Source organism: Rhinatrema bivittatum, chromosome 5 (assembly GCF_901001135.1).
Source record: "Rhinatrema bivittatum chromosome 5, aRhiBiv1.1, whole genome shotgun sequence".
NCBI classification, from domain to species: Eukaryota; Metazoa; Chordata; class Amphibia; order Gymnophiona; family Rhinatrematidae; genus Rhinatrema; species Rhinatrema bivittatum.
The window spans coordinates 175,718,847-175,782,565 of record NC_042619.1 but is presented as its reverse complement, the minus strand read 5'-3'; the positions used below and the strand labels follow the sequence as shown (position 1 = coordinate 175,782,565).

Genomic DNA, 63,719 nt, shown 5'->3' with positions numbered 1-63,719 from the left:
AGAAAAGCAAGGTTCTGTGTGCTAAAATGTTTGTAAATGTTCAAATTCCCATCAGTAATATGTTTGTCAGGGTGAGAAGAGACAGCTATACAGCAGAACATGATTATATTGAACATGGCTTTTGGGAGCTCATTGGAAGGAAAGACTTCTTTTCCTTTACACACTAAGGGCCGGATTTTAATACCTAAGCTTGGGCGTGCATTTGTGCGCGCAACCCGGCGCGCACAAATGCACGCTGATTTTATAACATGCGCGCAGCCGTGCGCATGTTATAAAATCCGGGGTCAGCGCGTGCAAGGTGCTACAACACGCCCCGCCGCCCGCCCATTCAGTAGAGCCCCGGGACTTAGACGCATCCCGGGGCTTTACGTGCGCCGCCGGGCCTTTTGAAAATAGGCCCGGCGCACGTAACCTCCTTATGCGCTTAAATCCTCCTGGATTTACGCACGTAGGGATTTTAAATTCTGCCCCTAAGTACATAACTGAATTTGGATTTGAATGCATTGAAACTGCAACAAGTTAAACAGTTTCCTGCTGAACAAAAATGTTAGGATAGGCATTCTACAATTTATTTTTTTTTAAGAAAGTTAGAATATATCAAGAGTCTGGTGCAGCGCCTGTAAAATTGGAAATCCAGGTTCAAATAGCAGAGCTGGCTCCTGCGACTGGGCCAGCAGGAACAAAAGATTCCGTGGAGGCAGCATTAACCTTCTGTGAGGGTGAGAATCTGAGCTCTCTCTCAGTAATGACACACTGGATAATCTAATGGCTCACTTGGGAGCTGAGGTGCATAACTCCTCAGAGGTCTGAAACTGGAATGATTGGGCTACATGGAAAAGAGAGAGAAGAAAAAACACCTGATACTAGAGATGTGCTTCGGGTTGGTATATCGTGTCAGGCTTCGTTTCAGCCCCCCCCCCCCCACCTTGGGAATTTTGTTTTTCCCGCGTGTTTTTTTTTTTCAGGATCCCGATTTTCGGGTTAGTGCACAATAACTCTGCCAAGTTAGCATGCGCTAACCTGAAAACTATTTTTTTAGGAAATTTCGGAAAAAATAAATCATTTTTCGGTCTCCCAAAACATTCTGAATTTGGGAAAAACAATGGCACATCCCTACCTGATACCTACAAATAAAAGGCCATAGTGCTTCTGGAGCAGATTCCGAATGGACAGGAAGCACAAGAATATTCAAGAGAGTGGGTAGATGCCTACTTGGTTTACAACCTATCTCACAAGGCTCTTCAAAAGGGCTGATTTTTTTGTGATTTTAATTTGGAAGCTGCAGAGTCCAATAGGCATCAAGCTGCTAGTTATACCAAATTCCTGCTGTTGCAGGTACTTGTGACAGCACACATTTTGATTTGGTTCTGCTGGTAGTTGAGTTCTCAGTTGAACTATGCATTTTCTAAAATTAAAGTCCCACCTGTTCACTTGCTTGATCTCATTTGCTTTTGTTTCCTCACCATTAAATACTCTGTGCTTCTCCTATGCTTGTTTGAATTTCAGTACTATTTTTCCTTTTATTGAGTGCCACCAGTTCCATGTTTTGTGTTATTCCTAAGTACTCTTTTTCAGCCTCATTAAATCCCCTTTTTCTAGAACTTTCTGTTTTAAAAATGTTTACCTCCTTTCAAAACATTTAAATGTTTGTCATATCCCCGTTTTCTCCTATATGGTTTAGATCTGAAGTCATAAAAACATAAAATGTGCCATGCTGGGTCAGACCAAAGAGCCCATTGAACTCAGCATCCTGTTTCTGACTGGGATCTGCCAAGTACTTCCTAATGACCCAGACTAGCCACAAAGAGTAGATCAAATGTCTTGTTGCTTACTCCCATGGATAAGCTGTTGCTTTCCCCTACTCCACGTTGCTAATTGTTTATGGACCTCTTCTCAGGGAACTCGTTAAACCCATTTCAAAGACTTACCTCATAGAACTTAATGTGCACACATTTTGGTAGTCATGTATATTCTTTGGAGATGTGGACTCTGAATTTGGACAGGGCACTCCAGATAAGGTCACACCAGTGATATACAGAGATACTATCACCACTTTTTTTTATTTTAATTTTTCCATGTCCTGCTCCACCAATCAAGAATATGTGGGTTTAGTCCCCTCATCCAGCAGTTGGAAAGTTGTTTGTTTGTTTTTTTTAAATCTCCATCCAGCTATTGGATGGCCGGTTATGGATGAGCCTCAACCCATTTTTTTAAATTGAGAACTTTTATGGCTATTTCATGGGTATGATACAGCACTTAAGATAAATTTGACTCAAAAATAGTTTAAGGGCCAAGCTCCTGCAGATCATACTCTGCCTTGAACGAGGATAGCAACGCAGCTCACTACCCATCTGATGGGGTTAGTTTTCTCTGGAAGAGTACTATAGTGTGTTAGCAAGCCCAGACATAAGACTCTTAGCCAATACTGGCTGCTAATATCAGAAAATTCATAATACCAATAACTAAAAAGCCTACCTTTCCTCCACCCACCACTTCTTTCCTGTTGGTTATTCCTGATGTTGCGTTGTCTAGCATTTTATTGGTTCTTCCCACCTCCCTGCTACAGTACTTGGCAAGCTTTATCGGATATGGTCACTCCCAGACAATTGTGTACAATGATCATTAGTACCTCATCCCCTGTAGTCTATTGCTCACCTCTGTTTTTGCATCCCAGTGTGTCAGTGCAGCTTTTGTATTGCATCTGCTTTCATACATGTGACCACTCTTCAAGCTTTGCTAGATATCTGTTTTGTTCATTGAATTTTTATTTTTTTTTAAACAACCTTTAGTGTTATCTGCTTAAAAAGAAATCTGAGTTCCTTTGCAATATCATTTGAGATGTTGGATTCTAAAGTGTATTTTGTTTCCATTTACTTTGACAAAAATATAGCAGTGAGGTTCATGATGACTTTGTCATGAAGAAAGCATAATCTGCTGCTCCTGGATCTGGTTAATGAAGAAGTTCTACATATCTGACTAAATGTGGGTTGGATACAAAGGAGAAGACCAGTTGCATTTGGTCTCTTATATGTTTCACAGTGTGTTCTGAAGATAAGCTTCCATGAATCTTTGAGGTCACTAATATTAAGCTAACTCTTCTCTGTACAGTGGTTTGGACAGCACATGAGCATTCTGTCAGCAATCAGTGTAAGGTCTCATCTTTGTACATAAGTTTGCCAAAGAGTAAAATTAGAAACTTTTTTTTCCTGAGGTCTGACTCTGCAGTATGCTTAGCCTCAAGAGTTAGGTGACTGACCTGAGAATTGAGGATGTGCTGTCTCCAAAAGTATATGCTGTTTTGTGGTTGAGTAATTTGCTGTGTTAGGATTTAAAAAGAAAAAAGGCAATGTGTGACATTACAGAACATCAGTGCTCAGTCACCTTATAGTTTTTCTATGTTGATTTTGTATTGGTTGGAAATATCATGAACTCAAAAGTAGACAAAGTTAAAGTTTTAGCCTATATTATAAATTATTCATGGAAAGTATTTTGTCAACTAAATTTGGAAATAAAAGCTATTGCTAAAGTACATGTCTAACATAACCTTGCAGCTGTTTTACTAATGTTTTTCATCTCTATTTTATATATCATAGGCTGCGCCAGTAGCACTGCCTATAATATATTTGGGGTTGGGAAAGTGCCCCACCCCCCAGCAATAATTAGCCAATGTAGAAAGATGGGTTTTTTGTTAACTATAGCACTAAGGTATACAATTTGTTTATGCTTTTATAACTTTTTTTTTTTTAACAGGTTTCATGACAGCTTTCTCATTGAATAATTAACATGATGAATGCACACGCACAGTGATAATTTTAGTGAATATTAGTTGGGGCAAGTCTCTAGAGGGTTTTTTTCCATTTTGGTATGTTGTATTTAGCTGGTTTTATGTGGTATTTTTCATTTTGTGTCAAAAATTATTCAAATAAAAATGTCAAGAGTTCTGCTCACCTGTCCCAGAAGACTAACATTGTATCGGGGCAGTGGGGCTTGAACCTGCAGCACTGGCTGTTTAAGGCCAGGGAATATGGCAGTAGAGTAACAGGGACTCTGAAGCAACAAGAACCCTTTAGAAAATACTATCAGGCCGATGCAATATCGATGCGCATTAAAGGAGTGCTCATGATTGAGCACCTGCCCTCCCTTAAAGTGTGCCACTCCATCTCTCCGGGGCGCCCAATGCAAAATGCAAATGGGCTGTGGCGGTAAAAAGTAGGTGCTAGGAGAAATTCATACCCCTCGTGCTGCCTTGGCAACGGGCGCCCACAAGAGGTGGCTGTCAGCCACTTAAGGAAACAGATGCTCAATTTTAGAGCATCTGTTTTCCTAACCTGTGCACAGCCATAGGTTAGGAAAAGGGACGCTCATTAATTGAGCGTCCCTTTTCTTAACCTGACCGCCAGCAACCTTTTTTTTTTTTCTGAACATTATTTTGTAGTGACTTAATATTGCCACGATATTAAGTTGGAGGAAGTACAGAAAAGCAGTATTTTCTGCTTTTTTGTACACTTTTTGGGCTCCTCTAAATAGAGAATAGCCTCATTAACATGCATTTGCATGTGATGAACGCTATTACCTGAATGCGCATTTTGGATGCACTAACCCCTGTTTTGTATTGGGTGTTGAGCCAGCGCATGGTATTGCATCGGCTTGTAAGTGAAGTAAAGTCAGGGAAATCCACCTTCAGAGGCTCCCTGTTGTAATATTTGGGGTACTACCTCGCCCCCCCCCAACTCCTCAGCAGTAACTAGGCTTTCTTCCTTAGACGTGGGTCAGACCAGAGGACCTCTACAACCCATCACTGCCTCGGGCTATAGATGCTTCTGGGGGAGTCTCCATCTGCTTCCAATTTTCTTGTGCATGGAAACCTTTGAAATATTTAAATGTTTGTCATATTTCGCCTTTCTTCTAGCATGTACATGTTTAGTTCTTCAAGTATTCCCATCTGCTTTAGAACAAAGACCATTGACCATTTTAGTAGCCACCCTCTGGATTGACTCATCATGTTTATATCTTTTAGAAGGAGCAGTCTCCAGAATTGTACTCATTATTCCAAATTAGTTCTCACCAGGGACCTATATAGGGGCAATATCACCTCCCTTTTTTCTATATGACCATTCCACTCCTTATGCAGCCCAGCATCTTTCTGGCTTTTTTCCATTGCTTTATCCAACTATTTGGCCACCTTAAGATCATCAGATGCAATGACCCCTATATCTCACTCTTCCTTTGTGCTTAGAAGAATTTCACCTCAATACTCTACCCCTCCCTTGTTTTTTGCATCCTAAATGCATTACTCTGCATTTTTTAACATTAAATCTTAGCTGCCAGACTAGATCATTCCTTGAGCTTCTCTAGATCACTCCTCATGTTTTCTACACCTGGTTATCCATTCTGTTGTAGATTTTTGTGTCTGCAAAAAGACAAACCTTTCCTTGTGGGGGGCAGAGGGGCACTGGCCCAGTAGCGCTGCAAACTCATTTCCCCACCCCTAACACTGATTCTTTTTTTTCTTTACTTTTTCATTTTCTTTAATGCAAGTTGCATGTATACAAATATACCATTCTAAACATGAAAACATTTTCTCCTTCCCACTAAGTATCCCTAGAGCTTTCCCTCCATCTCTCCCCCCTGCTTGATCATTGAATCTCCAGTTTTCTGCCTGTCTTCCTTGGCTGTGCCTATGTTGCCCCCCCATCCACTGGTACCAAGGGGCAAGGACCTTGATTCAGTTCCCTTCCCCCTTTTCATCTACACGTAGCAAAGGTCTTGATCTCCTCCCTACCCCCACCCCCTCCATCAAAATAATCATCTCACTGATTCTTACCTATGCTGATTCTTGAGCCTTCTCCAGTTATCATTCAAGCTTTCTAGGTTGTATCCAGGGCTGTTCTGATGTACAGGCCTATACAACAGCACAGAGGTCCCCTTCCAGCCCTTCACACAGCTTTAGCAGGATGTGTGACTCCATGCAGGGAAAAACTGATCCAGATGCACATGAGTGAACACACCAGGAGGGGAGACTCCAGCTTACCCAACATACAGAGAATGAGGGAGAGTGCAGCAAAAGAGCAAAGAAGGGATTGGCTGACTGTATAGCATTTGCACACACACTTTGCTGTTTCTACCACAGCATTGGGGTTGGTTTTAGGGAAAAAGGCGTTCTGGATGAAAATTGTTGATGGTGGGGGCCCCCCCCCCTTCCCCATCCTGTATGTTTCTGCAAAATAGGGTTACCCAATCAACCACCCACTCCCCTTCCTCTTTCACCTGTTCCTTCTTAACTATCCCCTTCTTCCCTCCCTTCTTACTAAGTCCTGATCCCTTACCTCCCCTCACTCCTCCTTACATACCTACCTTCCTTCTCACTCAGTTCAGCTCCCCCTTTCCTCCCTTCCCTTCTCACAGGCCGATGCAATAAGACGTGCATGAAAACAGGCATTCATATTGAGTACCTGTTTTCCTAATGCGTGCACAGCTACCTCTTCTGCGCGCCTAAGGCAATAGTAACGAGTTGCTGTGTTAAAAAGGACGTGCTAGGGAAATTGGTGTGGCCCTAGCACTCAAATGCATCAGATGCCCAGGAGGCGAAACAGGATATCCCCTTCAGCACAGGAAAGCAAAACAGTGGCTTAAGACAGATGGATGTACAGTAAGCTCCTTTGCTGGAAACATGTTTCTCACAGGACAAGTAGGATGGTAGTCCTAACATATGGGTGACATCACAGGATGGAGCCCAATCACGGAACACTTTTGTCAAAGTTTCTAGAACTTTGGCACCTACTGTGCATGCCCAGCATGGCACTAAACCTGCAGCCAGCAGGAGTCCCTCTTCAGTCTTCTTTTTTCCGCGCAGCAGTAGCCACGTGGGTTAAGGAGCTCCACAGAGATTCCTGACAGGAATTTTCCTCGCGGAATTACTAAAACCATTCATACCCCACAGGGGTCCCTCCTTCGAATTTGACTCCACGGTACTCCAGTAAGTTTTTACCTGTTTTTGGTCGATTCCCATTGAGTTTGGCCCTCTGCCTACTGGCCGTTGACCATACCGCGGCTCAATTTTTCAGAGGCCATGGCATCTGGGTTCCATCGGTGCCTGGACTGTACTCGCATCATGTCCATAACAGACCCGCATAAAGTCTATGTAATGTGTCTTGGGTGCGAACATGTCTTGACCTGCACCAAATGTGCCTTAATGACACCTAAAGGTCGCAATGCCAGAATGAAGAAGATGAAACTTCTTTTCCGTTCTCAAACCCCGATGCCGTCTATTCTATCGACGTCGTCTGAACCGGCACCGTCCACTTCGCGCCAGTATCGGCCAGTGACCGCCCGGTGTCGACGACTTCTCGGCCTTTGATTACCTCTAAGAACATAAGAACATAAGAAAATGCCATACTGGGTCAGACCAAGGGTCCATCAAGCCCAGCATCCTGTTTCCAACAGTGGCCAATCCAGGCCATAAGAACCTGGCAAGTACCCAAAAACTAAGTCTATTCCATGTAACCATTGCTAATGGCAGTGTCTATTCTCTAACTGAACTTAATAGCAGGTAATGGACTTCTCCTCCAAGAACTTATCCAATCCTTTTTTAAACACAGCTATACTAACTGCACGAACCACATTCTCTGGCAACAAATTCCAGAGTTTAATTGTGCGTTGAGTAAAAAAGAACTTTCTCCGATTAGTTTTAAATGTGCCCCATGCTAACTTCATGGAGTGTTCCCTAGTCCTTCTACTATCCGAAAGAGTAAATAACCGATTCACATCTACCCGTTCTAGACCTCTCATGATTTTAAACACCTCTATCATATCCCCCCTCAGTCGTCTCTTCTCCAAGCTGAAAAGTCCTAACCTCTTTAGTCTTTCCTCATAGGGGAGTTGTTCCATTCCCCTTATCATTTTGGTAGCCCTTCTCTGTACCTTCTCCATCGCAATTATATCTTTTTTGAGATGCGGCGACCAGAATTGTACACAGTATTCAAGGTGCGGTCTCACCATGGAGCGATACAGAGGCATTATGACATTTTCCGTTTTATTCATCATTCCTTTTCTAATAATTCCCAACATTCTGTTTGCTTTTTTGACTGCCGCAGCACACTGAACCGACGATTTCAATGTGTTATCCACTATGACACCTAGATCTCTTTCTTGGGTTGTAGCACCTAATATGGAACCCAACATCGTGTAATTATAGCATGGGTTATTTTTCCCTATATGCATCACCTTGCACTTATCCACATTAAATTTCATCTGCCATTTGGATGCCCAATTTTCCAGTCTCACAAGGTCTTCCTGCAATTTATCACAATCTGCTTGTGATTTAACTACTCTGCACAATTTTGTGTCATCTGCAAATTTGATTATCTCACTCATCGTATTTCTTTCCAGATCATTTATAAATATATTGAACAGTAAGGGTCCCAATACAGATCCCTGAGGCACTCCACTGTCCACGCCCTTCCACTGAGAAAATTGCCCATTTAATCCTACTCTCTGTTTCCTGTCTTTTAGCCAGTTTGCAATCCACGAAAGGACATCGCCACCTATCCCATGACTTTTTACTTTTCCTAGAAGCCTCTCATGAGGAACTTTGTCAAACGTCTTCTGAAAATCCAAGTATACTATATCTACCGGTTCACCTTTATCCACATGTTTATTAACTCCTTCAAAAAAGTGAAGCAGATTTGTGAGGCAAGACTTGCCCTGGGTAAAGCCATGCTGACTTTGTTCCATTAAACCATGTCTTTCTATATGTTCTGTGATTTTGATGTTTAGAACACTTTCCACTATTTTTCCTGGCACTGAAGTCAGGCTAACCGGTCTGTAGTTTCCCGGATCGCCCCTGGAGCCCTTTTTAAATATTGGGGTTAATTTTGCTATCCTCCAGTCTTCAGGTACAATGGATGATTTTAATGATAAGTTACAAATTTTTACTAATAGGTCTGAAATTTCATTTTTTAGTTCCTTCAGAACTCTGGGGTGTATACCATCCGGTCCAGGTGATTTACTACTCTTCAGTTTGTCAATCAGGCCTACCCCCTCCTCAGGACCGAGGGGATCGTAGATAGAAACATTGGCATCGACACCGGAAGTCTCGGACCATCGAGGAAGGAAAGTCATCGACCTCGCCATCGTCCGAGTTGCCATCGAAGAAACCCCATCCAGAAAAGGCACCGACCCTTTCTGCAACCGGGTCAGCGAAGCAACCCTCACCCGGACGGGTATTGGGAGCCACGATGCCGCCTTTAACAGTGGTCCCTCCAGCTATACCTCTGCCTCCTTCTTCCCTTCTGGAGCTGGGGCTGCTTGCTCCAGGTCTCCGTGAAGAACTGGACCGGATGGTTCAGGAGGCCATCGATAAGGCGATGCACAGACTCCAAGGTCCGCCGGCGCCGAAATCGGTACCAGTCGCAGCACTGACATCGATCCCATTCCGGCAGCATTGGAAGTGCTTCTAGCCACTTTTCCACCGATGGATCCTGGGTCACTGATGGCTCCGGTGCCTTCCCCGCTTACTCTGTCATCGGGAGGAGAAACACTGTTCCGCATTCTGCCATCGGGTGTCCTGCCGATGCCTCAACCATCGATGCCGATGCACCCATCGGCGCCACTGATCCATCCAGCGATGCCCTCGATGCCTTCATCTGTGCCTCCAATACTTCCCTCGATGCCTTCGGAGCCTAGGTCGGGACCTTCAGGAATACCATCGTCCCATCCTCAGGTTCCTAGAGGGGCAGGTGCTGATCCCTATGACACCTGGACCGACTATTCTTCTCAAGACACCGATGACTTGCCATCGCCACCTTCTCCTACTGAAAGCAGGAAGTGTTCTCCTACAGAGGATCTATCCTTCATAAATTTTGTGAAGGAAATGTCTGAATTGGTTCCCTTCCAATTGCAGACTGAACAAGATGACAGACATCAAATGATGGAGCTGTTACAATTCCTGGATGCTCCCAAGGAAATAACCTCCATTCCTATTCACCAGGTTCTTTTGGATCTCCTCAAAAAGAACTGGGAACACCCTGGTTCTGTTGCTCCAGTCAACAGAAAAACTGATACCACTTATTTGGTCCAGTCAGGCCCAGGATTCCAGAAACCTCAGCTGGATCACCAATCTGGTTGTAGAATCTGCCCAAAAAAGGGCAAAAAGATCAAAACCCCACTCTTCCTTTCCCCCAGGTAAGGAACAGAAATTCCTGGATGCCATTGGCTGGCGTGTCTTCCAGGAATCAATGCTTATCTCTCGGATCGCCTCCTACCAGCTGTATATGACCCTGTACAACAGGGTCTTATTTAAGCAGATACAGGACTTTGCAGAGTCCCTGCCTCAGCAATTCCACGAAGAACTTCTAACCCTAGTACACAAGGGTTTTGAGGCAGGGAAGCATGAAATACGATCCTCTGATAACCTGGAAGCGGTTGAGAAGTATGCCTGAACAGCAAACCAACATGGAGAAGGAAAATCCCCAGATGCCTCTGCTATTCTTTAGCCTGCCTGGGCTGAATGAACTCTGAGTGACTTTCTGAGCATGACTTGCAGAATGTCCCTTACAGGTAGACAAGCTGGCACCAGAAAGGTGAGGGCCTATTCATTGGGTCACAAAGAAGAAACCAACGGCGGGAGCTTCAGGCACTATTCTGTTAAAATCTCACTGGACAAGATAATTAACAGAACAAAGGATTATCTGGAGATACAGATACCTATTTTTCTATTGTGACCCTTCTCCTTTTGTAGAGAAAACATTCAGAGAGGGGTTACTTGAACTAATTCTAGTCATGTTACAATGCTAAAATAAATTTAGCTTGCATGGGCAGGGATGCTTGTTTAGAATGTCATTGCTTTAGTACTTATAATAAACAATGTGATTATATACCGTTCAAAAATTAAAAAGCCCAATTTATTAAATGCATAAAAATAGCAACAATTTCCATGATTAGCTGGATCCACCTACTCCCTAACATTCTGGCCGATACAGTACAGTGCACTCCGACGGAGCGCACTGTTAACCCTCTATTGGACGTGCGTTTGACAAGCTAGCATCCAACCCCCCGAACCTAATAGGGCCATCAACATGCATTTGCATGTTGCAGGCACTATTAGGTATTCCGGTGTGATTCAGAAAACAAAATGTGCAGCCCAGCCGCACATTTTGCTTTCAGAAATTAGCGCCTACCCAAAAGTAGGTGCAAATTTCTTCAGGTACCGGGAAAGTGCACAGAAAAGCAGTAAAAACTGCTTTTCTGTGCACCCTCTGACTTAATATCATGGCGATATTAAGTTGGAGGTCCCAAAACTTTTCAAAAGTAAAAAAAAAAAATTAATTTGAAGTCGGCCCGCGGCTCGAAAACTGGACGCTCAGTTTTGCCGGCGAACAGTTTCCGAATCTGTGGCTGTCAGTGGGCTCGAGAACTGATGCCGGCAAAATTGAGCGTTAGCTGTCAAACCTGCTGACAGCCGCCGCTCCAGGTCCAAAAGGAGGCGCTAGGGACGCGCTAGTGTCCCTAGCACCTCCTTTTGCCTGTTTTTACCGCCAGGCCTAATTTGCATAGTGAATCGCGCGCACAGGAGAGTGGCCTGTGCGCGCGCCGGGAGCGCGGGCGTTCACCCGCTCTCCCGCGGACTTTACTGTATCGGCCCGATTGTGTACAAAGGAGTTCTCACCAAGTGCTTATGGAACTGTCCTCCAATTATTCACAGGAAGGTCTTCAAGCATTTTCTTTGGTCTAGGGCAGAGGAATTTCTTCATATGTGATCTTGATAAAAGGAAACTTCATAGGTAAATACCAGTACTCAAAATTATAAAACAAGTAAAATGTTTTCTCTAAACACACTTCATCATACATTTTTAAGAGACTTAAGAGAGCTTCTTTTAATGACTGATGTGGCCTGAATGCATAATAAAAATCTCTGATCTCTGCAGCAATGGTTTTGTTTCCCTGGGGTCCAAAAAGGAATGTTTCATTTCCTAGGTACACAGGCTCTCCACTGTACAGAAATATCCTGGTGTAATTGGTTTGTATTGTGTTGTCAAAGATGGCTCCCAATTCTGCCAGCTTCTGGTATATCCTCAATACAAACTTGGAGCAGTCGTATGATTCAAACCATAGAGTGCTGTTTGCCTCAGGATGTGCTTGCACAGTCCAGGTCTCATAATAAATACCCGTCTCGTTGTCTTCTTTCATCCACTTTGCCAAGTGATTGAACATATTTCCTGTGAAGATGAAAGAAAGAAATACACCCGTTAAGATTAAGTAATGCAATAAAGGATGCACCCTTACCTGTCAATCACAGAAGATGCAGGAATAGATTTCACATTGAGGCTGAAAATACTATTTATTCAATAGTAGTGGTAAACAAATATTCAATGTAAAATAGGCAGGAAGCAATGTCAGAGTTTCCACGTTTATTGGCTACTAGGAAATATTTTCATTGTAATTTGATCTAGATTCAACTTTCAGTGTAGTGTTCAGTAGTGGTGAGGAGGAGTATCCTTAAAGAGGACTAGATGTTCCATAACTAAGAAAGTTATGGAGCACTCTCCTTTCGTCTGACTTATCACACACTGGGCTTGGCATAGAAACTGTATGCAAAAGCTGTAACTGAGCTATTCTTTTTATATTTATACAGCATGGATCTGTAGAGCTGGAAGAGTAATTTTTTACCAAATGATTTGGTTTCAAAATGGCAGCTAAAACCCTTCCTCAATTCTGAGGCCAATAGCTCAGGAAATGCCAGAGCCTTGATACAAAAACTGAATGAAAACAGAGTCTGTGAGAATATTTGGAACTAAAAAAGTTTGCATTCTGCTTTTTCCAGCCTGCTGCTCCAATCAATGCAGACCACAACCTGCAATAATGTCCAAAATATGGGTAAAAGCAATTCAATAAAAACATAATAAAAACCAAGATCATGAAGAGAATGACATCTCTCGAGCACTAGCTATCATTGGACAGTATGATTTGATATCACAGCCAGGATGGAGAGAGTCACACCAAGATCCAAGTTCTGAATTTAAAAAATATAGACTGACAAAATAGGGAAATATCGTGAGGAGGAACTAAAAATCTGTGGGACACTAGATGAAGTGGAATTGTTATTAAATTAAAAGGCGTTATTTCAAAGGCTACAAATTTCTATGTGAGAAAAGTAAACAGGAGTACGAAGAAAAAGAAATTGCTCTGATTCTCTCAAAGGAGTTGGCTAATAAAATAAAAGAAAAAAGAATGACATTCAGAAAGTACAAAGGTTCCCAAAAAGAGGAACACAGGGAAGAATATCTGGTGAAGCTGAAGGAAACGAGGAAAGCAATCAGGAAAACAAAAGGTCAAACCTTAGAAAGGATTGCTAAAGAGGTAAAGCGAGGCGACAAAACATTTTTCAGATAATATTAGTGACAGGATGAAGACCCAAGGTAGTACAGGAAAATTGAAAGGAGACAAGGAGAAATGTGTGACGAAAGATGAAAAAATAGCAGCAATATTAAACACTTTAATTCAGCGTTTACTAAAGAAGACGCTGGAGAAGGACCATTTCTGGGTAGCAAGAGCATGGATGGGAGTGGAGTAGACACAACCCTGTTTACATATGGAAGCAGCTAGGAAAACAAAGTAGAAAAGGCCATAGCAGCAGATAGGGTACATTCCTCGATACTAAACGGAACTCGGAGCTGAGCTGGCAGGTCCCACTAAGACTTATTCAATCAGATCTCTGGAAACAGAAGCGGTGCTGCAAGATTGAAGCAGAGCCGGCTGTGATCTCGCTTCACAAGGGTGGTAGCAAAGAGAAGGCAAGAAACTACAGGCTCATTAGCCTCACCACGGTGGTGGAAAAATTAATGAAGACACTGTTGAAGGAGAGGATAGTGAATTATCTTCAATCAAGTGGGGTTCTGGACCCACCAGGAGAAGGTCATGTCAGACAAATCTGATTGATTAGGTACCTAGAGAATTGGATCAAGGAAGAGTGCTCAATGTGATTTATTTGGATTTCAGCAAAGCTTTTGATACGGTCCTGCATAGGAAGCTCGTGAATAAAATGAGAAGCTTGATTGTGGGTACCAAGGTGTTGGAGTGGATTACAAACTGGTTGACTGACTGGGAGACAACGTGTAATGGTAAATAGAACCTGCTCTGATGAGAGAAAGGTGATAAGTGGAGTGCCTCAAAGATCGCTTTTGGGACTGTTTCTGTTCAATATCTTCATCACTAACAATGCAAAAGGAAAAGTTAGAAGGAAAGGTTAGCCGTTTTGCAAATGATACCAAAATATGCAACAGACTGCAAGCCTGAAGGAGTACAGAGAACAAAAAGTGATTTAAGAAAACTTGAAGAGTGGTCAGAGATTTGGCAGCTGTGATTCAATGCCAAGAAGTGCAGAGTCATGCACCTGGGTTGAGGAAATCAAAGACTATTGTGCACAGACCAGGAGAGGGACCTTAGGGTGATTGTGTCTGGTGATCTGAAGGCAGTGAAGCAAAGTGACAAAGCAGTAGCTAAAGCCAGAAAGATGCCGGGCTGCATAAAGAGAGGAATAACCAGCAGGAAAAGTGAGGTGATAATGCCCTTGTACATGTCCTTGGTGAGGCTTCACCTGGAGTATTGTGTTCAACTCTGGAGACCATATCTCAAAAAGGATAGAGACAGGATGGAAACAGTCCAGAGGAAGGAACCAAAATGGTGTGGGATGTGTTTCATAAGACCTATGAAGAAAGGCTGAAGGATCTAAATATGTATACCCTGGAGGAGAGGAGGTGTAGCGCAGAGATGATACAGATTCAAATACCTGAAAGGTTTTAATGATGCACAAACTTCCAACATTTTCCGTTCGAAAGGAAACGATAAAATTAGGGGTCCCAACATGAAACTCCAAGGGGGACGACTCGGAACCAATATTAGGAATGGTGGATGCCTGGAATACCCTTCCAGAAGAAATGATGAAGATGAGAACAGTAAATGAATTCAAAAGGGAATGGGACAAACACTGCGGATCCCTAAAGGCTTGAGGTTGGAAATGAAGAAAAGGGGTGGGTATAACATTTCTGGGTGGAGGCAACCTGCACAGTGCGGAAGATACTACCATAAGCAAATTGTTGGGCAGACTAGATGGCAGCACAAACAAATGGTGAAAAACCAAAACCCAGCTCAGGAATTTCCACTAAGGTAGAAGGATGGTTAAAAATGTGACGATCCACAAAAATTTTCAAATTGCAAAAGCAGAGGTTTATACACCTCTTTAGGATGGCAGTGCAAGTTCAAGAAGAATCTTACACGGTCCCCCAACACAGAACTGTGTTTTGACAAGCTGCATCGAGAGCGACCTTTAAATTAGAAAGAAATACAAATGTCAATTACAAAGTGGACCCGGTAGGCAAAACAACCAAAAAAGGCAAGCAAAACAGCTCAAACCGAAACCCTGATACGGCGCACTCACCCGCAAATGATAGCGGCTATAAGTATGTTGAATGGCACAGCAAAGGCAGAAGTTCCGGCAATAGAGATTAAATCAGCAAAATGCATGCCAAAATGTAGATGTAAACAATGTTGAGACAAATCACAAGGTAGAATAAAAAAACTAAATCATGGCAGAAAGTAAAAGAAAACATGTAGAAAATTATATATAAATAAAAAAAGGAATACATATAAAACAGTAATTACATGTAAAACAACAAATACATGTTTACTCTTAAGTTCATTTGCAAATTTGCACATTATCAATGTGCAAATCATCATAAAAGTCCTTACAGAAAAAACTGACAGTGGAAAAATGCTAAAAATGTTTCTTTAGGAAAGTAGAATCTCTGAAGAAGGAAGATACATCTCATAAGCATATACAGAAAAATGTGCAAAAAAAGAGATAAAGATATTAAAAAAGGGGGGAGGGGTTGAAAACCTTATTAGAAAAATGCAAATGATTCAAACAAAAGTTGACATTCAATAGAATTGTTCAAACCATGGGGAGACACTGAGTTGAGGAGATGTATCTACCTTTGTTCATATTGCAATAACAGATGAGAGAAGTTGCCACCCTGTGATGACTGAACTACTGCTTTGAGAACACAAAAGCGAAGTTTATTCTCAGAGTGACAAAGATCAGACCAGTGACCACGGGAGCAGTCTCATGGATGGTACGGATATGGGAACAATGTTCATAAATGCGAGTGTGTATCAAATGTGAAGTCTTGCATACGTATACCAAAGGGCATGGGCAAAGAACAGCATATACCACCCCTTGTGTGGAACAATCTGAGGAAAAGCGAACAGGATAGGAGATACCAGTCGAGGGATTGGCAAAGACTTGGATGGATAAAGCAAATTCACAAGCTTTACAGTGGCTTCACGGTTTGTGGCCGGTGTGAGATACTACAGCAGTGTATCTCATACTCTGATGAAATTATAAATCACGGAGATTGTGACTCCATCAGAAGTCGAAAAATGTAACGGTTTATCAAAAAGCGTGAGGAGCTAAATTTTTCCAATATTTACATATGATGGAGCCGGAGTATACAGAAGAACACAAGTAAAAGTGTCTTCTGAGGACTGAAAAAATCTAATAAAAAGTAACTCACAATTGACATAAAGAACTTGTTTCAGGGCCCTTTTGATAATTTTATGAGGGTAGCCACGTTGTACATCATGGAAGCTCATTGAAGAAATTCGTCTTTGGTGGAACAAATGCTGAAGGCAAAGAAACTGACCAGTGGGAATATTATTACATAAACTACATGGGTAACAACTTGAAAAAAAACGTAATGTATTTGTGTCAGTAGGTTTGTGAAAGATTGTAGTAGAGAATGATGGTCATATCTAGAAAAATCTGAGAACAGTGTACTAGAAAAGAAAACTGTAAGTAAACATTTCCTGGAGTTTAGCCAGTCAATAAACAAAAAAACTAAATTTCAAAACCTTGTCAGATGACAAAAGACGTCATCTATATAGCAAAGCCAAGTAATATAATGGGACCAAAAACTTGAGGGATACAAATGTGTGGCCTCAAAATGAGAAACAAAGGCAAGCAAAGTCTGGGACCATCGTGGCACCCATTGCCATGCCCTTAATCTGTTGAAAACATTGGTTACTGAAAACAAAATAATGTTTTGTAAGAGCAATACAAGTAAATTCTATCAAAAAAGGAACTAACACAAGGGATTTCGGGACGTTGTGATAAAGTGGAAGAAACTAAGTCAATAATTTCCAGTTGTGGTATGTTAGTGTACAAAGATTCGATGTCCAGAATGGCTACTATACAGTCGGGGAAGGGGGACAATCTGTTCAAGAATAGTGATAAAGTGGCTGGAGTCACGGACATAAGACAGGGCTTCAGGAATGACGGGTTTCAAAAAAATAGTCCACAAATCAAGATAAAGGTTAGAGTAGTGAGCCAATGCCAGACACTACAGGACTCTAAACAGACGTTGAAAAGGTCAGACAGTGGAGCTGCCAGAATTTTCCCCAAGTTCCCTTAATATCCTCAGATTTATCCCTTCCAGCCCCACTGTTTTATCTACATAAACAAATGACGAACATAAGCAAATGGTTTCAGCGGAAGAGACAATTATGAAAATTGTCCTTTTTATTTAGCTCTGTTTCTGAAAATTTCCCTTCTGTGGCTGGCATGACATTTTCAAAATTACATGCGTTATTTTACCCCCTTTGATGGATCACACAAACAGCAGGTGCAGAGTATGCAGGTTCTTTTAGTTGGTATACTATTTTCAAAGAGAAACTAACTGTTGGGATGAGAGGGAGGTGTTGGGGGGGGGGGGGGAAGGAAAAGAGGAGGAGGACCCCCCAGGAAGAGGCCATGGCTGCAAGTGGGGTGGGGGAAGAGGTGGGATAGTGAGTGAGAAAACAGCCTGAGATTTAGGAAGGGAGGAGAAGGAAAGAGGACCCAGATCAGTGAGGATGAGGCTAGGAACCTGGGATCATAGAGGGTGGGGAGGGAAGACCCAGGATTGAGGGGGCAAAGACATGAGAATTGTAGGGCTGGGAGAGGGGCTTGACTATTTTCTGCTCTGGCTCCAGCATGCTTAATACTGATCCTTTAAGTGAAAGGTTAATTTGCAGTGATAGAATAGCATGGACATGCAAACTAAGATGCTACTTCATTCTTAGATCTAAGTATTCCAAAATGTTAATGTCCCATGGTACAAGACTCAAAAGGTAAACCTCTTTAAAAAGAAAAGAAAAACTAATTGCATTGTCTTTCCTTTCTGAAAGATCAATGACTTTTTTTTTTTTTTTTTTTATCAAATACATCTGCGATTCTGGTCTTGCAATTCTATCCTACAGCGAAGATCCCAAGTGAATGCTTTTCAATTGTTGCAGGCAACTATCATCAAAGTTCTACATTTAATTGAAAAGCAGACCACATAGCATTACAGGTAATTTTGTCTGCTTTTATTTGCCATTAGCTAGTACTTTTTATTTTCTGATTTCAATCTTGAAAGCAGGGCTAATGTATAACACACAGGACATCTTTGAAGTGTGCAGCCCACATCAAAAAGAAAATCTGCTGAGTAACATAAAAGATACATATGTATCTGAGTTGCACTTTGTCCATTGCAGTTTCATGTAGCGAACTGCTTCATGAAACAGAAGTCACTGGCTCTTTATTTTTATAACTACTTAATAAGAAAAAAGGCACATTCCTGTGTGGCTAGCTCTCATAACAACACTCTTACACCAGGATCATGTACCTTCTCTTTCATAATGTTTAAAACAAATTGAGAAAATAGTATTTTTTCAGTACCAAGAAGTTCCCAGTGAGACCTTTGTAGGCAGAATGGCATGTATGCACCATTCTGCTTGCCACTTTGCTGGCAGACATATGCATAGGCAGATGCCCTTGCAAAAATAATTACGTTCATCTTCACCATTCCTTGACTGCCAGCCACAGACTTGCTCCCAGATGTTGCAGCTTATACACGCACCAGATGGATGATCATTAGGCATTTGTTCATCCATCAAGTGTCAAAAAATGTGTTCATTCGTTTCATAGATTGCATTCATTCATTTGCTTTGTTTCAAACCATACAAAAATCTTGTTTCATTCATTCATTTACTATTATAGTCAATGGGGGAAGCAATGCAGCCTATTTTGGGCTCTTCTAATCAATTCTAATGAAGTTGGTAGGCAGACATCATTAGAAGAGTGAAGGCTTGCCAATGCATCACGACTATGTCAATGTGGCACCAAAAGTGGCATGAAGAGCCCAAGGACCTGCACTGGGGCAGAACGCTAGCAGTGGCATGAGTTCTCCGAGGCACTGTCAGAGACGCAAAGCAGCAAGCAAGAGTGATAAGAACACATCAAGGCTCCCAAAAGGTGCAAAGTGGTATGACCCCCCCCAGGCTGTATGAGAGGGATAAAGTGGCACCAAATGAGGCATGAACAGCTCGAGGCACCACGAAGGGGGAACAAAGCATCAAGAGGCAGAACCTCCCCCAAGACAGTGACAAAGGTTCAAAGTAACTGAAAGTAGCATGAAGACCTCAAATTACCATGAAAAGCATAAAGCATCCACTCAAAGTGACAAGAACACTCCAAGATTCCAAATGGGGGTCAAAGAACACCAACCAAATTGGTAGAAATCTCTAGGCAGGGAGAAGCCAGAGCAAATCCCTGGATGAGGCCTGAGGTAATTTCCATATGGCATCATTAGATGGCTGTTCAAGCTTGGAGTTGGTTTTCACTGGACGCCAAGAGTCATAAAACGCTCTTTGGCCACTAGCGGATTAATATCCTGTGATTCAGGGAATCCAGGATATGATTCTTCTTGTAAATACTGTCTCCATCACTTGAGAAACAGGAATAATGAAAGAGGGAGCACCTGGTTTGGGGAGATGCACTTTTGCTAACTTTGCCTTTTGTTGTGGTTTAATCTGTTGAAGGTTAAATACTGGAAGAAACTGCCTTCCCCTACTGGAAGAACTATAGGGGAAGGCAGTTTGAAGACAATGTCTAAGAAGGCTTGAAACTATTAAAGAATACTGGGTAAGGCCTGTGTAAAGCAATGGATTGCCAGGACAAAACTAAAAGTCAGCAAGTACCGTAAGGGAAGGGGGTTTTGAAAAAACCCCTCAAAGAAAGCAGGAGCAGAGGAAGTACCGAAAGGTACAAAGACTGACTTGGAGCAGCAGCAACAGCAATGATGCTGGTGATTAAAAACAAACAGCAGGAGCAGAGCAATGCAACATGAAGAGTAGCTGAAACCCTCCCCCCCCCCCCCCCCCAATACCTCAAGGATTAAGACGGGAGGAGGTATCGCATTAAAAGCCCAAGGCACCAGGAGGGACAAAACAGTACCAGAAGTGGCGCAGCAAGCATGCAAAGCAACAAATGGCTAGGGCAAGACCAAGAGTCGGCAAGTACCATAAGAGAAGGGGATTTGGAAAGAAACTCAAAGGCAGCCAGAGCATAGGATGAAGTACCCTAAGGTACCAAGATTAGCTTCCCATTTGGGTCCCCTCTGGAGGACTTTGTGGCATGGTATGGGGAGCCTGCCAAGGTTGGCCCCCATTTTGTTCTCAGCTTTGCTGAGGCACTCCCTTCCATCAGAGGGTAGAGGGTGAGTCCCTGTCTGGTGCTTGGCAAACTGCAGTAGTGTGAGGTGCCTATCTTAATTGGAAGAATGGCCGTCTGATTGATCCAACCAGTAGCATATGCTTCTGTCAAAGACTAAGCTATGCATGTGTTAAGTACACACAGCCGGTACAGTAAAACTGTGAATGGCTCATTAAATCAAATTTGGTTCCATCTGTTTTATTTTAAAAAATTTCTATATCACCTAGTCAAGAGATTCAAGGTGGTTTACAAGAATAAGAACATTAATATGGATAAGAACACAAATTAAAAAATTTAAGATATATAAAACATTGTAAGAGTAACCGTTGAAAAAACTCTTAGTCATCGTAGAACATATAACTCCTTAGTTTGGCACTTGAATAATAACGTATCTGTTATGCATCTAACTGAATTGCCAGTTTTAAATGATGGGCTTTTAATGATCTTTTATAAATTTTTGTGCAGGAAGTAATTTTAAGTGAATTGAGCAGTGAATTCCAAAGTGTAGCGCCAGCTACAGAAAAGGCTTATTCTCTGGTCGAGGCCAGATGGACTTGTTTTAGGAAGGCACATTTAACAACCTGGATTTGCTCGATTGTAGTGATCTAGTAGGCACATACTGTAAATTTATAGTAGATTGCTAATCCATGGCTGATCAGGGCTCTCGAGCATTTTATGGATAATAGTAGCAACTTTGTAACAAACACTTCATTTCATATGGAGCCAATGTGGGTTATGCAAGGCTGTTGTAATATGTGCTCTGCTATTTAAGCCAAGTAAAATTTGAGCAGCAGTATTCTGAGCAACCTGCAATGGTCTTAGTGTGTTTGCTGGAATACCAACGTATAAAGCATTGCAATAATCTAAACCGATAAACAATAATACCTGAACAGCAGTTCTAAAATGGGTTACATCAAGCAGAGGTATTAAATGTTTCAAGAGTTTAATTTGAAAGAATGTTGCTTTTGTTATGGTGTTAACATGCACAAGCATTGAAAGGAAAAAATCAAATCGTGACATCAAGGTTTATTTTTTACTTGGGAGGATACTGAAATGCAAATACTATCGACTGAGAAGAACGGTGATTTGTCAGATGAAGGTGGCACTTTCTAATATCAGGATTTCTATTTTTCCAGCTTTAATACCAGCTTATTATTGGATAGCCATGCTTTTACTGAACTTAGACATAAGAAAACCATTTGAACAGTTTGACTATGTAGAAAACCTGGAAAAAAGAATTGGATATTGTCCACATATACTTGATATTGAACACCTATACAGGAGAGTAGCTTACAAATTGGAGCAAGATAAAGTTTTAAAAAGTGGCCAAAAGTGACGAACCTAGGGGCAGGCCTGTTGTGATATCATGCCAAGGAGCGGTAGAATGGCCAATTTGAACTTCTTGTTGACAGGGTGGATCCCTGGGCCGGTGGCAGATGACCACTCCCCCAAGAGGGACCACCGGCTAGGCTGGAATATGGAGACAGACACACATAGTTCTTTTATTAAACAGGTTTTTGAAACCACCAGAGGTGGCAGTAGTGAACTGATATGCCCGGCAGGGCTGTAGTCACTCAGGTATTGGAACAGCGATCCAGGATGGCTGAGCTGTTGAGAAACTGTAGAAAGTGAGTAGGCAGAGTTCATGAACAGAACTAGATGACAAAACTCACGTAAGGTCTCAAGGAAGCTCAGGAGCTGGAAAGGTTTAGGCCCTCGAGGAGCGAGTACCTGGTTCCAGGGAAAGCTCTGAGAGAGCGATGGTAACTCACAATTGTTTGTAGCAGCGATAGCTTCCAGGCAGTAGAGAATCTTCAAAGTGTCCAGGAACATGGGCCCTCAAGGAGCGAGTACCGGTTCCTATCTGTAATCTGAAAGTAAAAAAAAGAGCTAGGCCCCGGAGGAGCGGGTACCTCTGGTAAGTCCGAGGAGGCAGAGTAGCTTGGATAGCCAAAATGAGTCCTTAGCAAATCCTCAAGGCGAATCCTTGCTAACTCAGTTTGTTAATGATATCAGAGAACTTTAAATATTGGAAGCGGATGATGTCTTCTGCAATGGACTCATCTTTTGAATATTACTTTGAAGTGTCTCCCTTGCTGCAAGATCAAGGTCCATGGCACTGATGTTGGTGTTTTTGGTCCTGTGCTTGTTGGCTGTTGAAGTTCCTGGTTTGCATCTTTAGTGTCGCCATAACCAGGCTGTCAAGTTGTTTTAGTCTATCAGCTCTAGTTTTAACCTTTCCCAATGCTGGCTTTGCACCAATATGCCTGCCACTGTGACTCACTTTGCCAACATGTTCACAGCACTCCCTGCAAATCTTACCTTGCTAACATGGGGCGATTTCTGTAAGCCACCTGCCATGTGAAGAAACCGGTCCACAAAGACCACTCACTCTTATCTGAGGTCTGTGAACCAGCCGAGTAGTGTTTCAAATTTTGGCCTAACCGCTTAACATCAGCTACTAACACTTCTGATGATTATTCCCTTTGCCACAATATTCTGTATGCCTATCAAGATGGAAATGTCTCTCTTTCTAATAGCTGAGAAAATAAAATTCTACCTGTCTGGTGTGGTTTCCCCAAAGTCCAGTTTTTGGCCCTTACATAAAGTAGACCCATTCATCATATATCAAAAGACAATCTAGAATCCCTCAGGGAGCGGTCTCAGAAAGTTTTATTTCTACTTAATACCTCTACCACAACTGAAAATTGTACTGTACCTGCCAATATCTCTTTGCAACCCTTCTCTATGTTCTTCACCTGTGGACCCGCATCGATGATCCATATGTTTGAATGGACAATATACTAAAGATAAGAAACAAATTGGTAGAGTGCAACTGACTTGCTACCACTGTGTTATAAAGACCATATTACCCTATGGCAACGTCTAGGTCTGTATTTTATCACTGGGAGCCGGGCTTTCAAGAAACCGTATTCTACCATGACTACCCATTTCATTCTGGGCCATGTTATGTCTCACTTTTCTGTTCATTGTCACCATACCAGCAACCCCTCCTCCACCTATCACCATGAAATCCATCCCCACTGCAGAGTAAAGAGGAGTTACCATCATCCCTTGAGCCAGAATGGCTGGGATACATTTGTTTGCTTCCTTTTCCCAAGTTTAGGAATTGTCCAACTTGAGATATTTGTCCTCAACCTTTCCTTTACCGTTGAAGACATAGCAAACCAAAATGGAACCACCATAAATGTCCTTCAGCAAGAAGTTTTCTCCTTCTTCGGAGTTGTCCTGAATAATTGTATGGTCTTGGATATGTTACTAGCCAAAGAGGGAGGCACTTGTCAAGTGATTAATACCACCTGCTGTACCTATATGGATTGCAAGGAGACATTAAAAAATCCATCCTTATCCTATGAGATTTAGAGTCCATGAACTGAGTGTGAGAGGTTTAAAAGTTGGTGGGACTTCCTGGGCATTGGATTATTTGGGGGTTTAGGAAAGAGAATTGCTTACTTCATTCATTTGACTGCTGTTAGATCCATAACTTATGATATTATTTGTGTGTTTCTTGTACAGTGCCTTATGTCTTTCTATAGGAAGAACATCTCCTCTGTGTCTTCTACTATCATTATGGTGATTGACACCTTTCCGACACCTCCACCACTCCTGGGGTTTTCCGAGACATCTTTGCTGTTATCACAGAACAGAATGGTTACCTGAACACCACACATTACAGTGGATACAAGCAGAACTTCCCCAGATTTTACTCAGTAGTTTAGGGCTATGACGACTGCTTAGCATAAAAAGGAAGGGAACGGTTGTAAATTTCAGGATTTATTATGCGCTAAACAAGACTGCGCTTTTAAGCAGAGTACTGAAAATGATGTAGCTACGATATGTTAGAGAATTATAATATATATATTCTTTAGTAGCCAAAAAGCATTACCTTATTTAATATTTACAGTTTACTGAAAAAAGCTGACCACTGACACATAGGCAATATGTAAGCTTATGCATAAGTATTAGTTACCCAAAATAAGTATAAATTACTTGAATATCTATGAATATGCAATTACAGTATGCTATACTGATTGCTGATTTGTTTGTTTTGTGTTAACACTATCTTAAGATCAGTTATAAGGTGTGAATTTTTCCTACGCACTCAGAGCTCTCATATTCTAGGTTGCTGTCAGTAACCTGCTACATCTGTCTGTCATTGATCAGATAAATAAAATAAGGAAGTAAGCTAATTGTATTCTGTTTCTTTAGTGATTACAAATTTTTCTTTAAAGCTTTTAAATTGGTATAGACAGAAGAGTACAAAGCCAGGCCAAGGGGCCCCCTGGGTAAGTCCCACTGACTGACTTCTTTAGCAGATACTAAAAGACTGTTAGAAAAAGAACCAAGAAGGTTACAGATAAGCTCACTGTGTGGCTGTGTCCATTACACACAGAAAAATTACTGGCACTGCTTTAATCTTCACTCCATTCCACTCCTACCCTACCCCTAGTGAACACAAAAAGCAGTGCCACTACCTCTGTGGTCTGTCACAGTGAGTAACAGACCACAGACTGCAGCAGAGGAGATCAGAAAAAACCCTTTACCAGTGCTAAAGCCTACTTTTTAAAAAAGCTTTATTTTTTTTTTTTAAGCTCAGAGAACTTTGGAAAATAAATTGTCTGCAAACTGCAAGAAGGCACATAGAGAGTTTCTTGTGCATGCTCAGACTTTACAGTGGGAGGACTTCAGTGTCACTTGATTCAGAAGGTAGTTGAAGGGATAGTTAAAAAGATACTTTACTGATTAATCCTCCGTCCAGTCTCCTTACCAACTTGCCCTGCCTTGGCTTCCAAGAGGCTGTGATGTTACATAGGCAAGAGTTGCTTGCAACAGTTTTTGTTGTTGTTTGTAATTAAGTGTTTATTAAACAATTTTTAGAACAGTCGTTAACATTTACATATATATTCTTAGAACCTACTGATAACTAACAATCAAAACCTTCTGCCCTCCTTAATTAAACCTTTCCCCATCCCATTTTCCCCCACTCATCTATCAAATAGCTCCCACGCTTTGCCAAATACTTTCAAGGTGTCCCTCTGCAGAGCAGTCAACTTTTCCATACGATATATAATCCATATATACGTTTAAACAAGGCAATATCACTAAAGTGCCTCCTTCTGCTTCCAATATACTGCAACTTTGAATTGGGCAGCTATTAATACATGAAATACCAACTTAACAATGTTTCATGCAAGGTCATCAATCTCAGCATTAAAAAGAAAAAATAACTTTGGCTTCTGATTCACAGATATTTGTATTATTTCCTTAATAAGACCTTGCACCCTCTTCCAGAATAATCTAACAGGGCAGTTCCACCAAATGTGGCTCAAGGTCCCCACACCACTACATCCCCTCCAACATGAGTCAGATACTGAACTCTATTTTCTTCAATCTAGATGGGGGGAGATACCATCTATAATATATATTGTAACTGTTTTCTGTCAAAGAAGCCAAAATAAATTATTTTGCTGTTCTCCTACTTATGTTCTCCCACGTCTCTTCCTCTATTAAGCATTGGAGATTCTTTTCCCATTTCACCTCATGAGATAATTTCCCCTCAATGGGACAAGATAGCTCATTATAATTTTTTGAGATAAAGCCCCTGTATAAGCTGCCTTTGCTCCCCATATTTTCTGGTAATGATGCAGATCTCGTTATGTGTTGACCTACAGTATGCTCCAAATAATGTTGCACTTGTAGATATCCATACAAATCAGTCATAGGTAATCAGAAGGGTTCCTGTAACACTGAAAATTGATTTACCCCCCCCAACCCCCCTTTAGAATATAGTTGCCCCAAATACAGCAAGCCTTTTACCTTTCCAACTCTGAAACATGCCAGAATTCATTCCTGGCACAAATCTTTCACCACGGCAAATAGCCAATGAAGAATAAGCAGGACCATCACTATGGAACTCCATTCCACAGGAACTTCGTCAATGCCTTCGAACATTCAGAAAAAGGCTTAAGACGTGGTTGTTTAAACAAGCCTTTCCAGACCCTAATTAAATCTCATTTCAATGACAACCACAGTCAGACATTTTTAGAACTTTGTAAATAATTGATCTTAATGTTAAATTCCTTTAGACTTTCCTCCACCCAGTTTGAACATCCTTGTTTTATTGTAACTTCAGATTTCTCTTTTCACTTGTTCACAGTTTTTATTTTACTTTACAGCCCCCTGTTAAATGTAAACCAGCATGATGTGATTCTTATCTCGAATGCCAGTATAGAAAAATGCTAAATAAATAAATAAAGTAGGTTCCACAGGAGATGAAAAAGAGGTAAGTGACTTGCATAATATGTTGGTCTATGTACACCCAAGGTTTACTGTAGTTACCAGTTAGACCCTTCACCTATGATTAGTTTGCTCAGCACAGCCATAGACTCAAATAGGAAACAAATGACCGAGACAACATTTTTGTTTAAACTCATGGGCACCCGCCATTCATTTCAGGGGTCCATATATGAAACAAAAATGGATTCATTCATTGCATTTAGAATTTGTTTCAAACAAATCCCTAATGGACATACATAGCCTCCTCATAATGATTTCTTTAACTTGCACAGAAAGAATGCATAAAAATAGCAAAATCTACTCCTCAACGATACTCTACTAGGTTTTACAGGCATTTAAACCTGAGGTTTAACAGAGCTGCTCGAGATCCGGTACACCATCTAATCACCCTACTAACGAACTCAAATAGCCATGTAATACCTCACTAATTGAGAACTAGCTCCATATAGAACAATGCTCAATTGAAGGGTATCAATTTGGTTTAAATTGCAGTAGTAGTCTCAAGCATTTTGCACTAATTGTCAGCCTACAGAATGCAAAGTGAAAGAGTATTGTGGAAACCAGTAATAAGATTAAGGTTAGCCACTCTCATGTAGTTACTATCATCAAGTCGTACCCAGGAGCTATACCTGTTATTTTGGTCACGGTAATCAAACTGCCATTTTCCTTCCAGTGTTTGTCATCTATTCCTTGGAAGAAGCAGGCTGCGCCCTGATTGCACCAGAATGGAGCAGCTAATTCTGGTCTCACATGTGGAAATGTACAGTTCCCAAGCTGGAAGAGCTCGTACCATTCTGCTGTGTAGTTTTCACCAGTCAGACTGCTCCTGAATCCAATGGCATCATGCATGATTTTCTGTAGAACAAAAATGAACAAAAGGTAAATATGTATTATACCATTCATTTTTGTTTCTATATTGCAGAAAGCTAACTACAAGAAACAACAATGTAATGTTTTGGGCCCAGGCAGTTTCCACATGCTTCCAGTTCAACTGGAAGTAGTCCCTACAGGGCTGCAGTGCCATGAGCCTTCTTTCACAATTACCTGGGTTTTTTCTCCCCATTTTTTTACCTTTTTACATAGTTCCACTATAGCAGTAAAAATTTTTGGCTCTCTCTAGAATTAGGTATACATGTACCTTGAGGCTGATCATTCAGTATCACCATTATGCAATGAACAAGACTCTTCCAATTAACCTAGGAAGAAATTGCCATACTGGGTCAGATCAAGGGTCCATCAAGTCCAACATTCTGTTTCCAACAGTGGACAATCCAGGCTACAAGTACCTGGCAAGTACCCAAACATTGAGTAGATACTATGCTACTGATGCCAGTAATATAGAAAAAAGTCTTAATGGGTAATACAAATTGACAATTGCACACAAAAAAACATATCTACCACAATTTATAGTAATGTTTTAAGGGACCTTCATATCATCCCCTCACTTTGACATCTTTTAGAGCCTTACGTAATGCTCTATTGATGAATCAAAAGGGGTATTCCTTTTAATCATTGGTCCATCACTTTTAACAATTTTTTTGAAATATTTTTGCAAGAAACATTTAAATATTTAAAAAATGCACTACTTCCCTGTTTCGTTGAAGTTAATTCACGGTACTGATGCCAGTGGCTATTCCCTAAGTCAACTTGATTATTAGCAGTTAATGGACTTCTCCAAACCTTTTTTAAACCCAGCTTCGCTAGCTGCATTAACCACATCTTCTGGCAACAAATTCCAGAGCTTAATTGTGCGTTGAGTGAAAAAGAATTTTCTCAGATTAGTCTTAAATGTGCCTCTTGCTAACTTCATGGAGTGCCCCTAGTCCTTCTATTATCCGAAAGAGTAAATAACAGATTCACAATTTAGACCTCTCATGTGTAATGAGAGAGAGAGAGAGAGAGAGAGAACACACCTGTGTATAGGCTCAGTCTGATACTTTTATCTACAGGTACCACTGAAGAGGGGTACTTTGAATCGGGGTGGGTTTTGTTACAGACACATTCAGGTCAATCCAGTAAAGTGCGGCCGCGGTTACCCTGCTCCTAACCCGCTTTCTACTTACTTTCCGGCCGCGTTAGCCCTTCCTGCGATCCACAATCCCCTTTAACCTACTCTTACCGCGTCCTTAAATCCCCGGGTAACCCCTTCCGCACGCGGCATGTATATTAAATGTAAATGATCGAATTAGCTATTCCCTACCATCCAGTAACGCGCGCCCCGACTATCGCTTTTTTCCCTGCCGTTTTGCCGCGTGTTTAACCTGCTTTGAAGCTTTCCCGTATTTTTTCTTCCCCTCCCTCCACTTTCTTCCAGCACTTTGCCTGTTTTCTTTTGGAGGACTCTCGTTTTCACCACTTCAATTCCCTGCTCCCCCCAGCAGTTAAGGCCTCCTCCCTCCTCACAGTCCCATGTGTAAAGCAACGACTTACTTTTTCGCAGCCCTCCTCCAAAGACGGACATCGGCTACCCTGCCTCCCGGAGATGAAGATGGATGCCTGCACAGGCGAAAGCGGCCCCTGTGCGTGCAATTGGGCCGCTCAAGACGTGACGCCACATGCCGTGACATCACGCCTTAAGCGGCCCAATTGCACGCACAGGGGCCGCTTTCGCCTGTGCAGGCATCCATCTTCGCCTCCGGGAGGCAGGGGAACCGATGTCCGTCTCTGCCGATGTCCGTCTTTGGAGGAGGGCTGCGAAAAAGTAAGTCGTTGCTTTACACTGCCAGTCCTGTCTCCCCTCCTCCCGAAGCAAGGCTGCTTTTCGCGCCTTGCTCCGGGAGGAGGGGAGAGAGGACTGGCAATCTCAAGCGGCTGCGAAAAAAAAAGTTAGTCGTTGCTTTACACATGGCCTGTATGCCTGTAACTAAGCAACCATAGCATTCATCCTCCAGTTTACCCATTGAACTTTGCAATGCCTTTTTGACCTCTCTTTACTCTTTCTTACACTCTGCCACAAGGCACTGCAGAACATGTTAGCTAGCCAATATGGGATCACTTTGTTATGTCTCAGAAGCAGAAATAGTACAGATTATCACAAATGTCAAAACTTCCACATGTCCTTTAGACCCATGCTCTACTCCACTACTTAAATGGAGAAATTACTTACCTGATAATTTCGTTTTCCTTAGTGTAGACAGATGGACTCAGGAACAATGGGTATAGTGTGCTCCTGATAGCAGTTGGGAGACAGAGTCAGATTTCAAGCTGACAGCCTACCTATACCTGTGCAGGAAGCTTAGCTCTTCAGTATTCTCCTCGAAAAGCAATTGTGGATATATGTGTGTTTCAATAACTTGATTAACTTGGCTAACTTGATTAACTTGATTAACTAGGACTGGTTCAACTGATTTCCAAATTGGAGACCGCCAGTGCACTCAACCGAAAACACCGACACCCGGCAACTATGGGTGTCTTGAACTAGGGGTAATACCTCGCTTACCCATGCTTGTCTTGTTCTCAGGGATTTTGGGGCAGCCGTGGGCGGGATGCTGAGTCCATCTGTCTACACTAAGGAAAACAAAATTATCAGGTAAGTAATTTCTCCATTTCCTAGCGTGTAGCAGATGTACAAAAGCTACTTCTGAACCGGGTGGGAGGCTGCCCGTGGCCCACTTAGTACTGCCCTTGCAAAGGATGTGTCCTCCCGGGCCTGGACATCCAGGTGGTAGAACCTCGAGAAGGTACGTATGGAGGACCACGTCGCCACCCAACAGCATCTTGGGTTTCTGCCACTGTGCAAGTGTGTGTAGCGTCCCTAACTGCTTAGGAGACGGAGAAATACTGAAAAGCTAAGCTTCCTGCACAGGTATACGTAGGCTGACGTCAGATTGAAATCTGACTCCTTCTCCCAACTGCTATCAGGAGTACACTATACCATTGGTCCTGAGTCCATCTGTTACACGCTAGGAAATCTTCTGTTTCCCTCACTCCCTGGCATCATTATCATCTTTCCTCTCCTTCCATCTTTCCTCCCCATTCCCTTGAATCATGATCTTCCCTCTTCCTCCACCCTTCTCCCCCAACCCCTGGCATCATCAACTCTTCTGTCCCCCATCTTCTGGCATCATCAACTCCCCTTCCTTCTCCCCCCCCCCCCCCCCCCCCCCCCCCCCCCCCCCCGTGGCACATTCATCTGTCTCTTTCCCCACTCCACCCCAATCCATGAACAGCAAAAGTCTTCTCTTCCTTTTTCATGCTCTCTGTGTAATGTCCACTCTGTTTCCAATAAACTTGCCTACATTCATGACCTCTCTCTCATATCTCTTCTTGCTCTGACAGACACCTGGCTTTTCTATGAGGGCTCTGCTTCGGTTGCTGCTCTTTATCATGAAAGTTATCCTTTCTTCTATGCACCTCACATAATAGGACGCAATGGTGGGATTGGTATGCTGCTCTCTCTTCCTGTACGTTTCAACCCCTTCTTCCACCTCAATCCCACTTTCTTTCTGCCCACTCTCATCTGCTTATTCACCCCACTACCTTCCAGGTTACTGTTAATTATTGACCCCCTGATAAATCCCTTTCCTTCTCTCACCGACTTTGATTCTTGGCTTTCCTTTTGACCATCTTTCCTTTCCCTTATTCTTAGGGACTTTAACTTTCACGTTGATAATCTCTCCGATTCTTATGCCTCAGAACTCTTTGCCTTGACCTCCTCATTCGATTTCCTACTCTGTCTCTACTCACAAGCATAGCCACTTCCTTGACCTTGTCTTTTCCTCCAACTGCTGTTTCTCAGACTTCTCTATATCAGTTCTTCTCTCTCAGACCATCATCTGATAATGTTCACATTAAACCACCCTCCCCCACAGTCTCATCCAGTCACCATCTCTCTCCTCCCTTTTAATTCTTGCAGTATTGACTCTCTTTCATCTCAAGCCATTCTCAATCAACTACAACTTGTTTTTTGCCCTCTACATTCCACAGAAACAGCCCTTGCCACAGTCTCAAACAACATGTTCAAGGCTAAAATGAAAGGCCTTTACTCAATTTTTATCTTTCTTGACATTGTTGATCACCACCTACTCCTTGATGCTCTATACTCACTTGAAGTTTGGGACTCCATTCTGTCTTGGTTCTCTTCTTACCTCTCCCATCGCATTTTTAGTCTCTCTTCTGGAATTCTCCTCTACTGCTATCCCACTATGAATTAGTATGCTTCAGGGTTCTGTCCTGGGCCCTCTTCTCATCTCCCTGTATATGAATTCTCTTGGGATTCTGATCTCCTCTCATAGTTTTGAATACCATCTTTATGCTGATTCCCAGATTTACCTCTCTACAAAAAAAATTTCACCAGAAATCCAGTGCCAAGCCTCAGCCTGCTTGTCAGACACTGCTCCCTGGGATTTCCCACCACCACTTTTTATTTTCCCCCCCCAGCCCACTTTCCCTCTTCCTCCTGTCTCTAATTTCTGTGGCCAACACTGTAACCTCCCAGTCCCCTCAGCCTGTAATCTTGTGGTCATTTTTTATTCCTCTCCTTCTCTATATATATATCCAAAACACTGCTAAAATGTGTCGTTTCTTTCTCTATAACATCACCCAAATCCATTGTTTCCTTTCTGCACAAACTACCATAACCCTCATCCAGCCTTTCATCACCTCATAAGTTCTCCAGTGAACAAATTTCTCTCTCCACTACAATCTATCTAAAATTCAGCTGCATGACTTAACTTTCGCCAAAGTCGCTACACTCACATAACCCCTCTTCTCAAGTCACTACACTGGCTCCCTATCAATTTCTGCATACAGTTCAAGCTCCTCCTACTCACCTACAAGAGCCTTTATTCTGCAGCTCCTCACTACCTTTCTTCATCTCTCCTCCTCATGCACTCTGCTCATCAGGCAAATCAGTCATTTCTATACCTTTCTCTTCTATCGCCAATTCCAACTCTGTGCTTTCCACCTGGCTGCACTGTAGGCTTGGAATAGACTTCCTGAGTTGGTGCGTCATGCTCCCTCTCTTGCCTTATTCAAATCTAGTCTAAAATCCCACTAATTTGAGGCTTTTAAATCTTAACCCCTGATTATCCTCCTTACAGCCTTATTCATTTTTAACCATTTTCTTAATAAAATAAATTCCCAAAGTCTTTTTTGATTAGAATGCAAACTCTACTGAGAAGGGACTCTCATGTGTTTTTGTACAACGTTGCATACATCGAGTAGCACTATAAAAGTGTTACGTAATAGTAGTAGCAGCAGCAACATCACACCAAAAGTAAACAATGGGGAAAGTCACATTTTGGCTGAGAGATCTCTAACAAATGACAGAAACAGTGATGCAGTACGTGTATAACTAAAGACTCATAGCACTTTACTGATGTTAAATAATGCTTTTAAGCAAAGAGAATTTAGCTACGTGAGAGAAGTTAGAGAAACAGATTTCATGCGACAGTGGACAAACTGCTTACAAAATGTCCAAGAAGACTGCCATACTTGAATTCCCATACTGGAGCTTGTAGTCGGAAAACTTCGATGATATCATCATCTTTCATCACGGGAATGTGTCCATCATGATAGCCGGTTGGGCAGAATGTATACAAAGCTTGACAAAAGGGATCCGCTTTAGGGCGGTAATCAAAACGTCTACAATTAAAATGAAAACAAAGACAGCATCAATCTGGTTTTGAGGAGAAAATCTTCTTTACATGATCACTTTAAGCACATAAATCTTTCAGGTGTATACAACACCTTTTTCTTGGAACTAACATAATACATTTGGCCACTAGATTTCAAGTGAATGCCTCCTTTCGCATTGAATGATGTTAGAGTCGCCAGCTCTGAGGGAAAATACCCCAACTGCAAGCACGCTCTCCTATCCCCACCTAGCCTCCAGCATTTACTAGACTAGTCATTGCATATGGGATTTCCTTCCTCCACAGCTGATGGAGACAGAGGACACACCTCTTATGATCTCACTCTGGGTTATAACAGAGGTGTGATGGTCCACTGGAAATCTCCCTAATGCCATATCCTTGAACACATGGTCTATAGATTATTTTATGCGAGTCAAGAGGTAAAGAGAGGCAGTAGAAGCAGCGGGGCTTAATTTGTAGACAAAAAGAAGTGGAACTGTGGAAGATAGTAGGGCCAGGGCCAAGGCAAGGTGCAAGTTCTTTCTTAAAAACTCTCCTACACACAGTCTATATGCTAATACACCCTGGAGCAGCAGATGGAGGGTTGCTAGGTGTCTCTTCACCCTTTCCCATGGCCTTTCAGTTGTGTCAGGAAATTGCACAAAAATCAAGGCTATATGGTTGCTCTCATCTCAGAGTAAGTAGCTCTAACACACTCTGCTCTGCTTTCTCTGGGGCATGGGGTGGGTGGTTGGGGGCAGAAATAATTCTTCCTCCATCGTCTCTGCTTCATTTCTGCAGGGAGCTGAAAATGATTTACACCAGTTGCTCTACTCTTATCTCCTTGGGTCCTGGAACAAGTAAGCAGAACACCATTCTTGGTTGTTCTGCCAGAAATTAAGTCCGGGTTAACAGACACAAAAAGGGGTTGAATTAGCACAAGTTTGAAACTTGTGAACCGTAGTGCTTATCAAGGCCAAGGTTGAAGCCTTGATGACTAGCACTATGGCTCATAAGTTTCAAACGCAATTCAACCTCTTTTTGAGTCCATTTTTGCTCTACAGCACCTGCCTAATTATCGTCCCTTCTCATCCTGTTCCTTATTTATTTATTTATTTATTTCGGATTTTTATATACCGACGTTCTCAATACAGGTATCGAATCAGGTCGGTTTACATAGAACAAAACTGTCGCAATAGGGCGACAGTTTTGTTTTTTTTCCTTGTGGAAAAGGAGAGGAGGGGGAACAGCAGGAGGGAAGGGGCTGGGTTAGGGAATACAGTGGCTGTTCTCCACTCTGTTTGCTCCAGGATCACAGTCTCCTCTTCTCTTTCCTACAGGCTGCCTGAAGGGAAGGGGCTGAAGCAGAACATCTCTGCTGCCCTGAAAAGAAGTGCCGGAACTGCATTCCAGGCCATTCCCCTACAAATTAAGCCCTGAGAAGGAGGGTGCTGCCACGCGTACCTCAGATGATGCCATAGTTCCACTGCCCATGTCTTCCTGGGCATGTTCTGGATTGGTCTAGCAGGACTCAAAGAAAGAAAATTATTATCAGGTAATCATAATTTAACCATCCTTATCTTTCTGCTAGACCAGTCATTACTTATGGGTGTTACCTAAGCTTCCCCTTGATAGGGCAGGAAGAAGAAAGGGCTGTCCTCCAGACTCCTGCTCCAAAGGCTGAGTACACCTTGGCCTGCACATTCTAGCCTAAGGTACTTTGTGAAGGAGTGCAGAGGAGACCACGTGGTGGGCCTGCAGATCTCATCCGGAAAGAGAGAGGATGCTTTGGCCCATGATGTCCCTTGTGTGCTAGCAGGACTGCTGAGGCCTGCCTGCCCAAGGGCATGTATGCTGATCCACCTGGCTAAGGTGGGTTTGGATGTTGCTTTCCCTTTCCAGGGGCTGCCAAACATAATTTGTCTGTTTTACTAAAGGATTTCATTTCTTTTAGGTGCTTTAACAGTATATGGTGTACAATGTATTAGGGATGTGAATCGTTTTAGGACGATTAAAATTATCGTCCGATAATTTTAATATCGTCTTAAACCGTTATGGAACACAATACAATACAGATTCTAACGATTTATCGTTATAAATCGTTAGAATCGTGAGCCGGCACACTAAAACCCCCTAAAACCCACCCCCGACCCTTTAAATTAAATCCCCCACCCTCCCGAACCCCCCCCAAATAACTTAAATAACCTGCGGGTCCAGCGGCGGTCCGGAACGGCAGCGGTCCGGAACAGGCTCCTGCTCCTGAATCTTGTCGTCTTCAGCCGGCGCCATTTTCCAAAATGGCGCCGAAAAATGGCGGCGGCCATAGACGAAAAAGATTGGACGGCAGGAGGTCCTTCCGGACCCCCGCTGGACTTTTGGCAAGTCTCGTGGGGGTCAGGAGGCCCCCCACAAGCTGGCCAAAAGTTCCTGGAGGTCCAGCGGGGGTCAGGGAGCGATTTCCCGCCGCGAATCGTTTTCGTACGGAAAATGGCGCCGGCAGGAGATCGACTGCAGGAGGTCGTTCAGCGAGGGTTCCGGCGCCTCGCTGAACGACCTCCTGCAGTCGATCTCCTGCCGGCGCCATTTTCCGTACGGAAAATGGCGCCGGCCATACGCGTATGGCCGGCGCCATTTTCCATACGAAAACGATTCGCGGCGGGAAATCGCTCCCTGACCCCCGCTGGACCTCCAGGAACTTTTGGCCAGCTTGTGGGGGGCCTCCTGACCCCCACGAGACTTGCCAAAAGTCCAGCGGGGGTCCGGAAGGACCTCCTGCCGTCCAATCTTTTTCGTCTATGGCCGCCGCCATTTTTCGGCGCCATTTTGGAAAATGGCGCCGGCTGAAGACGACAAGATTCAGGAGCAGGAGCCCGTTCCGGACCGCTGCCGTTCCGGACCGCCGCTGGACCCGCAGGTTATTTAAGTTATTTGGGGTGGGGGATTTAATTTAAAGGGTCGGGGGTGGGTTTTAGGGGGTTTTAATGTGCCGGTTTTTTGATTTTTAACGATTTTTCACGATATTTTACCCCCCCAAACGGCAACAATACGATTCCCTCCCCCTCCCAGCCGAAATCGATCGTTAAGACGATCGAGGACACGATTCACATCCCTACAATGTATGTCTTCATCATTTCCCTACTAAAATTGGTTAAAATGAAAAGCAGACACCACTTTCAGTAGAAAAGATGGCAATGGCCGAAAAGTCACCACATCTGAGGAAAAGACCAAGTAAGGCTCTCTACATGAAAGGGCCTGCATCTCTGAGACGCGCCTTGCTGAGCAGATTGCTATTCGGAAGACAGTCTTCAGGGACAGGTCCTTTATGGAGGCCTGTTTTATTGGCTCAAAGGGTAGTCTGACTAAGGCCCTCAAGGCCAAGTTGAAAGCCCGCCGAGGTACTAATGGTCTGAAAGGTGGGAGGATCCTTCTTAACCCCTCTCAGAAACCACATGATGTCCATGTGCATCTCCCAAGCACCTTTGACTCTGCCCCTACAGCATGAAATTGTGGCCACCTATACTTTTAGGGAATTAAGAGCCAATCCTTTAGCCAGGCCCAACTGAAGGAAATGTAAAATATGTAAGTATACCTGACTTTCATGCAGAGATTTCCTGCTTGCTGTAGAACTCCTTAAAATAATCGCCAGACTCTGATATGTACCAATGATGTTGATGGCTTTCGAGCTTTTAACATGGTTAAAGTTATGGCTGAGGAATAACCTCTCTTGCACAGATGTGCCCTTTCAAGGGCCAAGCCATAAGAGAATGGAGCCAGGTCCTCGCAGGAGGAAGCCCTACTCTTTGAGAAAAGTGTAGCGCAGTCCTGCTCAGCAATCTCACTAGATCTGCGTACCAGGACCTCCTTGGACAATCTGGGGCTACTAGTATTAGTGTGGATGAGTGGCTCTCTATTCTTTATATCAGTGGTTCTCAACCTTTTTTCTGTCGGGACACACCTGACAGATGGTTCTCACGTGCGTGGCACACTGAACATGTGACCATCACCAGGCTAAATGTAAACATACACTCTGCAATCCACAGGAACCCCCTCGACCCCCAACGAGTGCAGAGCAGAACTAGGACATTTCCCGTTCAATTTACCATTCAAAAAAAAAGATATTTCTGCTGACATCTCAGTAACAGCAACATAAGCAAGCTCTCCTACCAGGTGCAATAGCCCTCCTTATGAAAAAAAACAGTAGTTTACCACCAATGCATGTTCTATTGAGAAAAGACAACAAATAATATTGATACAAATGCCTGCATGCTAGTAAAATACTTCACCTCGGTCACACACACAGAATCAACCTTCACCAAGTACAGAAAGACCACAAATTACAAATATGGAAACAGAAACTAGAATGGAAACCGAAAAAAGCCACTCTGCATTCTATGCAAAACAAAAATATAGCACCTATCAGACTTCCAAGATCTGAAATAATGTACACAAACTACAAACTAATGTGCACAAAGTTACACCTGCATTATGGAACTCAAACAGTAACAACCCTACCTAATGAAAAGCCAAGCTGCTATAGATCCCTACCAAGAAACTACAAGCTCGCAGAACACAGACAGACCCTCACCAAATACAGAATAAAGTGACCATAAAGCTAATGTTTTTGTGATGTTTTACTGGATACAGAGTTTGGCTTCTTGCTGTTTCCAGTTCAGTTTTTGTCACCACATTTCTATTTATACATTCCCGAGAAATATTACATAATTCTAAAACTAGAATATAATAAATGTTTCAAAATAACTGATAAATGGAACATCCAATCATTAAAAATTTTCAAAATTATTAAAAATTCTCCATACACCAATAAAATATTTCTAACAGCAGACACATCACATAATACCTAATAATTAAAATGGCAGTCAATCAAGAAAGATAAGCTTAAAAAGCCACCTTTACTTACCCTCTCCAGTAACTCTCCTACTACTTACCCTTGTAGGCCAATAGCACATACCAGAAGCAGTAAGGGCTGCTGAAGCTCTGTCCGCACGCTCTTCTTCCTTAGGGCCCATGACTAGTCTATCTCTCTCACACACACACACGTCACCTGCCTGACCAATCTCTCTCTCACACACACACGTCACCTGCCTGACCAATCTCTCTCATATACACACACACACTCCAGTCACCTGCCTGACCAATCTCTCTCTCATACACACACACACTCCAGTCACCTGCCTGACCAATCTCTCTCTCATACACACACACACTCCAGTCACCTGCCTGACCAATCTCTCTCTCATACACACACCCACTCCAGTCACCTTCCTGACCAATCTCTCTCTCATACACACACACACACACAAGTCACATCCCTGACCAATCTCTTTCTCTCACACACACCAGTGACTTTCCTGAGCAGTCTCTTGCTCTCACACATTTCTCTTACTTACACACACATTCTCTCATACACTTATACACATGCTGGCTCACTCTCTGTCTCACTCACCCCCACCCACAGCACACATAGCAGTTACAGCACAAGGGAGCCGGTATGCTGCTATTAAAAGCAGAGTCCTGACAGGCTGGAAACTGCAGCTGGAGTGACCTCCCCAGCCCCACAGCACTAAGAAGGCAGCACTCAGCTGTTTGCTTGTGCTGCGATCGATCACGGCACAGAGCAATCAGCTGAGAATATAATTCTATGCTTTTCTCCCCACCCCAGCCTTTTTTTTTTCTTGCAGTTTGATTATTATTATTAATTTTATATTTTCTTGCTGGAGTTGCGCTGGCGAGAGAAGGGTAGGTCGGAGCTGGGGGGCAGCGGCTCCGTACTCCTGCAGGCCCTGGCAAAGTGGCCAGCCAGCATCGAATGCGATTTCTGCAGCAGCAGCATGCATGCATGGCCTTTTCTTCTTCCCGCGTGCCCGGTAAACATTAGTTCCTCTTCCGGGCCACGGGGGCAGGAAGAAGAAAAGGTCAATTTCCTGTTGCCGGCTTTCACAAACACTGCTGCCGTTCCCCTCGGGGCTCGAATGTGCCGATAGCCCGGGCAGGAACGGCAGCAGTGCTCGTCTCGCTGAGGTGAAGGGGGGGTGGGGGGGGAGAGCAGCGGGTGCGCGACACACCGGTTGAGAATCGCTGCTTTATATCATTGTATCTACCAGAGGCCACGGTGGAGACATACAGTGGACTGATATGTGACCACGGGCATAGCAGCGTGTCTATGCCACTGGAGGCCAGTTCTGCCCTGCAACTGAAGAACATGTAAATCTTGGCATTCGAACGTGACATTCTTAGGTCTGCGCCCAGGAGCCCCCACCAATTCACTATCATCTGAAAGGCTTCTAGACCTAACTCTCATGCTCCTGGATCCAGCTTGCTCCTGCTGAGAAAACTGGTTTGGCAATAGTCCTTCCCTGCTATATGCGCTGCCGAGAGCAAGAGCAGATTTCTTCTTCCCATTCGCTCGTTGTGACCTCTGGAGTCCTCTCCCAGGGGATGCTGGGAGCAGTATGCAGATGAGTCTGGAAACAGGATACTGGGCTTGATGGACTCTTGGTCTGACCCATTATGACATATCTTATATAAACATTTTTTCTTTTAAATTCTGTTCCCCTGACCATATCAGGGAAAACAGCAATTTATTTTGGCTTCTAGAAAAAAGTATCTTCAGTATAATTGCTTTTCAGATTCTTGAAATAATGTGACATTAAGAGTGACTGATTCTAACATTTCAGTTCCAGACTGCTCCAGGAATGATGTTAAATCACATTCCGCAATGGGGAAGTTGGTCGTCGTGCCCTCAGTGGCAGCCTTCTGCCCCCAATCTGGGATAAAGTAAACTTTGGCAAATTTACAAAAAGATTCTTGAGATAACATTAGAACATCCAAATAAAATCTTTTTAGCATCTCAGTAGGAGACAATACTGGACATTTAGGAAAATAAAAAAAAAAATAAAAAATGAAGATTTAACCTACGAGATAAATTTGCCAAATTTTCCACTTTAGAAGAATGTAACATTAAATTGTCTTTAACCAAAGATGCATTACAATTTTGAAATACTGATCATTTTTCTTCAGTTGACAATCTTATCATTCATATCCCTAATAACTTGAGAACGATCATTACCTAGATTAGATGTAGATCCCAAATTTGTTAGCATAGAGTCTATTCTAATTGTAAGGGACTGTTCCATTTTGGAGAGGGCACTCCAAAGAACGATCCAACGAGTGATTACTTAAGGTTTTATGGAACAAATACACTCACTCTGACGGAGCTACATTCTCAGAAGCTCCAATTGCTGGAATTAGCCTATCATGGGGAGATAAGGGAGTAGAAGTACCTATCCCAACTTCTCCTGAACCAGACAAAGGGGAGTGAGAAACCTGAGGAGGAATGAGACCACCCTGGTTAAGGGAGACCAATGACTCCGAGGGAGCAGGTTTGCCTCCAAGCTACAAAACCCCAGGCAATGAACTCTGCATAGTAAATGAGTCCAGTGTCAACTGAGTGGGAGAGGTAGGAGGAGCAGGCCCAGATGGGAGAGCAGGTATAGATCCTTTTCGTTTCTTACCCATATTGATGAGTAGACTGTAGGAACAGGACACTCAGCATTTTGGCACCTGGGGATGCGCTGCCAAGCAAAGTCTTTTATGGGGGAGATCCCCTGAATTGACATCAGCTGGTTCGCGGAGGACCAAGAAGGTGAAATTTATACTTACCAGATAATGTCCTTTCCTTTAGTCCTAGCAGACCAATCCACACCTGTGGGAATTCCCCTGCTTGCCAGTAGGTGGCGGCAGAAAATTTTTCCCCTTACGTCATTCATACTATATATATCCTGGGATAGCTGGGAGGTTCCTCAGTAGCATCTTGCCCTAGATGTCCTGCATTTCTCTTTTTTTTAACCCCCTCCCCCTTTTCTTTTGGGAGGGTACTTGGACTGGTCTGCCAGGACTAAAAGAAAGGAAATTATCTGGTAAGTATAAATTTCACCTTCTTTTTCGTCCTGCAGACCAGTCCACACCTGTGGGATGTACCCGAGCAGTAAGTAATTCGGGTGGGCTGAGGCATTAGGGGCCCCCAACACTACTTTGCTAAAAACTTTAGATCCTCTTCTACCTGGTCTAGCTTGTAATGGTTTGTGAACATATCCCAGGAGGGCCTTGTGGCTGCCCTACAAATATCTTGAGGCATTGCAGCCCTACTCTTTGCCCACGAGGTTGCTTGAGCTCTAATAGAGTGGGCGCATAAGGCCCTCAGGGCCTGCTTCCTCTGTGCAATATATGCCACCACTGCTGCTTCCCTAATCCAGCATGCAACCGAGGGCTTAAAAGCTGCCTGGCCCCCTTCTCTGGCCTTCCAACAGGACAAACAATCTTTCTGACCTCCTAAATTCATTGGTGACCTTAAATAATGTACCATCCTCCTCCAGACGACTAGCAGGTGAGGGCTGCCTCCTGTCTGTCCCCCCTCTGTCCTCCTCAGAGCTGGTAAAACAATCTTCTGATTTGCATGAAACTCTGATAGCACCTTAGGTAAGAAGGATGGGACAGGATGATTAACTACCCTGTCCTTGTGAATCCACAGGTAGGACTCCCTACAGGACAACGCCTGGATCTCTGAGACCCTTCGGGTTGAGCATATCGCCACTAGAAAGATTGCCTTTAAAGTGAGGTCCTTTAATGTTGCTCCTGTAAGTAGTTCAAAGGGTGCCTCGGACAAGACCCTAAGGACCATATTAAGGTCCCACGTGGGTATTACCTGGCGCTTTGGAGGCTGCATGCATTTTACTGCCCTCAAGAAACATGCTATGTTAGGGTGAGCCCCTAGGGAGCTTCCTCGCACTTGGCTCCTAAAACAGACTAATGCTGCTATCTGCACTTTGAGAGAATTTAGGGCTAACTCTTTCTCTAGGCCAGTGGTTCCCAAACCTGTCCTGGGGACCCCCCAGCCAGTTGGGTTTTCAGAATATCCACAATGAATATGCATGAGAGGAAATTTGCATGTTATGGAGGCAGTGCATGCAAATTTTCTCTCATGCATATTCATTGTGGATATCCTGAAAACCCGACTGGCTGGGGGGAGGGGGGCCCAAGACAAGGTTGTGAATCACTGCTCTAGGCCATCCTGCAGGTCCTGCAAGATTTCCCTTGTTTTTGCTGTTTCTGGGGAGACTTTTCTTCCCTTGCTCCACTCCTCAAAAACCTTCCAGACCCTACCATACGCCCAGAAGGTAGAGTGTCTCCTAGATCTTAACAAGATGGCTACTACTACCCTTGAATAGCCTTTTTTTTCTAACTTGTCCCTCTCAAGAGCCAGGCTGTAAGATAATAATGATCTGACTTTCTCCACTTGACTGGGCCCTGCCTGAGCAGGCTCTCTGCTTTCGCTAGCTTTAGAGATGCATCCCTGCCAGCCTCACTAGGTCCGCATACCCTGACTTCTGGGCCAGTCTGAGGCCAACAGAATGATCCAGCCCCTGTGATCTACTGCTTTCCCCCAAGTACTCTTTCTATTAAGGGCCATGACAGAAATACATACAGCAGCTGGTCCACTGGCCATGGCATCTACTGCTTTTGAACACTGCTCCTTGTGCTTGCTGAAAGGTCTTTCAGCCTTGGCATTCTTTCATGTTGCCATCAAGTCCCATTCTGGCCTTCCCCACCTCCCTACTACTCTCGAAAACACTTCCTCCACTAATTTCCATTCTCCATGCCTACTGAGGTAGTTTGCTTGTGCGCTCTCCTTCCCTGCTATGTAACCGGCTCTTAACCCCGCCAGGTTCGTTTCTGCCCAGCTCATTAGCTGTTTTGCTTTGTCCTCTAACTGCCAACTTTGTGTCCCATCTTGACCGTTTATATAGGACACTGCTGTGATGCCGATGGAAAGGACTCTTACAGGCTTTGCTCTGGCCCTGGGGCTTAGGTATTTGAGTGCCAGCCTTACTGCTCTCAGCTCCAACAGGTTCATCGAGGCCTCCCTCTCCTTGGCTGACCATCTGCCCTGTACCACCTGTTCTTTGCAATACGCCCCCCAGTCTAACCTGCTGGCGTCTGTCGCTAACATCACCCAGTCCGGTGGAACTAGACTGACCCCTGCTAATAAGTTGCTTTCGACTAGCAACCAACGAAGGCTGGCTCTGGCCTTGGAGGTGAGCCCGAGCCTCTCTCCATATCTTCGCGTGCTGGGGTTCCATCTTGAGAGCAACGCCCTCTGTAGTGGGCATATATGAGCCTTTGCCCATGGGACTACCTTTATTGTCACTGCCATCGATCCCAACACCTGCAGGTAATCTCTTGCTTCCGGTTTCCTGGTCCCTGTAAGCTTCCTCACCTGGTAACTCAGTGTGTGTCTGCCCTCTTTTTGTTTTTGTTAAAAACGCCTTTGCCTGCTGGATGTCGAACTGGGCCCCCCCCCCCAAGTACACTAACCTTTGGGAAAACTATAAACTGCTTTTGGCCTCGTTTACTACCCAACCTAACTCCTCGAGGAGCGCCCTCGCTCTGCTTGTGAAGCTGGTGCTCGCCTCCTCTGACCTGGCTCTGATCAGCCAGTCGTCCAGATATGGGTGCACTGGAATACCCTCCTTCCTTAGTGCTGCTGCCACTACTACCATCACCTTCGTAAAGGTTCTTGGTGCCCAAACGGCAGTGCTCTGAACTGATAATGCTTCCCCAGTACTGCAAACCTCAGGTATCTGCAGTGCGACTCTCTGATAGAGATATGCAAATATGCTTCTGCTAGGTCCAGCGCAGTCAGAAACTCCCCCTTTCTGACTGCCCCAGTGACTGACCTCAATGCTTCCATTCTGAACCCTCTTACCCTGAAGGCTCTGTTCACCCTTTTCAAGTCTAATGCTGGGCGAAACGCTCCTTCTTTTTTGGGTACTACAAAGTATAGGGACTGGAACTGGTACTATCGCTTCTAGTGCCACCAGTTTGTCTAGGGTCAAACTGATCGCATCTCTTTTTTTCCCTGCGATCTGCAGGGGGAATCCTAAAAGAATTCTGGAACTGTGGAAGCCAGGACCCATCCATCCCTGGTGACTCACTCCTTGAATAGTAGTGTTAGGTGACCTTCCACTGGAGGAGGTTCAGGGTGGGGCCCCCCAACCATCACTTAGCTCCTTTAAAACCCCCCGAAGCTCTGGGGGCTTTGTCTCTAGCCAGTCTTGTGCTGCTCAAAAGGGCTGTCTCAGCTGGGGGCCTAACTCCCTGACTATCTGGGACTCTTACTTGCCTAAACCCTCTAAATTCTTGGATCTTTTGTTTAAGGGGCCTTAAGAGACTTTTGGACCTATCCTCCAGGAGTCTCTGCGGTTTTGAATCTACCAGGCTCTTCATTAGGGCGTCTAAGTTTTCCCCAATGAGAAGATGCCCTTTGAAGATCAGGATGCTTAACCTCGCTTTAGAGCGTGCATCCAGCACCCAATGTCTGAGCCACAAAAACCTCCTTGCCACCAACACCACCACCGATGCCATCTGTTTGGCTGAGATTCTAATGAGATCATACAGTGGGTCTCCAGAAAGGCTGTCCCTGACTCTATGCTGGCCATCCTATACCCTGGGCTTTCTCCTATCCCCTACGTTTCTTCCTGGAGCTGCTGGAGCCATTTGACCAATGCCCTGGCTACATAGCCCCCACATACCGCTACTTATAAGGACAAACTTGCTGTCTTTAAATGCTTTCTTTTAAAAAGTTTCTTTCTATCCCGTGCGTCTCTTAAGGAGATGCCCCCTTCTACCGGTATAGTTGTCTTTTTTGACACTGGGGGTCTACCTTTGGGACTTTTAGTTACCCGTCTACTTCCCCCTGTTGTAGTGGGTAAAGGGAGGTCATTAAGGATCTTGCTTTCAGTGCTGCATCAGGTGTGACTCATTCTCCCTCAATCATCTCCTCTACAGCAGGGTGGAGGGGAAAGGCTTTTGCTGGTCTCCTTATACCTCTCAGTATTGGGTCCCCTTGCACACTCTTTTCCTCCTCATTTTCTTTGCCCGACTCCTGCAGGCTTAAGGCTTGCATAACCTTCACTATGAGAAGGCTCAGTTCTTTCCTCCTAAACAATCAATCTCACTGCTACATCTCCCCCGTCACTCCCCCTCCTCCATGGAAGCTTCCTGTGGGAGTTCCACATCCCCTGCATCACTTTCTGAACCATCAGGGAAGAGAAGGGGTGGGGGTGGCAGGGGGGTTCCCTCTGTCCTAGGCCTCTTTAAACCTGGCTTGTGTTGGGAACCCAAGGGAGATCTACTTCCCGGGGGCCTTCTAATGTAGCCACTTTGGCTTTCATTTCTTTACAGGCCTGGTGCATTAGCAAGATAAATGCTGTGGAAACCTCAGTTTCCTACAATGCGCCTTGCCTTCTTCCCTCTAGGGCTTCTCTTTCTAACTCTGGGCCTGCCTGCACCTCGGCTGCATCCCTCCACGACGGGCCCTCTCTGCCCGGTCGAGCCGCTTAGGCGGCTCCCTCTGAGCCGGTGTGGGCGGTGCATCTGCTTGCAACCCGCTCCTCCCCTTCAAACCTGATCCCTGCTGTCTGTTTTCTGGCGATTCACAGCCATCACAGCGGGGGCAAAAGGAGCCCACGATGGAACTCCTCGTCCCACGTTGCTCGCATTTCTGGTCCCTCTCGGCCATGTGCCTTGTCGCTGGGGGACATGCTTAATGAATTAAAAAAAACAATGACTTTCCAGTATAATGGTTAACTGATATAGGGCTTCTCTATGTATGAAATATTTTTATTATGTTTATTTGTATGGCATATTTAATTAAAAACTGTGTATGTTCTTTGCAAACTGCTTAGCAATATTGATAAGTGGCATATAAATCTAATAAATAAATAACTATATAGTTATTTTTTGCATGTTCGCTGGTTTTGAGATTTCTGGCACTGGATCCCTATCATTTAAATTTTCGCATAAACATAGAAATGATGGCAGAAAAAGGGCCATCCAGTCTGTCCAGCAAGCTTATGTTAGTATCTTCGGTATCAGCAAGTTACCCCCATGCTTATTTGTTCCCCAGACTGTAAAAGTCAGGGCCCTCATTGGCTGCTCTCTGAATCCAATTCCCCTTTCCCCCTTGCTGCTGAAACAGAAACCAACGATGGAGTTGCATCAACAGTATCAAGGCTTATAGGTTAAGGGTATTAACCACCGCACTAGCAAGTTATCCCATACACTATTTTCTTCATTTCCATCCTTTAGCCTTTAGGGGTCCATTGTGTTTATCCCATGCCCCTTTGAATTCTTTCACTATTTTCGTCTTCACAACCTCCTCCAGAAGTGCATTCCAGGCATCCACCACCCTCTCAGTGAAGAAATATTTCCTGACATTAGTTCTGAGTCGTCCTCCCTGGAGTTTCGTTTTGTGACCCCTGGTTCTACTGATTTCTTTCCAACAAAAAATATTTGATGATTGTGCATCATTAAAACCTTTCAGGTATCTGAAGGTCTGTGTCATATCTCCCCTGCACCTCCTCTCTTCCAGGGTGTACATATTCAGATCCTTCAGCCTCTCCTCATAAGTCTTCCTATGTTGATCCCCACACCATTTTGGTCACTCTTCTTTGGACCACTTCCATCCCGTCTCTCTCCTTTTTGAGATACGGGCACCAGTACTGAATGTGGTATGCCAGGTGAGGCCTCACCAAGGACCTGTACAAGGGCATCACCACCTCCTTTTTCTTCCTGGTTATTGCTCTCTCTATATAGCCCAGCATTTTTCTAGCTTTAGCTATCTTCTTGTCACATTGCCTTGCCACCTTCAGATCACCAGACACTATCACCCCAGGGTACCTCGCCCAGTCTGTGCACATCAGTCTTTCACCACCCTTTGCATACAGCTGTTTTGGATTACCACTGCCCAGATGCATGACTCTTCACTTCTTAGCATTGATCCCAGCTGCCAAAACCTCAACCAGTCTTTAAGCTTTCTTAAATCATTTGCCATTTTCTACTCTTTCATAGAAACATAGAAATGACGGCAGAAGAAGACCAAACGGACCATCCAGTCTGCCCAGCAAGCCACGCAGTTTATCCATTTTTTTTAAATTCCCCCCCCCCCCCCCCCTTTTTCTCCCTCCCACCCGTCACTATTGGCTTCCAGCACCCTCCGGCCCCAACTCCCTTCCACCCCTCCACCAATGCAGAGAGCAGCGCCGTATCCGCATCCCAGTGAACATCCAGCTCAATCAGGGGTAGCAACCGCTGCAACAAGCAGGCCACACCCCTGCCCCATACTCTTACCCACCCCTGCTTTGTTTGTTTGTTTTTGTTTTTTTTTGGAGATGGGAGCCCTCCATCCCTCCGCTCCGTGAAGGCGGAACACCAACCACTGGCCACTGGCATCCCGCTCCGTGAATGCCTCTGTGGCTACTGCACTGCAGTGTTTTGCTGCCTGAAGGTGGAACACCAACTACTGGCCACTGGCATCCCGCTCCGTGAATGCCTCTGTGGCTACTGCCGCTCCGTGCAGTGTTTTGCTGCCTCCTCTTTATTTACGCCCACTAGACGATGGATCCACAGTGTTTATCCCACGCCCCTTTGAAGTCCTTCACAGTTTTAGACTTCACCACTTCCTCCGGAAGGGCATTCCAGGCATCCACCACCCTTTCCGTGAAGAAATACTTCCTGACATTGGTTCTTAGTCTTCCTCCCTGGAGCCTCAGCTTGTGACCTCTGGTTCTGCTGATTTTTTTCCCGACGGAAAAGGTTTGCCGTTGTCTTTGGATCATTAAAGTTTTTCAAGTATCTGAAAGTCTGAATCATATCACCCCTGCTCCTCCTTTCCTCCAGGGTGTACATATTTAGATTCTTCAATCTCTCCTCGTATGTCATCCGATGAAGATCCTCCACCTTCCTGGTCGCCCTTCTCTGTACCGCTTCCATCTTGTCTTTGTCTCTTTGTAGATACGGTCTCCAGAACTGAACACAGTACTCCAGGTGAGGCCTCACCAAGGACCTGTACAAGGGGATAATCACTTCCCTTTTCTTACTCGATATTCCTCTCTCTATGCAGCCCAGCATTCTTCTGGCTTTTGCTATCGCCTTGTCACATTGTTTCGCAGACTTCATATCATTAGTGTGTCCACTCTATTGCAGATCTTAGTATCATCTGCAATTAGACAAACTTTACCTTCTAACCCTTTTGCAATGTCACTCACAAAGATATTGAACAGAACCGGTCCCAAAACCAATCCCTGTGGCACTCCACTTAACACAGTTCATTCTTCAGAATAGGTTCCTTTTACCATTACATGCTGTCTCCTGTCAGTCAACCAGTTTGCAATCCACACCACCACCTTGGCAGCCACTGCCAAGCTTCTCCTTTTGTTCACGAGTCTCCTATGCAGAACTGTATAAAAAGCTTTACTTAAATCAAAGAAAATCACATCAAGTGCTCTTCCATGATCCAATTCTCTAGTCACCCAATCAAAAAAATCAATCAGATTTGTCTGCCAGGACGTTCTCCTGGTCAATCCATACTGCCCGGGACCGAGCAACCCACATTTGCACGTTATTAGGAATTAACCATTTTACATTGAAAAACATATTCTAGACTGCAAAGTTCTAAAGTTACAGACACTGTTGCGTATAAATCTACTTAACACCCCCCCTTTATATAATCCCTTGTACATCACTGGCAATCAAATAAGAAAACGTATAAAAATCCTGTACTGTATCTGGAGAAAAAAAAGCAGAATTGAAGACAGCAAGAGAGAGAGACCAGAAGAAAAGAAAGGACATTCAAATGGAGCAGGAGAGTGGGGGAACAGCTGGCAACAGAAATAGAGAGAACGACGACAGCAAGCAAGTTACAGCTAAAATCGTCAATAATTTGTCTACCCCATTACCTAAAGCAACTCAAGTATAAAATGTTTATGGAAGGCATGCGCTTCATATCACAAACTGTGACAAAATACCATTTCCCTTCTGTAAAATAAAGCTTTCGGTTTTTTCTGTTCGTTTTGGTGCACAGCATAAATTCACAATCTTGAGGAAGGAAACTGTAACGTCCACTTCCTGTAGGAACTTACTTGTAAGGCACAGGCCACGATTGCTGTATCTCAGCAAAACTTTCAGCCCCGAAATCTGCAAAAATGAGTGCAGCCTCCAGCAGGACCAACACAGACAACGACATTGTGACTGCTACCCCCAACAGCCCCAGGCCGGCTCAGCCCGCCAGGCAGCAGTCCGTGCGAAAGACATCTAACCCCAGCATGCGTCTGCGGGAGGGACTCAGTCAGCTGACGAGTGGGGCTCGAGTCATGTGACCCTGCCCTGTGCCGTGCTGTATACTCGGGGAAATGGACAGATGCAGGTCCTCTCTCAGTATCAACCTGCATTAATCAACTAATCTGATTTACTTTCAACAGATGTGAATATTGGTATGCATGGTACATCCACCTCCCTCTCCCCAGCCGCTCTTTCAGCGTGGGTTAAGAGAGCTTTGGGGCGTCTCGCCGGCCGCCGCAGCAGCAGCCAAGTCCTGTGAAAAATTGCTTGCGATATAAAATAGCAAATTCCTCACTTTCAGACTTCGCACCAACAGTTGTGATATTCCTGCATTGAGATTCTATTCTCTTTTTTCACTGCAGTTTTCAGTGGATGACAGCTTGGTATCACGTGCATCAATGCATTCATGGGATCACATGCTCTGCTGCCTGTTTCCCTTTTCCACACAATCCAACGATAGAAAACTGGTTTGTGAATAGGGCCGGATACAAGCATAGGCACAATAGGTAAGTGCCTAATGCTCCAAATTCTGAAGGTACCCCAAAACTGGGACAGCCCCACGGCTCTTTCATTTCCGGTGGTAAAATCCCCATCCCCAGTGTTCTGCCCGTAGGCACAATAATTTTAAATTCGGCCCTGTCTGAATACTATAAACAAGTCAAATTTTCCGGATAACATCTGTCCACCGTATAGACCTATATCTCGCCATTATTATTATTGTTATTTGATTTATATTCCATTGCTTCAAAGCAGATTACTTTCAGGTTCTGTAGGTATTTTCTATCCCCAGTGGGTTTATAATCCTAAAGAGATTTCAGAAAGGCATTAAAAGCACAGTCTTTCCATTAGGCCTTCTGGGACCTGGATTGATATCAACCGATTTTTAACAAAAGCTTTGATTTATAGTTCAGTTGATATGACAGCATTATCTATTTGTTCAATTTTATTTTATTATTTAAGCGAGCATATCATGTTTTTATGGATTTTATTTTATTAGAATAATTATATTTGTATTTATTGAATTATGTATTAATTTTGTTTTAGAATTGTGTATGTTTTATTTTGTACCCGCCTGGAAAACATGTTTTTACAGGCAGTTTATAAATCCGCCCGGATTTACGCGAGCAGGGCCCTGCGCGCCGGTGCGCCTATGTTCAAGTTGTTCTTTTTTAGTATTGGTTTAATTACTGCAGACTTGAGGCATTTGGGGTAATTACCTTCAATCAGGAATAAGTTGACAATCTTGGTGATGGTTTTAGATATGGTGGGTTCGATTGTTTTGAGGGTTGTTATAGGGATGGTTGGCGGGGTTCATTTTTTTTATAATAGATTGAATTTCGAGAGTGGAGGCGGTGTCAAAGTTTGAACATGTTGAGGTTATCTTAGTGTTCAGTCTGATGTTTTGGTTGTTGTTGGTTAAGTTGGTTTGTATTAGTTTTGATATTTTCTTGTTGAAGAATTCAGCAAAGTCATCACTTCCATGTTTGGTGCATGTAGATTCATGGGTGGTTTTGGTAAGGTTTTGAACTATTGAGAATAACATTCTGGGGTTGTGATGAAATTTTGAGATTTTGTTGGAGAAGAATTCTTTTTTTGTATTGTTGAAAATGTTTTTATATTGTGCTGGTGGCTCTGATATATATTTAGTGTGGTTGCATTTTTGTTCCTTCTCCATTCTCTTTCTTTTTTACAGAGTATACGTTTGGCTGCTCTGATGTTATCATTATACCACTGGTTGATGTGTTTTGATTGTTTTTTTGTCTTTGTAACGAAGGGGTTGATGCTGTCTGCTACTTTTTATGTGATGTTTAGCCATGAAGTTGTTGCTTCTTTGGAGTTTGTTAGATTTATGTTGATTAGTTCAGTTTGCAGAGTTTTCTGTAGAAGTTCAGCATTGAATGGAGGACGGTAAGATATTTTGTTTGGAGTGTTTTGAGGTCATTTGAGGGAGAAACTGATAGATAAGTTGGCTTGTATTAGGTGGTGATCAGACCAAGGTATGTCTGTGGTGTGGATATTATTTGTTAGCCAAACTTCAGTGCTGATGAATATGAGGTTGATGGTGTGACCTGCTTTATAAGTTGGAGTTTCAATTACTTGCTTTATATGTAGTGTTGATAGGGCATCAATAATAGTTTGACAGGTTTTTGAGGGGGTGGGTGAGTCGAAATGTATGTTGAAGTCAACTAGGATGATGATGGTTTTGTTGAGTGATATGTTATTCATGATTATATTCAATTAGTGGGGAGCAGTTTTTGTCGAGTGATCCTGGAGGGCAGTAAACGAGGCAGATTTGTAGTTTTGGTGAATCGAATAAAGCAATTTCAAACGGTGTAGATATGTTTGATGGACGAAGTGTCAGTTGAAGGTTTTTTTGGAGATTAGCATTAAACCACCTCCTTTTTTTTTTCTTTCTGGAAATTGAGAAGATATTGTATTCTTGGTTGAATAGCTTGTTAATTAGTACGGAATCCATGTTTTTGAGCCAGGTTTCCGTTATTGCGATGAAATCTGGTTTGGTGTCAATGAGTAGGTCATTGAATAGAGGAATTTTCTTTATTATTGATTGAGCATTAACAAGTATGAATGAGAGTAGCATATAGTTTGAGTATTGGATATATGTATTGTTTTTGCTGTTTGTTGGTTGTTTTTGTTTGTTATGAGGATTAGAGGATGTGTGCTTCATTTTTCGAGTTGGGATTTCGTTAGTCATATTCCAATCTTCTGTTTGAAATTCCTTTTGTTTGTAAGGTAATTGCTAATGTTCTTTGAAAGAAGAGTTGGTGGAGGTCAATAAGTAGTTGCATATAATGTGAGGGTGGTTTGACAACGTTGAGAAAGGTAAGAGAATAAGGAGTCAGTAAGGGGAAATGGAGGGAGCGCTGAATGGGCTGCGTGAAGGGGCGCGCAAAAGGGCCTGCTCCTCTCATGAGGGACTTTGTCAAACGCCTTCTGAAAATCCAAATACACTACATCATCTACCGGTTCACCTTTATCCACATGAGCGGGGAGGCCACCCTCCATCCTGGGCCCCCGCGAGAACTAAACAACAAACTGAATGGCAGGAAAAAAAAAAAAAGATACGGAACCAACAGCCAACAGCAGGAGGTGAAGGAAATTGGATGACTGCGATCTATGACCACGCCCCCCCCTGATGTCACTGGGAGCTCCGGCGACGGTTGAAGAGCGCCTCACCATCAGGCGCCGGCGAGCGGGGAGGCCACCCTCCATCCTGGGCCCCCGCGAGAACTAAACAACAAACTGAATGGCAGGAAAAAAAAAAAAAGATACGGAGCCAACAGCAGGAGGTGAGGGAAATTGGATGACTGCGATCTATGACCACTCCCCCCCCTGATGTCACTGGGAGCTCTGGCGACGGTTGAAGAGCGCCTCACCATCAGGCGCCGTGCGCCGAAGGGGCGCGACAAAGGGGCCCTCCCCTTTGTGCACCCCTTCGTGCAACCCTTGTGCTTGTAAAAAAAAAAAAAATCTTTTATATTTTTCTTTTCTTTAAACTTTATTCCAATTCTTTACCTTTTCTTTTCGCTTGTTAATAATTTTAATTAGAAATGTTCTTTGTATTAGACTATGGAAATTTATTTCCTGCAGCAGTGTCCCTCCTCTCTTCAGCCGGCGGCAGCCCACAGCAGCATCCCTCCTTTCTTTATCCACTGCTGGCCTGGCCTGCGGTAGCAGCCCGCGCAGCGGCCCTCCTCACTTCATCAGCCACAGTAGAGGCAGGCAGTGTGAGGTGGATGGTTCTGAACGGCACTAGCTGGCACTCTGATAAAATTTTGAACATTCAGCATGATGAGTTGACTTTAATAGAATTTATTTATTTATTTATTTATTTGTTTATTTAGCGTTTTTCTATACCAGCATTCGAGAAAGAAATCACATCATGCTGGTTTACATTTAACAAGGGGGTGTAAAATGAGAATAAACTAAAAAACTGTAACAAGTGAACAGAAAATCTGCAGTTACAATAAAACAAGGATGATCCAAAACTAGGTGAGGAAGGAAAGTCTAAAGGAAATTAACAGAAAGAGCAATTATTTACAATGTTCTGAGAATGTCTGACTGTGGTTGTCTGACTGTGGTTGTCAATTAAGGAACATCAATTATGATTTACATCGGATGTAAGAATGTCGGTATATAAAAATTAAAAATAAATAAATAAAGAAAGAAATGTTTATTCACCCCTTCAAAAAAATGAAGCAAATTTGTGAGGCAAGGCTTCTCTTGGTTAAAGCCATGCTGGCTATGTCCCATTAAATCATGTCTTTCTAAATGTTCTGTGATTTTATTCTTTATGATAGTTTCCATGATTTTTCCTGGCACTGAAGTCAGGCTCCCGGATTACCTCTGGAGCCCCTTTTAAATACTGGGATTACTTTGGCCACCTTCCAGTCTTCAGGTACAATGGATGATTTTAATGATAGGTTACTAATTATTTGTAATAGTTCTGAAATTTCATTTTTTAGTTCTTTCAGAACCCTGTGGTGTATACAGTCTGGTCCAGATGATTTACTACTCTTCAGTTTGTCAATCTGGCCTACTACATCTTCCAGGTTCACCATCTTAGGGAATAGCCAGTACTATAACTGGCATTAGTAACATGGAATCTATTTAATATTTGGTTACTTTCAGGAGTGGCTCAAGGCAATCTGCCGCCTTAAGTGAGGGATGAGATGGTGCTCCCCTCTTGCCCCGCAACGGCCTGCAGCAGTGTCCCTCCTCTCTTCAGCCGGCGGCAGCCCACAGCAGCATCCCTCCTTTCTTTATCCACTGCTGGCCTGGCCTGCGGTAGCAGCCCGCGCAGCGGCCCTCCTCACTTCATCAGCCACAGTAGAGGCAGGCAGTGTGAGGTGGATGGTTCTGAACGGCACTAGCTGGCACTCTGATAAAATTTTGAACATTCAGCATGATGAGTTGACTTTAATAGAATTTATTTATTTATTTATTTATTTGTTTATTTAGCGTTTTTCTATACCAGCATTCGAGAAAGAAATCACATCATGCTGGTTTACATTTAACAAGGGGGTGTAAAATGAGAATAAACTAAAAAACTGTAACAAGTGAACAGAAAATCTGCAGTTACAATAAAACAAGGATGATCCAAAACTAGGTGAGGAAGGAAAGTCTAAAGGAAATTAACAGAAAGAGCAATTATTTACAATGTTCTGAGAATGTCTGACTGTGGTTGTCTGACTGTGGTTGTCAATTAAGGAACATCAATTACCACAATTCAGCATGTGCACTGGAAATTCCTTAACATTGCAACTCTATGATTCCTAGTGCTGGTCTCTAAGATATCACATAATAAAACCATTGACCAACAGTAAAACAAATACATTAACATGCAAAAAAACAAAACAAAATCAGTAGGATCATATCACAAATCAAACCCCAATAGATACCAAAATAGAATACTATAAGAGTATTCATTTGCAATTTTATAATTTAATTTGGACTATTTGAATTGTCATTTTCTCTTTTCAGTTGATTCAAGGTTTACTCCTGATGTAGGCAGATCAGACAATACATAGCCATGTTGGATTTTTATAAATAATTGTTTGTATTTTTGTTTTGTTTTATGCTTTATTGTTAATGTGTCTTGATGACTTTATTTTTTTTTAGAACTCATTGATTAAAATCAATATTTTATTTATTTATTTATCTATTTATTTATTCACTTATTTATTTATTTATTTATTTATTTATTTATTTAAAGCTTTTTTTATACCAACATTCATTTGCACATCACGTCGGTTTACAAGGAACAGATAGCAAAACCGAAGAGAGAGAAGAAGGAGAAAGGAAATTACATAAAAATATTTAAAGAAAGAGTTACAATTTCTACATAATTCCCAGTTATGTATTTAGTGTAATAATAAGAGAGAAAACAGGTAAACAAGGAAAGAAAACTATATACAGGAAAATTATAAAATATTCTAATGATTGGATGACGGATTTAGTGGAGAGGGGGAGTTATGTAAAGGCCTGTTTGATGTTTGATTTTAAGTTTTTACTTTATGTTGTTTTTCTACTATATTATTGGATTATTTTAGTATTTCTATGTTTCACTATCACCTCCTCCTGGTTGCGTTTTTTTCCTTGTGGTGGTCCCTACCTCTCCCTTGTGCAGATCTGAAAAGATATTAATTTTTCTGTCCCATAACGTGGAAGACTGGAATGTTTCTAAATTGCCAGGTTGCTCCCGAGGTCATTCTCATTCTTGGGGATCCAACTATTATGTTTAGTGACACAGGTACATGAGCCACTTCAAAAGACACTAGTTATTAAAAAGCCTGCTTGGTAATGTGAGTGTGCCTGATTAGGGGTATGATTCTTAACAGATTGTGCCTTCCAAAAAGATTTTAAGAGCCTTTATTTGAAGAGGCTTTGGATGGAATATTGTGAAGGCTGCCGCCTGAGAGGCGGGAGAGTTCATCTTCATGATTCCCACCTTGTTCCTTGCCCCATGGAACATTCAGGGGATGTACTACAAATTGGATTATTACTCCAGCTTTCTGATTAGTGTTAGACTCAGCTACGCAAGGGAAATTAAAAAAAACAAAACAAAAAACAGGCTCTTTGGTTTTGTTAAATGCCGAGTTACTGGTCTTGCTTCACTGTTTCAAGTCAGCACTCTTTGTACTTCAATCACATCTTCATAGTTTATTTTTAAACTGCTTGGATTGAGCTTTGTTCTGGGATGCAGACAAGTACTTTTCCGCATTCCTATTTTCTTTTTCTATTTGGATTTTTATAACCGTTCTTCACCAAGGACTTGAAAGAACCAGAGCAGTTTACAACATAAATGAAAGTACATCAGCAAAAGCATAACATTTCATAATAAGCTGTAGAAAATACAGGAGGATAAGATACATGACCATGAGATACGTCATTAGGCTCCTAGTCCATACTGAGTAAAGAACAAGCTCTCTTAGTTGCTCTGGTTCTTTGCCTGCCCTTGATTAGCTCATTTGAGTTTCACACTTACAGCTTAATTATGTCAAGGGCACTGCTTGAAGCAATTACAGGGTGATATAGAGAGTCTCAAGCTGTTCTATTTTAGGTACTTTTGAAACAATTTTCTTTCAGTCATCTTGCTGATATGACCTGTGTGCTCATTTTGTTATTCAGCAAATGCGTTAGGGCCTTAGTGCAGGTGTTAAGGCCCTAACACCCTTGACAACGCCATAACGCATGCACTGTTTTTCACATCGCAAGATGTGTATGCAAATTTTGAAAATTTAGTCTAAAGGGAGGAATTTATGAAAATGAGGGGTGTTTAACATTGCGTGCGATAGCATAATGCATGTTATTGCTGGAAATAACTACACCTTTTTCCTGGCATTATGCTGTGCAATATGCCTGAACAGGGATTTGCGAAATTTATCGCAAACCCCTTTTTGGAGGAGAGAGGGGAGAGGAGTGGAGTAGAGAGATAGAGAGTGAGAGAGCCTCTGGGATGGCACACATATTAGTCAACTTTTTGTACCACTGTAGGAGGGTCAACTAGTAACTCAAGGTGAGGTTTTAATGGTGGTCTAGGGTTTGGGGGCAGTTTTACATGCACAATCATAGGTGCGAACAGCACAGTACACATGAAGATTTGATGTGATTTGGAGTGAGGAAAGGTACACAAAGATGGGATTTATACAATATACTCTCATCCTAGCTTCATAGCAGCTAGGTAGAGAGTGCATCAAAGTAGAATGAGAGTACAATGTACAAATCTCATCTTTGTGTACCTTTTCTCACTTCAAATCACATCAAATCTTCACTGATGTGTACTGTGCTGTTCATACCTCTGACTGTGCATGTAAAACTAGCCCCCAAACCCTAGACTACCACCAAAGCCTCACTCGAGTTACTAGTTGAGCCTCCTACAGTGGCATAAATAGATTTACTTATATGAGAGCCTTATAAATAGTCTCTCTCTCTCTCTCTTATCTTAACCTTTTATCATGGGTGTTATTCATGCAAAATTTAAAGCAAAATGATGAAGCTAGGTCTTAATTTGCATAATAAATGGAAAATATGAAACAATCATTTGCAAATAGATATACCTTTTACATCACTAGAATAAAATAACTACAATTAATATTAATATATCCCTTTTTAATTTACTGTATGGCCTCATAGCAACATATACAATGAAGTGTAACGTCTTGCCATTTTTTTCTGATGTGGACTTCAAAAACATCTAAGCAAACTAATAATCACTCAAAACCAATATCAGGAAATATTTCATCATGGAGAGGGGGTGGATGCCTGGAATGCTCTCCTAGAAGAGGTGGTGAAGACAAGAAGAGTTAATGAATTCAAAAGGACATGGGGCAAACACTATGAATCCCTAAAGGCATAAAGAAAGGGATGATGTAATATTTTTGCATGGGGGAAACTTGCATGGAGCAGCAGTTACTACCCTTAACAGAACACATGGGGTAACCTGCATATATTCTCCCATGTGTACGCCGCTCCATGCAGATTACCTGCATATATTCTCCCATGTGTTCTGCCGCTCCATGCAGGTTACCCTTAACAGAACACATGGGGGTAACCTGTAAGGAGTGGCAGTTACTACCATAAGCAAATTGCTGGGCAGACTGGATAGACCATCTGGTCTTTATCTGCCATCATTACCATGTTACTATATATAATTTAGATAAACCCTGAATCCATGAAGTGCAACCTTCAGAAGCTAGTTTAAAAAAGTGATGAGTAATATGTAATGGAACTCTGCTTTACTTTTTTGGGGGGTTCTGGTGGTAATGGAGCTTACTGACTAATGTGCTGCCATGCTGGAAAGCTGACTCAGGTTCTGTCACTTCCTAAACTGGCTGTAGCTAGGGCAAGTAGCATCCAGATGAGGAAAGATAGCCAATTACTTCTCCTACAGTGCCACCTAGTGTAGCTCTGAAGCAAGTTTTAGACAAAATGGAATTTATCTGACTTCAAACTCTGTCTCTGAATGTAATCCATTTTGAAGCACTGAAAAAGTGTGAAAAGCAGAATATAAATGTCACTGTACACCATCAGGAAAGATATGAAAGTTTAATCTCCCATCTAATCAAATTAGTCAGAGGTCTCAAATACAACTGTAGCCCCCTCTTCTAGGTGTAGCTATTAAGGCAGGGAAAAGGGCTTAGTCCTACACAGTCTCCAAAAGTGGGGGGAGGATAGACCTCCAAAGCTCAGTGCATAGAGTCAGTCTCTCTGTGGAGGTTTGTTCAATCTCTAGGTCTCTATACTGGTGAGTACCAATAAACAGGCTGGACACATGAGTGTTCTGAAAATAAACATTTATTGTTCAGCAGGAAAACCCATGGTACTGGCAGTACAGAACAATGATGTGCTGGCGGGGTTCCCACTCCTCACCAGCAAAAGAAAGTCTCCTGATGGCATGGAGAAGTGACGTGCTGGCGGGGTTCCCACTCCCCACCAGCAAAAGGATGATCCAGTGACGGAAGAAGAGATCCTGCAATGCTGCAGGAATTTCCCCCACTGCCAGAGGCAGAAGAAGAGGCCCTGAGCTGCCGCCGGTGGCAGAAGAAGGCCTTGCTGGGCAGCCAGCGACAGAAGAGGCTCTGATATGCAGTTGGTGGCTGGAGAACAGGTCCAAAATGTGTGTGAGAGAGCAAGAGACTGGCCCTGTGAGAGTGAGTGCCTGTGACAGAGACTGTGTATGAAAGAGTGTTTGTGTGTGTGTATATGAGAAAGGGTGAGTGTGTATGAGAGGTGCCTCTGTGTGTGTGTGAGAGAGAGTGTCTGGGTGAGTGTGTGTATGTATATGAGAAGATGTGTGTGCGTGTATGAGAGAGTGAGTGTGTATAAGAGGATGTGTGTGTGTCTTTGTATAAGAGGGTGTCTGTATGCCTGTGTCTATAAGAGGGTATCTGTATGTGTGTGTATGAGGGTGTGTATAAGGTGTGTGTATGTATGTGTATAAGAAGTTATGTGTGTGTGTGTGTGTGTGATTGAGAGGGTGCCTGTGTGTGATTGAGAGGGTGCCTGTGTGTGTGTATAAATGGGCCTCTGTGTACGTGTGTGGGTATGTGACTGAGAGTGCCTATGTGGGTGTCTGTGAGAGTGCCTGTGTCTGTGCATGCATCTATGAGAGTGTCTGTGCCTGCACATGTATGAGGGGGTGCCTATATATATGTACTATATGTGAGAGAGGGTAAGGATTGTGTGCCCTCCTCCAATCTATAAAAATCTCAGGATAACTGGAAATCTAAAGTTTCCAGGTATGTAGAGTGGGAGATTTTTTTTTTATCCTTGTTAGTTTTAATTACTGGATGTGATCTGTCTGCTGTTTTGAAATATTTTATTAGTATTTGATAATTTTTCAAAACATATGTGTTTTTAATTATTGGATGATGTTCTATTTGGCTGATTTGACATATTCTTTTTATTGTATGTTTAATGCTTTATATTTCTTCATTGTATTTGCACTGTATACAGAGTTTGGTTCCTTGTGATTTCCAGTTCAGGTTTTGTCTGCACATTTCAATGTATATTTTATAGTCTTTTAATTCTGTGTTTAGTGAGAATCTGTGTTCTGTATGTGTGACTGAGGCTTTAGGGATTCTGCTAGTGTGTAGTTTCTGTGTAGGGATTTACAACAACCTGGCTTTAAGCTATTTTCCTAATAGGAGGTGTATTGGTGTTTAGGGCTGGTGTAATATTTGCATTATGGCTTTTCCATAGGCTGAAGACTGGCAGTTATGACATGGAAGGCTTACTTTATTGGAATATAGTTCAGTTTATTCCTGGCTTTCCGTGGGCCAAGTCCACACCCAGTGCACTTTACCATAGCCTAATACCATATGGGATCCAGTAGACCGCCTTGATTACTACGAGAAAGGTAATTTATTAAGTTAATGTTATAAGTGATAGTTTTACTTCAGAAGATTGTACTTTTTGAGTGTCCCTTTTCCATATACCATGTCCCTTTTTAGGTTGGAGAAGCAGTTAGTAAATTTTGTAATGGAAAAGAATGCATAATTTTTAATTGTGTGGGGAGGGAATGGAAGGGGGAACTAAAAGCTGTAATGTTCGTCCAGGACAACTAATAGCTTTATACCTGCCCTAAGAGAGTGTGTCACAGACACGGAGCCCCTCCATTCACCGACCTCTCACACCCCCAGGGGACAGGTGCTGGGGAAGGGTGGGAGGCAGGCACTGGGGAGTGGAGGAGCAGCCTAGGGGCTAGAGCCGCAGGCTGCGAACCAGGAAAATCAGGGCTGAAATCCCACAGCTGCGCCTTGTGACCTTGGGCAAGTCTTTTCCCCCTCCTTTGCTTCAGGAACAAACTTTCAGGCCTATACAGTACAGTGCGCTCTGTCAGCCTGCTCTTGGACACGCGTTTTCCCTTACCCCTTATTCAGTAAGGGGAGGAAAACGCGCGTCCAACCCGCGGCACCTAATAGCGCCCTCAACATGCAAATGCATGTTGAGGGCGCTATTAGGTATGCGCACGGGATACAGAAAGTAAAATGTGCAGCCAAGCCGCACATTTTACTTTCAGAAATTAGCGCCGACCCAAAGGTCAGCGCTAATTTCTTCTGGCGCCGGGAAAGTGCACAGAAAAGCAGTAAAAACTGCTTTTCTGTGCACCCTCCGACTTAATATCATAGCAATATTAAGTCGGAGGTCCCGAAAAGTAAAAAAAGTAAAAAAAAAAAAAATTGAATTCAGCCCGTGGTTATCGGGCCGAAAACCGGACGCTCAATTTTGCCAGCGTCCGGTTTCCGAGCCATGGCTGTCAGCGGGCTTGAGAACCGACGCCGGCAAAATTGAACATCAGCTGTCAAACCCGCTGACAGCCACCACTCCTGTCAAAAAGGAGGCGCTAGGGACGAGTTAGTGTCCCTAGCGCCTCCTTTTACCCGGATCAACCGCGTCAGCTAATTTAAATAGAGAATCGCACGCACAGGCGAAGGGCTGGTGCGCGCGCCGAGAGAGCGGGCGTTCGTCCGCTCTCCCGCGGACTTTACTGTATTGGTCCGTTAGATTGTGATCCCTCTGGGGACAGTGACATGTCTACAGTACCTGAATGTAATCCTCTTTGAAAAAGCTCAAAGGTGGGATATAAATCAAATCAATAAACATACAAAATAGGGTTCCCCAGAGTGTGGCAGCGTTGCCAGCTTCTTAGGAAGAGTGTCAGTGATATCTGCCACTCCTTTGGGACCCCTGACTCCTGCTCCCTCCCTCCCCCAGACTCCAAGCGGGACCCCCCCAACCCTCTTGTGATTTCACTTGTGCTGCACCATGAGAGAGGGTGGGGGGGTTGTTATTTCATCCCCCACCTCAGGCAGCAGATTGCCTTGAGCCATCCCTGCTAGGACCGTTTACTAGGGCAGCCTTTCTAACTTTATTTTTTAATAAGTGAAAGTTTTATTTTTTTGCCGTAAAGGGCATAGGTGTTAACAGCTACACTATGGCTGCCCGGGCCTGGCTGCAGCGCGAAGACTTTAGGGTAAGGTAAGGGTAATCCAGCTATTTTGGAGGGACTCCCTCATACTCTGCAGGATCTTCACCCATTTCTATCCCATATCCTCACTATCCTCTCTCTCTCTCTCTCTCTCTCTCTCCCACACAGCCTGAACCTTTCTTTTAGCCCCCTTCCCACATAATCCTCTTTCACCCCCTCCCTGCTTTGAGATCTTCTCTCTTCTGGTCTGCGCTTCATTCTTCATCTGCCTTCTTAATTGGCAGACTTCACATTGCAATTTGAATGCAGGGAAGGGCTGTTGGAAGGGGCAGGTGAGATGGGCAACTGCTCATGGTGCTGACTCACCTTCTTGGAGGGTGGGGCCCCAGCAACACATTTTATTTTATTTATTTAAACAATTTTTATATACCGTTTTTTTTTACTGGAAGGTAGTCAAAACGGTTTACATAATGAACATACATATTAATAACAAATTAAGATAATAAATACAGACAACGATAATCAGAGTAGATTAGAAAATTAGTTAGAATAAAAACATAAGGATACACAATGTAATTAAAATCCAAAGAAAGAAAATTAATATCAACTGAGTGTAAAAAGCTTGTAATAAATATTAAAACAGGTCTACAGCCTGACGAGCTAGTCAGCGAAGGTGGGAGTTGAGTTATCATTTGTTACTAGGGAATGCCTTTTCAAAATAGTAGGTTTTCAAGTTCCTTTTGAATTCTCTTTTACTGAAGGAGTTTCTAATACTCTCTGGGACTGAATTCCAGCCACCACTGCTGCTAGAGAGGCAGTAGAATCCTTTTTTAAAGTCCTGATGCAGCCGTGGATGAAAGAGCCCTGCCAGTTAGCCACGTCATCAGAGAGGGGGCCATCCCTTCCCTGGCCAGCCAGAACTTCAGAGTGGGTACCAGTTAGCCTGATGCTGGGCCTAATTTAGGGGCCCCTGCGGAACAGGTCCATTTTTATGCAGAGGCAACACAGGCAGCTGCCTCTGGTGCCAAATTTTCAGCTGCTGCATCGCTTATCCTGCTGTTTGCTTACAGCAGCAGCAGCAGCCGCTGTACACTCACAGGCCCCCCCTCCGTCGTCGCGCAGGTTTCCATGGTAACAGGACTTTCAGGCAGGAAAAAGGGTGGGCACTACAGGGCCTATAAGAAGTATGTGATGCCTTGCAGGCACTGTGTGCTGAATTTTCTTTCTGGAGCTGTTGCTGTTGTGAAATGGGCACAGCTTTACAGGACCAAGCGATGCACCAACTTGGAGCTGAGGAAGGATCTGGACAGCGGTTAGTCCCCTGTCTGCACTTCCAATGATTTCCGGGGAGAGCCTCCCCCCCTTCCCCATTGCATGTGGGTGCCCACAGTTTAAATCCGTGGGAGGCAGATGCAGCATGAAATACCACACTCCTCCTGTCGTTTGGTTGGGAGGGCATTATAGGGAGTTGAGGAAGGACTGGGGATTGGGAGGAAGGGGGAATCAAGGTTCAAAAATGGAAGGGGCAAAGCCTCACAGTGGCCTCCTCCCTTCCATATTACATCAGGCCTCCAGCTAGCCTAGCAATTTGGCATAGCTGAAAGGTTTTAAT

The 63,719-nt window shown here is 43.3% G+C and overlaps 1 protein-coding gene across 1 annotated transcript; it reads right to left on the bottom strand.

Annotated features, from left to right (window-relative positions):
• Positions 1-11,526: 11,526 nt before the first annotated feature.
• Positions 11,527-49,734, bottom strand: CLN5 (CLN5 intracellular trafficking protein). The gene is made up of 4 exons (XM_029603035.1): positions 49,458-49,734; positions 33,295-33,469; positions 27,514-27,739; positions 11,527-12,215 (listed from the first exon to the last, which is right to left on the bottom strand). Exons 1-4 carry the CDS (start codon positions 49,559-49,561, stop codon positions 11,728-11,730), a joined length of 993 nt encoding a protein of 330 aa, XP_029458895.1. The 5' UTR covers positions 49,562-49,734; the 3' UTR covers positions 11,527-11,727.
• Between the last annotated feature and the right edge of the window lie 13,985 nt (positions 49,735-63,719).

Bases quoted from the DNA above. Each gene is read 5' to 3' on its own strand.
- CLN5 (XM_029603035.1), bottom strand. From the start codon at position 49,561: ATGTCGTTGTCTGTGTTGGTCCTGCTGGAGGCTGCACTCATTTTTGCA. The intron at 33,470-49,457 runs GTAAGTTCCTAC...TTTTAATTGTAG, and splicing joins TCGTGGCCTGTGCCTTACAA to ACGTTTTGATTACCGCCCTA. The intron at 12,216-27,513 runs GTATAGCTCCTG...TCATCTTCACAG, and splicing joins TACCGTGACCAAAATAACAG to GAAATATGTTCAATCACTTG.